This window comes from Saimiri boliviensis, chromosome 2, assembly GCF_048565385.1.
Source record: "Saimiri boliviensis isolate mSaiBol1 chromosome 2, mSaiBol1.pri, whole genome shotgun sequence".
Taxonomy (NCBI): Eukaryota; Metazoa; Chordata; class Mammalia; order Primates; family Cebidae; genus Saimiri; species Saimiri boliviensis.
The window spans coordinates 182,247,207-182,319,295 of record NC_133450.1 but is presented as its reverse complement, the minus strand read 5'-3'; positions in this window follow the sequence as shown (position 1 = coordinate 182,319,295).

Here is a 72,089-nt window from a genome sequence, read left to right as displayed (position 1 = left end):
ATTGCCTAGAGCAGGGGTCCACAAACCCCAGATATGGACTAGCATGGGCTCATGGCCTGTTAGGAACTGAGCCGCACAGCAGGAGGTGAGCAGTGGGCATAGCAGCATTACCAACTGAGCTCTACCTCCTGTTAAATCAGCAGAGGTGTTAGATTCTCACAGAAGTGGGAACCCTATCGTGAACTGAGTATGCAAGGGATCTAGGTTATATGCTGCTTATAAGAATCTAACCTGATGATCTGTTCTGCAACAGTTTTATCCCTTAACCATCACCCCACCCTCAACTACCACGATCTGTGGAAAAATTGTCTTCCACAAAACTGGTCCCTAGTGCCAAAAAGGTTGGAGACTGCTGGTTGAGAGTCAATCTCAAGAGTTACCTTACAGCCTTTCCTAGGGGTCTCTTGTTTTAAAAAGTAGATTCCATAGAATGACTGCTAGAACATAGTCCATTTATACATATTTCCGTATTTCATGAGGTCTTTACATCTTTTTGTGGGAAGCAGAGGGAGACAGGGTATCACTGTCATTCAGGATGGAGTGCAGTGGTAGGATCATAGCTTACTGCAGCCTCCAAATCCTGGGTTCAGGTGATCTTCCTTCCCCAGCCTCTGAAGTAGCTAGGGCCACAGGCATGGGACACCACACCTAGATAATTTTTGTGATTTTGTAGAGATAAGGTCTCCCTACATTGCCCAGGCTAGTTCCAAACTCCCAGCCTCAAATAATCATCTTATTATAGTCTCTCAAAGTGTTGGGATTACAAGAGTGAGCCATGTGCCTAGCCTTTTACATCATTGTAAAAGAACACTTCCTCTTTTCTGGCATTTCATGTCAGTTCTCCATACCTAACATTCCTGAGATTTGTAGCAGAAATTGCAGCTAAGATTTTTAAATAAACCAGATTTTCTGGGTACTCTCTGTACCAGGCGGCTCCAAACTTTTTACACAGGGGGCCAGTTCACTGTCCTTCAGACCGTTGGAGGGTCGCCACATACTGTGCACCTCTCACTGACCACCAATGAAAGAGGTGCCCCTTCCTGAAGTGCGGCGGGGGGCCGGATAAATGGCCTCAGGGGGCCGCATGCGGCCCACAGGCCGTAGTTTGGGGATGCCTGCTCTGTACTCTAAAGCCTATCCAGTTTAACTTGGGTTTCGAGATCTTATAGCTTCCATACCCTATATGGCTCACCAAACAAATAATGTGCTTGAGGTAGGAGAGGAGAGTTGCGAGAGAAAGACAGTTGAAAGTGGGGGAATTTATATTGGATGAGTGTCAAATCAAGAAATCAACCCAGCTGTCCTCACCCAGCTTGTGAATACTCATTTGGAGTCCCCTCCAGCAACTATTTTACCACACTCAAAGCACTTTCCACATTCCCTAATTTGTTCTTTATTTTCTCTATTCTTTGATCTTAGATCAATGAATGTAAACCTGTCTTCTTTTCTAATATACACATGTAATGCATTTCTCTCTAAGAAATGCCCTAGCAGTAACCTACAAATTTCATATGTTGTTTTATTTGTAATTCAGTTAGAAATGCTTTTTAAAGTTCTTTGTGATTTATTTGGCACAGTGGTCATTTAGAAATATGTTGTCTATTTTCGAAACATTTGGGAAATTTTTAGGATATCTTAATGTTACTGATTTTAAAATTAATTCCTGACATGATAAAAAAAAGCAGCAAACAAAAATTAGTTGCAATTATTTACACAAAGAGCAATGTATCCAAAAACAATTTAAGGAAAACAATCTCATTTATGGTAGTATAGATAAAAATTAAGTATTTAGGAATAAATTTAATGAGGTGAACTGTTTTCACACTGAAAACTATAAAACATTAATGAAATAAAGAAGAAACAAATAAATGGAAAGATATTGGTGTTCATAGAATGAAATAATTAAATATTGCTAAAATTCCTGGGCTACCCAAAGTTACATGCATAAGATATAGCATTGTTTTTTGATACTTTAAAGTTTTTTTTTTGTTTTTTTTTTTTTAGACGGAGTTTCGCTCTTGTTACCCAGGCTGGAGTGCAATGACGCGATCTCGGCTCACCGCAACCTCCGCCTCCTGGGTTCAGGCAATTCTCCTGCCTCAGCCTCCTAAGTAGCTAGGATTACAGGCATGCACCACCATGCCCAGCTAATTTTGTTGTATTTTTAGTAGAGATGGGGTTTCACCATGTTGACCAGGATGGTCTCGATCTCTTGACCTCGTGATCCACCCGCCTCGGCCTCCCAAAGTGCTGGGATTACAGGCTTGAGCCACCGAGCCCGGCCGACACTTTAAAGTTTTTAAACACGGACTCTTGTTATCCAAAATCTACCCTTGTGACACACTAAGTGTAAGGTTTATTATCTTGGGTTAGGATTTATATATTCTCAACCCTAGATGTCACATGGCTTAGCACATATATCCAATGTGAAGAGTAGCTTTTATTACTATGACCTTTTCCTTGTTCTTTGGTGTTTATTTCAAGGCCATTTAAAAACTGTGCAGCCAACATAGCCCATGGCAGTAAGTAAAGCTAAGCCTTCCCAACTGGATTGTCAGTGAGTCTCCACAATTGAATACTGGAATGCCAACCATATTCGAACCAAAACTTGATAGGCAACCTCTCATCCAACACTTTCCTAAAGGAACTAAGTGTAGCTATGTTAAAAAAGCAATGGCAACAAAAGCCAAAATAGACAAATGGGACCTAATCAAACTCCACAGCTTCTGCACAGCAAAAGAAACAGTCAGTAGAGTGAATCGGCAACCAACAGAATGGGAAAAAATTATTGCAGTCAACCCATCTGACAAGGGGCTGATATCCAGAATTTACAAAGAACTAAAACAAATCTAAATAAAAAAACAAACAAGCCCATTCAAAAATGGGCAAAGGATATGAACAGATACTTTACAAAAGAAGACATACAGGAGGCCAACAAACATATGAAAAAATGCTCATCATCACTGGTCATCAGAGAAATGCAAATCAAAACCACATTGAGATACCATCTCACACCAGTTAGAATGGCAATCATTAAAAAATCTGGAGACAACAGATGCTGGAGAGGATGTGGAGAAATAGGAACACTTTTACACTGTTGGTGGGAATGTAAATTAATTCAACCATTGTGGAAGACAGTGTGGCGATTCCTCAAGGACCTAAAAATAGAAATCCCATTTGACCCAGCAATCCCATTACTTGGTATATATCCAAAGGATTATAAATCATTCTACTATAAGGACACGTGCACACGAATGTTCATTGCAGCACTGTTTACAATAGCAAAGACCTGCAACCAACCCAAATGCCCATCGACGATAGACGGGATAGGGAAAATGTGGTACATATACACCATGGAATATTACACAGCCATCAAAAACGATGAGTTCATGTCCTTTGTAGGGACATGGATGAACCGGGAAACCATCATTCTCAGCAAACTGACAGAAGAACAGAAAATCAAACACAGCACGTTCTCACTCATAGGCGGGTGTTAAACAATGAGAACACATGGACACAGGGAGGGGAGCACTACACACTGGGGTCCATTGGGGAGAAATGGGGGAGGGACAGAAGGTGGGGAGGTGGGAAGATATAGCATGGGGAGAAATGACAGATACAGGCGAGGGGACAGAAGGCAGAAAACCATACTGCCATGCGTGTACCTATGCAACAATCTTGCATGTTCTTCACATGTACCCCAAAACCTAAAATGTAATAAAGAAAAAACAAAAGTTGAGTGCCAATTAAAGCCCTCAACCTTTTTTTTCCTTCCTAGCTTACTTCCCCAGGGACATTCTACGGCAAATATCAGGGCTCCGTGATATTGGGGTTTGTTTGTGTGTTGTTTGGAGTTCTTCTAGTGAGAAGTGGTCAGTTTAATCTCCAGTGCCTCTAATTCCATCCATAAATTGTTTATTTAAAAAAAATATCCTGGGCTCATTTAATGTTTCAAAAGTACACTTTGTGTAAAAAAGGCCAGTAATACACCATGGAATATTACGCAGCCATCAAAAACGATGAGTTCACGTCCTTTGTAGGGACATGGATGAACCTGGAAACCATCATTCTCAACAAACTGATGCAAGAGCAGAAAATCAAACACCGCATATTCTCACTCATAGGTGGATGTTGAACAATGAGAACACATGGACACAGGTAGGGGAGCACTACACACTGGGGTCCGTTGAGGGGAATTGTGGGAGGGATGGGGGGCGGGGAGGTGGGAAGAGATAGCATGGGGAGAAATGACAGATACAGGTGAGGGGACGGAAGGCAGCAAACCACACTGCCATGTGTGTACCTATGCAACAATCTTGCATGTTCTTCACATGTACCCCAAAACCTAAAATGCAATAAATAAATAAATAAATAAAAAGAAATATTTATGCTTGAATTCTTTTCAAAAGAGACAAATAATTGTGCTATGGAAAAGAGTACAATAATAAGTTTTCTAATCCAGAAAAAAAAAAAAAAGCCTGTAATAATAGAGGTTGCAACTGTGGTAATTATAAAAGATAAAGAGAGAAAGACAGCTAGAGACAAGTAGACACCCATAGAGAATATACAGCTCCAAATGGAAATAGCCAGCTGGCACAAGAGAAACATCCTTTTGTTTTACTGTTCAGAGGCTTACAGTGGTGACTAGCTCAAATGTGGCTTTGCTCATGAATGATCACTTCCTCAACAAGGAAGATTCTCAGCTCACTTTATCTAACATAGCCACATAGCTTATCTTGTGAAGATTTCCCTTTTGGCAGAGACTTTAAAAATACACAACATAACCTCTTTTTATCTAACATGCACAATTCTTAGTATTTCACTTTGACTTAAAGATTTTGTCTGAATTTTCAGATAGAACACTTAAGCTATTAAAAATAGTTCTCAACCCTACCTAGTGGTCAGTTGTGGGGTGGTCCTCAGGAGTCTCCCTAGTATCTCTATTTCCTTGGTGAAGCAGAACAAAACCATATTGATGCACATACTGAGCTCAGTGTGTGCCAAATTTATACACAATGCCCCGTTAAAACTTCATATGAGGCTTAATACCCAGGTGATGGGTTGATAGGTACAGAAAATCACCATAGCACATGTTTACCTATGTAACAAACTTGTACAAGTATTCCGGAACTTAAAGTAAAATAAAATTTAATTTAAAAAAATTTAAAATGCACTAGTTAGCTAATATAGACTTAAAAAAAGATCTGCTAATAAATTAATGTCAAAAACAAAAAATAAAAAATAAAAAAACCTTCTTACAGGGTAGGTGATAACTATGCTTCACTCCCTTTTATTGATGTTGAAACCAAGATGCAGAAGTTTACTCATTTTCAAAGAACTCAGTTGTTAAGTGTTAAGAGTCATGATTTGGATCCAACTTTGTCTACGTTTAAAATCTTGGTTCTTAAGCATGACACACTATTGAGAGGTACAAAATAGGTTTCTAATTAATGTCTGATGATTGAATTAATAACTCCATCAAACAACCAATCAAACAATGAGAGTCTCCCAGAAAAAGTGACCTTGGTAACCTCTTCAGTCACATCAATGGCTTCAACAATAAAAGTGTGTCTTACTTAACCAGCTTGGTTGTGTGAAATTTCGCAGCAGGAAGCTGTATGCAAATGGGTCTCCTTTACTGCATAACAGATTGCACAAATTATTCTGACTGGACCATCACAAACTGGCAAGTATTTCCAAATTTTAAAAGTTTTTACTCCATTACTAATGAAATTCCTTCATCACCTGGCATGTCCTACAACTTTTCCCCTTGTCAATCAATTCTGGAATACTTGTGATAGATCTACCACTTTCCATATAAAGCCTGGCTATCAAGAAACTTGTTACTATATGGGCTGGTCTGTTATTCATAACCTTGTTAACACAGGGAGTATATAGTTCCTGTTCACTATACAAACGACTGATGACAAATGCTAAAATTTGGATATATTTTAAGTGTCAATTCAAACGATGTGACTTACCTGCTCAAGTAAAACATTCATTAATCCTCTCCAGAACTCTCCTTTAATTTTATATTATTGCCAATGTTTCTCATCATTTCAGAGTCTGTCCTTTCTGTTAGGCCTGTTCATCAGCACTAAATGATTTGTTATTCAGTCCTTAGCAGGTCCAGTTTCACTGAATAGTCTAAAATTCTGAGTGGCATCTACTGGCTATCAAGCTCAGTCATACTCCATCAAGAACCTGAAAGAGAATGTCCACAATCTTTATATTCCTCCCATGTCCATTTCCTATTCACTGTCTTCTACAATCCAACGGCTGTTTAGAATTCTTTTCAAAGCTTTCTTCCATTCTTATGCAATTTTTCATTCAGTTTACAAATATTTGTTGAGTACCCGCTTTGTGCTCAGTATTTTTTAGTTCTGGGGAATGCAACTTTGAACAAAACAGGTGACTAGCTCTACGCTAATAGAGCTAATGTTTGTAGGAGGAAGAAAAGAAGCAAAACAATAAAACAGTGAAATAGGCATTATATTAGTTGGTTATAAGTAATATGGAAAATAAAGCAGGGAAGGGACATAGGAGTGAGCAGATAGAAGGATAGATTATAGTTTTCAGTACTGTGGTTGGGGAGGATCTTACTAAAAATAAAACATTTAAACAAACTGCTGATAGCGCTGAAGGAGTGAGCCATTATACTCTCTTAAAGAAAAATTATTATTCCAGAAGAGTGACAACCTTCATTCTCCTCATATCATTAAACTGATAACCTACTTTTTATCTCAAGTTTAAATGAATTTATTTTGAAATAAAAGATATATTAAACATTTTATAAATGCAGTAATTACTTTTACTATGATAACTAATTTATTTATGTTTGGATTTTTTTTTTTTTTTTTTTTTTGAGGCAGAGTCTCGTTTTGTCACCAGGCGTCTCGGCTCACGGCAACCTGCGCCTCCTGGGTTCAAGCAATTCTCCTGCCTCAGCCTCCCATGTTTGGAATTTATCTACTGCATTTTTAAAAATGCAGTATTTCTAAAAGTAATCCACTTACATTTCAAACAGTGTGTCTCAATTTCTGTACTATTGATATTTTAGGGAAGGGAGGACTGTGCATTGTAATATGTTTAGCAGCATCCCTGGCCTCTACCCACTAGATGCCAGGAGCACTCCCTTTTTCTCTTTATGTATACATATATACACATTTATGACAACAAAAAATTGTCTCCAAGAATGTTTCCAAATGTCCCCTGAGGAGCAAAATCATCCCTCATTATGCGTTACTTGTTTAAAGGAACTAAGTAGATTCTATAGCTTCTGTTAGAAATTCAGTACTTTTTTGTCAATTCCACTTGTCTGATATAAGTATAGCCCCGTCTGCTCTTTTTTGGTTACCATTTGCATGGAATATATTTTTCTATCCCTTCACTTTCAGCCTATTTGTGTCCCTAAATTTAAAGTGAGTTTCTTATAAACAGCACATAATTGGGTCTTGTTTTTTAATTCATTCAGCCTCCCTATGTTTTTTAATTGGAAAATTTAGTCTATTTTCATTCAAAGTAATTATTGATAGGTAGGAATTTACTTTTGTCATTTTGTTAAATGTTTTCTTTCTATTTTGTGTTTTTCTCATTCCTCTATTCTTTAGTTTTCTTTCTATTTTTTGTTTTTCTCATTCCTCTATTCTTTAGTTTTCTTTCTTTGTGATTTGATGATGTTTTGTATTGGTGTGCTTTCATTTTTTTATCTTTTGTGTATCTAATATATAATTTTTGGGGTTACAATATGGCTTGCATTAAACATTTTATAGTTCTGACATCTGTTTTAAGCTGATAACAACTTAACATCAACTGCATAAAATAAATCTAAACTTTAGTTCCCCTCACCACAGTTTATGAAATTGATGTTAGATTTTACTTATTTCTATATTGTTTTTCCAGTAACAAATTTTTATGATCATAATTATACTTACTACTTTTGTCATTTATTTTTTTTACTATTGTTAAAAGTAACTTTAAGTGCTACCATTAATGCATTACAATATCAAATGTTTGTTTTTATGTTTACCTACAGCAGTCAGATATATTATTTTACATGCTTTCTCGTTTAGCATCCTTGTTGATAAACCTGGAAAATATTATGCTAAGTGAAATGTCAGACACTGAACAACATATACTGCTTGAACTCTCATATATATATAATACATATATTCTACTATGTATATATTCTATAATATATAATATATATATATTCTACTATGTATATATTCTATAATATATAGTAGATATAGAATATATCTACTATATATATTCTATATCTACTATATATATCTACTATATATCTACTATATATTATATATATTCTACTATGTAATATGTAGCCTCAATAAAGTTGTTTTTTAAAGGAAAATAACTGGTGCATTATAATAAGGAGTAAGTTTCACCCTTAAAGAAAAATATATAAACTGGCAAAATCTGTAAGCTCAGTTGTTTAGAGTGCCTTGGAAAGTCATTAGCGGAAGCTTCCCCCAAATCATTGCTACCACTTGCACATTATCCCCTTGTCTCCAAGATGATTTTATATCTCAATGTAAGATCTGGGTAGGTGGGCTGTTGTGCCTTTGTACACCAAGTGAAAAAACCCTTAATGTGAATAAAGGCCAGTTCTAAGACAGTTTCATAAAACATTATTAATAAAAGTTCAGAATCTGAAAATGGAGTCCCTCAAAACTATCCATGTTGCATATTCCACACTTATTATCTAATTTTTAATAGCTTTATATCCATCCACAGGCACTTATACAATCATGCTAAAACTTTGCTTTCTACCACAATGTCATCCTGATAAATTAAACCTGTCTCAGACTAGACCATGAACACTTTTTATAGATTGGATTAATGATATCCCACAGAGTTCTTACACATTTCCTCAACTTTAAACTGTCCTCAACTTTATTATTGGTTTCAGCATCTGAGCTAAGATTTCTCAAAAGTATAACTTCTTTTTTTTTTGAGACGGAGTTTCGCTCTTGTTACCCAGGCTGGAGTGCAATGGCGCGATCTCGGCTCACCGCAACCTCCGCCTCCCGGGTTCAGGCAATTCTCCTGCCTCAGCCTCCTGAGTAGCTGGTATTACAGGCACGTGCCACCATGCCCAGCTAATTTTTTGTATTTTTAGTAGAGACGGGGTTTCACCATGTTGACCAGGATGGTCTCGATCTCTCGACCTTGAAAAGTATAACTTCTTAAGTTGATAATTTATTTAACAATACTGTCCCTCAAGTTTGTATCAGACATCTCTTAAATTTTTCATTTTTCTCAAATTCATAAAGACTTAAACATTTTTCATCATATTTTAGAATTCAATTTTAAGCATCTATTTTAATTCACCTTTCTCAGCTCTCTTCAGTATCATTCAAAACTATTCAGCATGTAGAAGAATAACAGACTGGTCAAACACCCCACTGTTCAGAATGTACTAGTTCTGAAGAATAGGTTCTATAAAGTACCATGGCCCAGGCAACTGGGAAGCTGTCTTGGTAGTCAGATTCTACACCCACCTGTCAGCCCCTACTTTTACCTCCTCACCAATATGACCTATTTGAGTTGTGACCGATATTTATAATTTCATATTAAATGTATACTCAGTAAATGTTAAATCTTTTAAAGCAAAAAAAAAAAAAAAAAAAGAAAGAAAGAAAGAAAGACTTTGAAGATTCTAAACCTTAAAGGAAGAATGAACACAGTAGGACACAGGGTGAACCAGGGGCCTCTGTTTATATTTCCAAAGAATACTTACCATGGAGCCTAATTAATCTCTCCATATACCAAGGTCCTATTGGGTAATATCTAAAATGTAACTTGTTCTTGAAAGTGTTTGTCTCTCTTCTTAAACCAACAGAAGCAACCTGGGAAGAGAAGCTTAGGCCAATTTCCTCCTAGCCAATCCTCTTCTATGAGTCACACAAAGCTACGCCTTATTGCACAAGCCTCACAGAGTCCTATTATATCTTCCTTTCTCACAAGCTCTAAACAGATCCATTCTCATCACAATGGTCATCTATCCTTTTATTATCTATATCTAAAGTAATTATTCAAATTATTCAGTTACTAAAACTCAGGTTCAGTTGCTTACCACTTACAGGGTCCAGTGAAAAAGAGAGAGGTGTGGTATAAAGTGATTTTTTATTCCAAAGATAAATTAGGATAAGTAGTACAGGCTTCCTGCCTTAGGGGTGCAGCTTCACTTTTGGAGCAAAAAGGGAGCCTACACAGGGGCAGAAGTGAGCAGGTTGGTGGCGGGGGGGGGGGAGGGCATGTACTCAGTTTGGTACCTTACCTATCTGGCAGTCAAGCTGGCATTTTCATGGGCAGAGATAGGTTGTAAAGGTGACTGAAAACTCACCAATTGAGAGAAAGTGTCATAGAAGGCATACTCTGGGTTATAAATCTGTTATTTCTCCAAACAACCTTCTGGTAGGTGAGAAATCCACTCTAGAGCTTCTAAGCCCATAGTTAGATGACCTTACCCTGTAGGGATCACCTGGCAAAGAGGTGATAAAAACTATAATTGCATTTCAAAAGAGCTAAGTGGGAAGTGGGAAAAAGAAGGAAAGAGAAAAGAAGAGAGAGACAGAAAAAATAAACTATCTCTTAACAAAAATGGCAGTACTGAGTTACAATTCCCCACTACCAAGTTCCATTTCATTTCTATGGGATTTGGGTGTCATATTTATTTTGGCTACTTCTGGCTGAAAGGGGACATAGTTAATAGGTGTCATAATAAAACTGATTTATTTGGAGTTGGAAATATTCACAAGTACCCAGACTTACACATGGTATTTGTTGGAGAATTATGATGTGAGGTCTGTAAGTCTCTGGGAAAGCCTATCTTGGCATCCCCACATAGAGGGTGCAACATCAGTAAAATCCACAACAGATAAGTATTCCTAACTTTGTAACTAAGGCCAAAGTTGTAAGCATCTTCCATTACCAAGATGATTCTGATGTGAACCAGAATGTTATTCATTGATCCAGCAGCAATGCAGAATCAGACCTAGCTTTGATTTGTTGGTAACTATCTCATATATCTATCTGAGACATTTCCCAAATTATCTGTGATGCATAGACAACGGTCTTAATTATGTAGCTTCTCCACTTCAAACTTTGACAGGTTTGCTAACCACATTTTAAAAAAGGCTACAGGAAGAGAAATAAATACTCATAAAGGTAGTCATAAGCTCTGTCTAGTTCTTGAGAATAGATCAGTTTAAATAGCTGCATCACACCCAGGAGATGGCACTGCAAATGGGCTAGGCCTCTGCATGCAATGGAGACTAACAGATTTTTAATAAGAGTCATTTATATGGAAAAAGAGAAAAAACCAAGGCTAATATTGGGCACAATTTATTCAGATATTAGATTCAAAACATCTTTAGTTACAGAAGAAGAAGGTGATAGCAGACTTACACAATTTTCTCACCTGTGTTACAAGGAATAATTTAGTAATAATTTTATTGAGTTCAAATCAGAAAATATGGAAGAATAATTTGAAAGTACTAGTTTAGGGACTTGTAGCACAGAAACAATTCAGGAATAGTCCAAATTGTAAAAAGATTTAAAAACTCAAAAACAATGGACAAAACTAGAATCTAATAAGAGGAGTACTATAGTTTTTTTCTGAAACATAATTTTTCTCTCTCTAGTCCCTGTTTTGACTAAAGGCAAATCTGAATAAGACAAATTGATTTACAAAATAAGTTTTAGCCTTGTTATTCATAAAGTACAGCAAGAATAATTATTTGTCATATAGGTTCTTTCTAAAATTGGCTTTGCAGAAACTTTGAAGTTTTCCATGTAAACTTTTTAAAGCCTTGAGTTCAGTTACGGACTTATCTGTGCCTGCAAATACTTGTGTGGATTGAGTAAATTCCTCCCATCTTGACATCCCAAGATAACTTGGGGCTCCTGGGCAGTCAGAAAATAGGATTCTTTACTTACCAATAGTCAGGAAACGCAGTATAAAGTCTGTGTAGATAAAGTATAAGATCAGTTCTTCCCAAAGGCTTTTATTTGGCTCTGTAAGTCAGTTTTGGTCCTTTAAAGCAGTCTGTTTATGTATGAAAATATGCCATTCCATTCAAAGCACTGGTAAAATAACCAGTGTCTCCAATGATATCCTGTTACAAAAGAGAGCAGATCCTTACTGACCTTATGCAAAAAACTGCATTGCCATAAATTAAGGATACTAACAAACAGTCTTTGAATTTTAGGAAATTTGGGGAGAGAGAAAGAAATATGCTCCGAATTTTGCTTACAGTAATGAACTTTACCAAATTGTTAATGGCTGAAAATAGCTCATAAGAAATAAATATTTTTCTGAACTATGTAGAACAAAAGAATTAGCAATGTTTCAAAAAAGAAATCACAAAAAGATTATTTTGATCTTCCATTAGGTCAGGCTATGTAATAACTCCTACTCTGCTTGATATTCATGAACACGTTAGCTCTCTATGGGAGTTGTGGAAGTTTTTCCTCTATTACAATGTTACAGTCTCCTAAGTTATCAGAATCTTCACTCAGCAGCACCTGTCAGAGTCCTATAGTTGATTATAGCACTGCCTTTGAAAATAAATACAGTAAAATAACACTTACAGATAGCAATCGTCTGAGAACAGCCATGGGTAAAGTCTGGTCATCTCTGTGACATATAACAATTTAACTTAATAATTATAACTATGATTGACAACACATACTGAGACATATCAGATTTACAGGAACAGGAACTTCATAAAATTTTGGAACACATGCTAATAACAAATTTATATGGGCCAGGCACAGTGGCTCACACTTATAATCCCAGGACTTTAAGAGGTAGAGGTGGACAGATTGCTTGAGTTCAGGAATTCAAGAGCAGCCTGGGCAACATAGTGAAATGTAGTCTCTATAAACACACAAACAAACAAAAACACAGACACAGACACACACACACACACACACAAACACACACACACACACACACACACATATATATATATATATATATATATATATATATATATATATTTTTTTTTTTTTTTATAAATTAGCTGGGCCTGTGGTGCATGCCTGCAGTCCCAGTTACTTGGGAGGCCAAGGCAGATTGAAAGATTGGTGAATTGGAGCTAGAGAATATTTTTTGAGCCTGGGAGCTGGAGGTTGCAGTGAGTCAAGATCACACCACTGTACTGCAGCAGGGGGAACAAAGCGAGATCCTGTCTCAAACAACAACAAAACACTTATATAACGAAAAAGCCTAAAAACAATTTTAGATTTCACAATATTTCTCATATGGATTTAATATACTAAATAAGCCAAATATGTCTCTTTGGACCTTGAGGGACTTAATATCTAAAAGGGCTAACCAGATTAAAAATTTTAAAAAGGCTTAATTTAGAATTTGACTTTGGAAAGTTTGTAAAATATCAAACGTTTAAACACTTGATATTACAAAATAAAATCCCAGGTAACTATAAGTAAAAGGGAAAAAATATTTACTCATTTATACAGGATGGACTCCACTTTCCAAACAAAACTCAATAAAGACACCACGAAGTGAAGTGAATTTATTTATATCTCTACACTCTTTTTCTGTCATTTATTCAAAACTCAAACAGAAGTCTTTCATTAACTTTTAATATTACATGAAAATCTTGTTCCAAAGAGAAGGCCAAATTTTGCCTTTAAATTAATGTGCTATTAATGTTAAACCCAATTCTAAAAACAAAACAAAAACCCATATAAACAAATCTATCCAATCTTAATTAGTATAACTATAAGATTATCATAAACTTATAACCCTTTACGATTTTCTGTTAACCAGCAGATCAGTTCTCTAAGAAAACCCTGTTATTCAGACACATGGGCCCAGATTCTGACCCCACATCAGTGTGCTTTTATTCTAACATATATGTTACAGAGAAACTAAATAATGTCCTTTAAATTTTAGCCAACTTGCTCATACCCATATAATTTGTTTTACAATATCAAACTTTCGCAAATATTTTACAAATTTTTTAAACCTTCAGGTTTTCCTTATTACTCTTCTAAATTATGACAATCTTTAAGAGCTTCTGAGCAAGACAAAATTATATTCTCTTTATCAAAAATTATATTACCATGCCTTATTATAACATTTTAACAAAATGTATTCTACTTTTCTTATACACCTTACTTGTAAAACTGTTGTCTCCAATAGTCTTAATTACATATTACAATGTTAACTCTTAGAAATTTATTTTTGGTAAAAAACCTAGTAAAGTATGTACTTTTAACCATGCATCAGGTTGTAGAGACCAGGACAAGAAGGAGCTACAGACAGTGTCTGCCTCTTCCCAGATTAGCCAGGGAATCAAGCTAACTCCATACATCCTCAGGCCTTACCTAGAATCTAGTGGCTATAAAACAGTGAAGTCAAATAATTAAAATTCATAGAAGCAGATTATGACCTTAAAGCATATAACAAATAATATCTGACCTGTTTTAGACCACATGTCTAAATTTTGAAGATGTCTTTAAATTATCAGTAATTTTTAAGCTGGATTTATTTTTGAAAGTTTATTAGAGTTACATGACTTAAAGGCATTAAAGTTTCTATGTTTTTCTTAGAAAACACGTTTAAGCCAATTTATAAACTTTAAAACAATCAATTAGAGCTCTTTCATGTATTTTGATATGAAACATCACACGCAACACATATAAACATACAAATAGACAGAAGCAGATCTGCTAGGGTTCAGAAAAAGATTGGATACACAAGGAAGGAGGAATATATAGGAATAAAAAGAGAATCAGAATTCCATTGACTGAGAAATTTTTACAGGAAGAGCAGGGGCTTTAAAACAGTATGTGTACACATATAGCCTATATGTCAACTTTAATTAAATTAACTAGATTAATAATGAAATGAGAGATAGAAATTAACTACAGAGTTGGCAGAAGAAATCATCTTTAATAATTCCTTTAGTATCAGGTTTTAGCCAGAACAAACAACTAGTATTTCCAACTTTTGAATTAGATAAAATTATTCTTTTTCTCAATATAGACACATCTTCTTTGGCATATTTTATATAAACCTGAGAAGCAAGAAATCCTCAATTGTCTATCAGATATTAATATTTTATAGAGAGTCATTACACAATTTTTGGAACATGTTTCCCATGTACTAAACCTTTATCAATCAAAAATGACCTAGGCATTCAACAAGTATCCAAAAATGATTTTGAGATTTTACATTATACAAAAAGTTTACTTAAAAGCATTTATTTCACTTATATGTACATTTTCCCCTTTTTAACTGTTCTAGATTACTTCTGAAAACTGAGATACTACACAAAGATGGTCATTATTTAAAGTTATTTCCTTTTTAACTGTCTTTAAAGCCTATGAACATTACATGTTTTTTAAGCAAGAAACTTCAAGTCAAACACAAAGGCATTTTGTCAATAACTCAGAAAATTTAGGTACTTTCATTGAACTAATAATATCATATTAGTCTCAGTCATCAAAATAAATAAACAACTCACCACTTTATAAAACACAGCTGAATGAACACTATTTTATTATGTAATTGGAATGTCTATATATCTAACTTTGCCTTAACATATAATCCAATGAAAGCTGTGAACTAAAATCTGGGTAAAGCAGTTTCTATGGTTGTTAAAAAAACAAACAAACACACATCTCTTTTTACCATTTTTCCTTCAGTTCCAAACAAGTCTCTAGTGTCTGCATTCCAGTTAAACCACTAATAATGAGTTCTATCTAAGTACCAGCAGCTTAATAACAGCAAATATAAAGCAGGCAGATAAGAAGAGAAAGGAAGACATAGTCTGGTAGGCCTCTGTAGAGGAGCCAGGTTTTACAAGTGAATTCTAAGAGAGAAAACAAGTTAAAGGGACCAAAGGAAACTCAGAAGCCTTCTAGCCACCACACAGTGCAAGGTAGCTCATCCAACCATTCTCATTTATCTCCTCTCAGGGAAAATCTCAGTAAACCAGGTGGGTAGCTTTCCCAGAGAGTCAGGAGGATGAAACTGAAGGTAAAGAGTAAAGAAAAGGATCAGGACCCATACGTAAAGTCATATATTCATACATACAAACAAACAGCTTATTTCCAAACAAGTCCCCAGTCAAGGAGTCTGCTGTGTGAGGTTCTGAATTTCCCTCCCCTGTTCCAAATGGGTTCAGAAGCAACTGAGTAAAACTCAAGCAAAGCTCCTATGGCAGTGTGCATACAAACAAATATAAATACAACAGGTGCTCAAATGGTGTCACTAGCAACCAGCTCTTATATATAGCAGGGCCCCAGAAATACCCCAAAGAGTTTCAGAGGGTAGTTGGGCCTTCTGACCAATTTGCCCAGTTTCAAAGTTTGCTGGATTTTTTAGAGGTAACTTTCTTTGCATCAGCAAAGTGTTGGAGGCAGCAGACATCTGTGCTGCCCTCAAAACACAAGCATTTTTGGAAACTGCTACGAAGTTCCCTGACATTCCTGTTGTGAGGTCCACTAACCTTGAGCAGCTGACATTCACAGGCAACCCCACACTTTACCTTGCAGTAGAACCGGACTGACAGGCTTGAATCACCGAGGACATTCAGCACACCTTACATGGGCTACCAAAACTGTAATAGAAGCACAGGTTCACCTGCTTGCTGCTTGCAGAATAAATACTATTTGCATAAGAGTGAGGTCTGGTGTAGAGAAAGTGACTTTTTATTCCATTAAAGTTTAAAGGAAGAAGTATACATTTCTTAAGTGTACAGTTTCGCTTTTGGAGCATAAGGCAGGCACCTTTTTTTTTTTTTTTTTTTTTTTTTTTGACACGGAGTCTCGCTCTGTCACCTAGGCTGGTGTCCAGTGGTGGGATCTTGGCTCACTGCAACCTCTGCCTCCTGGGTTCAAAATATTCTCCTGCCTCAGTCTCCTGAGTAGCTGGGACTACAGGCACGCACTGCCATGCTCAGCTAATTTTTGTGTTTTCAGTAGAGACGGGTTTTCACCATGTTGGCCAGGGTAGTCTCAATCTCTTGACCTTGCCTTAGCCCTCCATAGTGCTGGGATTACAGGCATGAGCCATGGCAACCAGCCAAGGAGGCACTTTTAAAGGGTAGGGGGCAGAATTGGGCAGGTGGAGGATGTGCATACTTTGATGCCTTATTTATGGGGCAGTCAGATTGGCATGTTCATAGGCATAAACAGGTTGTGAAGGTGGCTGAAAACTCTCCAGGTAGGAGGAAGTCTCATAGCCAGCATACTTGGGTTATAAATTAGCTCTTATCTCTGGGAGGCAACCTTCTGGTGAGAGAGAGTTCTGCTCTGAACCTTCTAAGCCCGTAGTTGGATGAACTTGCCCTGTAAGGAATGTCTGATGAAGAGAAAGTAAAAACCTGTGATTTCATTTCTATTATTTTTTGTTTGAGACAGAGTCTTGCTCTGTCACCCAGGCTGGAGTGGACTGGCACAATCTCAGGTCACTGCAAACTCCACATCTCAAGTTCAAGTGATTCTGCTGCCTCAGGCTCCCAAGTAGCAGAGATTACAGGAATAATAGGCATGCACCACCACACCCAGCTAATTTTTACTTTCAGTAGAGACAGGGTTTCACCATGTTAGCCAGGCTGGTCTCTAATGGCTGACCTCAGGTTATCTGCTCACCTTGGCCTCCCAAAGTGCTGGGATTACAGGTGTGAGCCACCACGCCCAGCCTGTTACTTCATTTCTAAAGAACTAAGTAGGAACTAAAGGAAAGGAGAAAAGAGAAAAAATAGATAGAAAAAAATAAATTATTTCTTAGAAAAATTGGTGTACTTGGTTGCAAAATTTATGTTTCCAAAATTTGAAGAAAAAAAAAAAAAAGTCCTTTTTGTCTGTGCAACACCCATGGTTTTGAATTTGTATGGAAAATTACCTCATCCTCCACCTTTCCACCTTCCTCAGTAAAGACTTACAGACTAAGCCATTTGCCTCCACCCATCTGTACTCCACTTCCTGCCTATACTTCTTACATTCTACTTCCTTTTACTTTTGACCCAAGGACCTCATTTCTATGTATTTGAGGTTGCATGGTAATGGGGATAATTCTGAATCTGTGATCTACCTAGAGCTTCTTCCTTATATCTTACTCACTTTGATAATGCTCTTTCTGCTCATCCTCAGAAAACCCAAGGCCCAGCCAAAACTTCTGGTCACAAACCTTACCCCGACAAATACAGGCCCTCTAATTGCACACTCTTGTTTAGCTCTACTCCAGAACACTAGAATGAAGAATTTTACATGTATCATCACCTGATAGTTTATTCTTTTAATTACTTTTTAGGTCATCAGTTAGGCAAAAGGAGTTGCCAGCTTTTGTCACTGATGACATCTAGTCTTGATATTCTTTGCTTCATTACACTTCTAGTACCTAAAGTGTTGGGCTAACAGGCTAAAACCCTACTTCCACTTCCATTTACGGTTATTAGGCATTCATTGATTTATGTTCTACCTATCGTAAGTCTCTTTTCTTCTCATACACATTACTTTTCATCTTTTTCCCTGAAGAGTAAGTTTTCAACATTCTGGAAGGAACTACCAACCATTTATAATTGGTGTTAATTCAAAAATATGCCTTTATTCCATTTATCATCTATGTTTTTGTTCTTTGACACATTCTGTTTGAATCCTGTGAATGCTAGGCCTGGGACATGGACATCAAAAACATAGGTCCTCTTGCCATGAGCAGGATGATATGCTTTCCAGTGCCCTCTCAGCAGACCTGACTATCTTGGTTCTAGACTATTATTCTCATGATGGAGGCATGAACATTAAAGTCAGCTGTCCCTTTAGTGAAAATTCTGTATGTTACTTAGGTGTTTTCTATGAAAGCCTAGGTTTTGAGTTATTTATGTCTTTCTACTTCTCAGGTTAAGGACTGTAGGTATTTGTAAACCATGGGTCTCTTCACTTTCACTGCATTTCCTACTAAGATACTTCCTACAGCAAAAGTAGACTCAGTAATTGATGGGCTCACAGAACTGAGCATAAAAAACTGGAGACTGTAAAACATTCAGAGATCAGATCTAAGAAGGGAAAGAGGAAAGCTCCAGTACGGCAGAGAGGTTTCTAGTAACTGGGACATAAGAAAACAGCACTCTTTCTTGAATTTCTGAGTTGCTTCATCTCTGTTTGCTTTATGTACTAGTCTTAAGCAATATCACTATTGAGTCCTACTCTGAAACTTCCAGATAATGGCTAAGTTTCATCAAACACAACTTACAGTGGAGTTTACAGAACAAGTAAAGCAAAAGAGATGGTGAACAAGATAAAGAACATAGATTTCACAGCATAGAGAGAAAGCGGTTGTTCCTGACACTGGAGAAACTCCCTCTTAATGCTCCAGACAGGGACAATGGACTACAATCATGGTCCCCCAGTGACAGCCTTCCCTTTAGCCCTGGAAGGTGACATCATTTGTCAAAGTTCTACTACTCTGGTTTTCTCTGGTGAGGCAGGGTGTGGGGAGGAGAGGAATCTCAACTGTCATTTTCTGCATCCTCCCATAATACTACAGGAATTCCTACTAAGGTTTTACCTATCAAACTGGTCCTGAGTATGGTCAATATCCTTCTACTATATTATACTTCCATTGCTAAATCTCTCAGAGATCCCACAGTAGAAGGTTCTGAATATTTTATAGCACATGGAAGAATTTAGTCTAAAATTTACTTAGAGGCATCCATTACTTTAGAACAATCTGCTATGCTCCCAAAATGTAATCACTCATAAGGAGCTCTTCTATGTTTTCTGGTGGATCCTACTGAAAAATAAATATTCAAAATGGTTTACATGCTCTGAGTAAATGGTCTTTACTCATATGTTCATTTGTTCACCAGATTATATCAACAGAAATGGAGAGGGTTCTCTCATTTGCATTATGGTCTCGGAAAGCCTGTAATATAAATGAAAGTGATTTCATTTAGTATAAATTATTCTACAATTATAAAATGAAATAACAGTCATTTTTTAGAATGAATCGTATCAGTAGGTACTGATACACAATGATCTCTGAGATATTTTATGAAGCCAAAAAACAAGTGCAGATGTATGTGAGGAGTATACATATTACTAGAGAGATAATATATATTAAAATAGTATGAGTTAGAAAAGTGGGCAGACACAAGACTATAATGGTGCTTTCTCTGCAACACAGAGGAAACTGCACTTGATCCTACAGGTATGCTGTTGGAGAAGAAAACTGAATAGCCGTGGGAAGGAAACATAATTTATTATGGACCTTTTGCATTTGATTATTTTTCAATGCATGAAATACTTGTTTGCACATAACGGAAATTCAGTTTAAAAGTACTATGTTATAATTGGGTTTTTATACTCTGTTTTTTAAAAGTATTCATTATTTTTTACAAACCCTGTTATATGCTAAGAGCTTATGGAGTTAGTGGCTATTTTATAAGTAGGTAATTAAACTGAGACTAGTACCCTTAATATGTGCATAATATTTTTATTTGTTGATTACTTTTGGTAAGATGCACAAAGTAATTTGCTTACAATATGAGTAAAAAGGAACAAACACAGCATATATTAACATATCCTTTAATTATTATATTCTGTGTTATACTTATTTTGTTAGTCGGGAAAAGTCTGAAGGCTCTCTGAACAAATTTCTTAATTCTAGGGTTTTCATCTTATTTTAAAAGTTGGCACAAATAAAATATTCTTGTTTTACTTTTAACTATGCACAGATAATGGTCTCTTCAGAGTGCTAATCCAAATTCTTAATATAATTTAAGCTTTTTTCTTATTCTGTCTCTTCTGGAGATGGATTATAAAAAGAAAAAAATACAATTCCCTTTATAAATATCTTCAAATAGTTTCAGTGGGTTAACATCCTTTTCTTTTCTAAACGGTCTATAACAACTCATTATATGTTTTCTCATTTGAATCTAGTTGTCATGACTTTATGTACTTTGGTCATACTTTAAAGGGTCCTTTACAATTTATTCAAATTCTTTATAAAAATGAATTATCCAAATTGCAAAGCTAGGTTCACTATTGTGACCATATGAGATAATTAATAATTTAAAATAATTTTGTGTTGGGTCATATTATGTAATCCCTACTGTATGATGTATGTTAATCAATACCTTTTTATTCAATAAGCATCTATTGAAAGTCAAACAAAACAAATATAAATTATCATTAAATAATGTAAAAGACACTGAAATAAAGAGCCAAGCACCATATGAGTAAAACTTCAACAGAGTAGTGTACATGATGTCTTAAGCAAAAAAAGGATGAAACACATCATTTATCCATAGGTAGGACAGAGAGCCATTGATGATACTCTTAGAAAATGTCATTTCCTAAATTTTGAAAGATGAGAAAACTGTTAGCTAGGTAGATGAGGAAGACAGACATTCAAAACAAAGGGCATATAAAAATGTAAGACAAGTTTAAGTAACCAAAAATAAGGCTAGTGTATATGGGGCTAAATAAGTACTAAATATATGGCTAGAAAGGAGGAAAGAGACTAGATTTAAAAAATTGCAGAATGAAATTATAGAGATGGAGATGTGCAACAGATTATAAAAATATTATATGGGAAGATTAGCTAATTAAGTTAGACATATATCAAAATTAGCTGTCAGATGGGACAAGCAGATGGAAGTATCTAATAAGTAGATCTATGTCTGATTTAGCTCAGCAATTTGTATTTTGTCAGAACTATTAAAACAATTTTTAAACTAATTTTCCTAAATCCAGTTTCAAACAGGTTGAATTCATTATAGGACTAAAAACCAAATTTTAATTCAGATGTCATTGATATACAGGTAAAAACTAAAGAGAATGAGAAAAAACATCAGTAGATTTTGGGTATCTACTAAACGCTGTATACTATGATGGGTTCCTTTCCACACATTACTATTACCTCACAAAAACACTGAAAGACATATATTTTTACTCTCATCTTCCACATGAGGAAAGTAACCCCAGATATACTAAATTATGGTTTTAAACTGGTGAATTTTAGAGCTGAAATTTGAATGCATATCTAATTTAAAGCATGCTCTATTGCAGGCAGCATGCTGCCTTTGATCCTAACTGGTTGTGGAGTAAAAGGTAAGATTCGAAGGTGATTAGGATTTCCAAGACTTGTGACTAAGAAACTTTTAATATTAATAAAAAGATGAAATGAAAATGATGAATCAGTTTCACTTGAATACTAATGTATTATCCAGGCATTATCTTATGTGAAGCAATATTCACTGCATAATTTAATTTAAAATGAATTTTGGATTTTCTATGATACCAATTCTCTATCTCAGCATTCCCCCACTTCAGTTGGTGAATGTGTCACATCATTTTGAACTTGGCTTTGTTCAATTCACCTCAGTCATTTGACCCTATTCCTATTTAACTGCTCTCTTCAGCGTCATGGAATCCAATGCAGAGAATTGCTTTACATCCTTGATATTCATGCTACTCCTGCAGAATGTGACCCTACTGACCAATATCATGCTTTCCAAATGTTCCTTTCTGAGCTTCCATTGAACCAGGGAGAACTGGAATTATTACTCTTCGTTATTCTTTGTTGTGCCTTTCTTCTCTACCCATTTACATTTCAAGTGTCTGCCTCTTGTATTTCCATAATGTTTTTTGAAAACTTGTCATTTGGCCAGGCACAGTGTCTCACACCTATAATCCCAACACTTTGGGAGGCTTAAGTGAGAGGATCCCTTGAGACCAGGAGTTTGAGATGATTTTGAGCAACACAGCGAGATCCTGTCTCTACTAAAAAAAGTTTTTTTAATACAATTTTTACAAATAAACCTATTGGTTAATTATCTTATTTATACCCACAGCATCACCAGCTACATCTGTGTAGATTAGTCAAATATCCAGCTTATGTTCTGCAACTCACATTTTATTTTTGCATTTCCAACAATAAATATTTACCAAATTGAGGACTTTTTTCCACACTGAAACAAAATGATTTAGACAAAATGATGTCTAAACATGATGAATTTATTGCCTCTCTTCCCCCTACATGTTCTTTATGCATTATTATGTATCACTATTTGATGCACTATTATTTCTAGACACATAGGTTTCAAATTTCAAATTGCTTTAAGATTTTCCTCTTTCTCATTCTACAGTCAGTAACCAGTCATTTTTTTTAATATGCTTTCCTTAATCCTGGTTATTCATTCTGTTTATTGCTTCGAACTGATAAAAATGCTTTTAAAAATCTATGATTAATTAAATTTTAAAATTAGCCCATAACTTGATCTTTCTAACTTTTGTGTCTTCCCCCCATTATCATACACATCACTTTCAGGTTAATCTTTCCTTACGAGTATTTTAAACATGTTATGTCTTGCTACATCACTTCCCATCATTCTCCACTACCCACAGAATAAAGTATGCCACAGAATACATTCTTAGCCTGATATCCATGAGTCCCTATAATCTGTTCAAAAAAGTTCACTACTCATGTTCCTATTCCACTGTTCACATAATCTGTCTTTCTAGCTAACCTGCCCTAAAAGCTGCTGTTTATTTCCATGCTTTTAATGCAGTCTTTCATACTTTGAATGACCTAACTCTTATTATGCCTATTAGAAATCCCTCCCAGCCACCAGGGATAACTCCATTGCACCTTTTACAAATCTTCCTGATTAATCTATTTTAAATTGAGCCTCTCGCTCTTTGTGTCTTTCTCTCTCTCTGTGTGTGTGTGTGTGTGTGTGTGTGTGTGTGTGTACATTACATAGCTGATACAAATACATTGCTTATTTAATGAATAAACTCTATATTTTAAACCAAAATATGCATACGACTTTTAAAATACATTGCTTTTTTTCAATTTTAGGAAACTAAAACAATCACTAAGCACACTGTTTTCAAAGATTGTTAACAGAAATATTGCTCTGAAAGAATAAATGCACTCCCTAAACAAGCAACTATTCAGAAAATTATACAGAAATAACAGGCTATCATTTTGGCATTTGGGGAAGATTAAAATAAAACAGATCCTTAATAGTCCAAAAATACATGACAGTAACTCAAGAAACTACATATGTGTGAATATGCTTTAGAAATAAACCACTAGCCGGGCGCGGTGGCTCAAGCCTGTAATCCCAGCACTTTGGGAGGCCGAGGTGGGTGGATCGCGAGGTAGAAAGATCGAGACCATCCTGGTCAACATGGTGAAACCCCGTCTCTACTAAAAATACAAAAAATTAGCTGGGCATGGTGGCACTTGCCTGTAATCCCAGCTACTCAGGAGGCTGAGGCAGGAGAATTGCTTGAACCCAGGAAGTGGAAGTTGCGGTGAGCCGAGACCGCGCCATTGCACTCCAGCCTGGATAACAAGAGCAAAACTCCGTGTCAAAAAAAAAAAAAAAAAAAAAAAAAAAAAGAAAGAAACCACTAAAACATTAGTAGCTAAATTAAAAATAACTGTATAAATGCAGCTTTTTTATATTAATAAGAAATATGTGTTATAACTTGTACTATACATATGAAAAACTATAATTTAATGTGAATGATAAAAAATTGAAGAATCTTAATATATTATTAATAAAAAAATAGCTTTTCATGTGTGTGACTAGGTATGTGTCTGTAGCACATACAAGTGGATGCTAATCCTCGAGTACTTTGAAATCTTCCATGATGTCCAAATCTGGAAATTTTTCTGGACCTGTTTCTCCTCAATGTGATTGTGTATTACTGATTTGTCTAAGCCAATTATGTAGTTTTCTTGCCCAGTGATTGAATCACAGAAAACCACACGATTTTCTGGAGGACTTCTAGGATAGTTCTTGTCATATTGAAAGAGACATATGAATGTTAAAACAAACAAAAAACAGTTATTTCCATTCTTATCTCTGGACTCTAGTGTAACACAATATGATATTTAGGGATGTCATCTTCCTAAATGAACGAAGCTTGACAATATACTGAAGATAGCACACGAAAATATAATTGTGAGACTTGATTACCTCTTCTACCACTTGCCTAATTTTATAAACAACCCAGCACTGGACTTACTGTTATATGAAAACAACTAATTCCTTTAATGTTTAAGCCATCTGCAATGGGCTTTCTGTCTCTCATGGCCAAAAGCTTCCCCCTTTAAAACAGAACTTGCATTTAACATGTGCATTTGATTCTATGTATTTCTCCTTCCTCCAAAGAAAAAAATATAAACGAAAAAGACAATGATAATAATGGGGAGGGGAGACGTTACAACTTTAAAAAGTTACAACTGAAACAGAATATGAAATTCTGCTAAATTTTCCCTTTTATGGCCTCTGGCCTGAAATGAATGTGAGATGGAAGAAAGAAATCAATTTTTCATTCAACTAGGTCTTGGTGCCCACATGTCTATCTTAGTATAGGGAGCTGGCTCCACTGAGTGTGATTTTAATGTTTGGTGCATGTTTTTCACACGTCATGAACGTTAAATGAAAGTCAACTAATTCATTTGGTGCTCCCTAAATAAAACTGTAGTCTCCTTTGACACTGAGGAAACACCAGTGACCCTAGACTTAATGAAAAATGGTACTATTATCTTCTACGTGGGTAAGATCTCTAGAATACTGTGAATCAGATTCTTCAATACAGTTTTGTGTATTAGCTTACCTATTAATATTCTCATTGTGTTCAGAGAATTGTTCACAGCACTGTGGTCATTATTATCATTAAATTCTTTGAGCAACATTATATGACAGGCACTATACTAAATGTTTTATATAATTAGTTATCTAAAGTTTCATAACAATCTTAAAACACATATTTATTAACCCAGTCTTACAGTAGAGTTATCACCTAAATTGAGGAATCTGAAATTCCAAGATACTAGGCAATTGCCCATGTTTGTATAGTTACTAAGTAGTTAGATATAAGCAAGCATATGATTTGTTTCCTCCAGTTTTTAAGAAATAAAAGATAATCTGAGAAGGTCAACTGTTGACTAGTTTTCAGGTAGTAAATGTATTCCAGCTATGACTTCATTGCCTTTAAGCTTACAGAAATTAAGAAGATATTAGTAGATTTTCTATCATCCTGAAACTATAGAGCCAAAGTGAGTAATATATTTTGATGTTGCTGTTTTCTTGTTATCAATGTCTTAAATCTAACAGTTCGTGGGCCATTAGGCAATAATATGCTTATGTCCATCACAACAAAATAGGTTAGGGACAAAATAGATATATGTGCAAAGATAGGCATGTAGAAAAACAAATAGCAAATTATGTGTAACTGTGTGTGTGTGTGTATGTGTGTGTGCGTGTTGTGTGTAATGTTAACATTTGAAATACTTATAGATGATTACTGCAGATGCCAAATCTTTCCCCAGTAGGAAACACATTTTATATGAAACACAACATGAAAAAAGGAAGCTTTTGCTTTTTCCAGGTGGTATCTACAAGTTAGCCACATAGAATCTTTTTGGCAGATTTTTTTTCGGTGTCTCCAATGGTGCAATCAATCAAGTTGACCATAGAATGATTCAGAAATGCTATTAAGACAAAAACCTTAGGTGAACTGCTTGACCTTTATGAAACTTTAAAGATTGGCTTCCCCAAGGATCAATTTCTGACCCTATACTTCACCTTAGAAAGCTGACACATGAAGGCACTCTATCAAGGCAAAATGTGATTGAGGTCTGTCACTTTCATGAGAGTTGAATGCAACTCGGTTTATCACTTTATTTCAGGGAAAAAAAAATACTTCACTCCAAAAATTTTAAATATATAGAAATTAATTCCACTACATCTCTATTTCCTTTTCGCTGTTGTTGTTGTTATTTTGAGTAAAATATATGCATTTGGAAACTTTTGAGTAAATAACTACATGGGAGCTCTCCCTTTGCTAATATTTTCAGTATGTATAACTCTTACTTCAGGAAAAAAAATTACATTCAAGTTGAAAGATAACAGACCATAAATAAATGCATGATACCTATGCATAACTGGAGAGAGTTGGGTATTTATTCTTCCTTGGAAGTGTAATAAATATCATAATATGTTATTTCAAGACTGATTTCTTTAGAATGGATAATAAAAAGAACTGCAGAAAGCATCCACTGAATTCTCTCTGTATATTATCAAGCTAGATGAGATATACAGAATTATTTCTATAAGAAATATGTCCAGGTTATATTTACCTCTTGGTCTGCTTTGTAACTTCAGAAAAGAAAAAAATAATATCAAAATTTTAATATCATTAAAGTGTCAGTTTTGTTAATTAATATACAAATATATTTTAATGACATGTTTATACTATGGATATTTGAGTGAACTTTTGAACCCTTGAAATGATTGTGAAAAAAAGCACTAAAAGTGAATTCCACTTAGAACTCTGCAAAAGACTGGATTGCTTTCACAACATTTAATTTTAAAAATCACATTTTTCCTATTTTTTCTCTGACATTATCTTTCTACCCAAAGTAGCTGATTCAGTGTATAATTTTGGCTTCAATGTCATCCTAATTAAACAGGAAAGCAAAATCATTTTAGCCAGTTCTTACAATGCAGACATTATTTATTGAATTAGTTGCCACTAATGTAATATGCATTATCTTTACCAACAAATAAAATTAGTCTCAGTTGATATTTATATATCTTTCTATTCTTAACATAACATTCCAGTGAGTTGAATTCCATGTGATTTAAGAAGGAAGTTTGTCATCTGTGTTTCAAGTCAAAAGATAGTATTTTAAAATGTCGTATTTTATAAAAGAGTATATTGATGGAATTTTTCCCAGTATCTGGTCATTGCAGCTCAGAATCATGCCTGTGAATAATGCACACAAAGAAAGCCTAAAGAAAATTCTAAAGTCTTCCCACTGTCAAGGCTAGCCCCTTACCCATACAAGTTCCTGAAAGGAACTTTGTGGAATCTAGGATGTCTTATGCATTAACCAACTTCATCACAACAGATAGGGAGGCTTGTCTCCTCTGTGGCCAAACAAGGGCTGTTTTAAAGGAGTTAATAAGAAAAAAAAATGGATATCTGAGCCACATCATTTCCTACTAGGTTGAAAACTAATGAACATCTTTCCTATACATTTTCTGAACTTCTTCACCAACATTGTACCAGATTTTGCTGGGACATGCAGAATAGCAGGGCTGGAACATGGTGAAGCCTCCTGCACTTCTACCATTTAGTCTGGTTTACAATAAAGTGACTGGTGTCTTTATTGTAAAAGACAGAGGCTCTCTCTTACATCTAAAGTAAATGAAGAAGATAAAGTACCCAAGCTGTTGCTTGCATACCAGAAAAATATGTCTAGAACAAGAAAGGATATTCAGGATCTTCAGAAACATACACTACTGTGCTCCACAAAAGAGGCAATATTTGGCCACTCTGTACACAGAGGGAGCAGGTATGACCAGAGTCTATGAGTTAATGTGCAGGACATGGCAACATTGCCCAATCCAGAATGAAAGCATCTCTTTTTTCCCTTCTCAATTTAGTCTGCTGCAACACCAGAAAGATTTCCTTCCACAGAAGTAGAATTAAGTTAACTAGTACTAGGAAGAGCGGGGAAGAGGATTACATCAAAATTAGATACTTCAGGTGCAAAATAAACACGACTTATTAGCAATAATAACCAGAATAATACTCTTTGAATAGCTGAAAGTGAATGAAAAATCATAGGCTTGAACTGAAATAGCATTAAGCATCTCTGTTTATTCAGTGAAACCTAAGAGCTCAAAACAGCATGGTTATGAGTGGTTATTAAAATATTGTATAGCATTACGGAATAAAACTTTATAAATAATCCAATTATATTTACTGTATGCTAGTATATTTTGAAAAGACAATATCATGTATTTGAATGAATACAGGATTTGGAATTCAATCCCAGTTCTGCCACTAATTACATACCCTTGATTATTTCACTTAACCTTCCAAAATTTGTTTATAAAAAGGATATAGGAAGCCTTACTTCTCTAATTCACAGAATTATTTGGAGATTAAAATAAAATAATTAACCAGACAACACATTATAAACTGCAATATAGTTGCATATTTGGAAGCTATGTACTGAACAACTGATTCCATGCCAGAAATGAGGTTTTTCTCATTTCTTCATTGTGCTTCATCTGTTTTCAGAACAGTTGAAAAATTTCAGAAACATGAAAAGCTTAAAGCATGCATTAGTATGATGTATACTTCACAAAGAAGACAAAAATTATGGGATAATTGACAGAAAAGAGAAGACTGAATTATGAAAACCAAGATTATCCTGTGTTTGCATTTCACATTAGTTGTTATATTTTACCCATATTTAGTCAGTGAATATGTTTATTGTATTGCATCTGGGAGAGCTTACCTAGTAGTATACTTAGAAGTCACTATTGCCTCAAGGTAATTTTCATATGACAGAGAAACAGAGAAATAAGGAAAGAGCTGGAAGGATGTGGGAATTTTTAAAAGAACAATAAAGAGGGGAAGTAATACAGCATTACTATTTACTATTAGTAATGAACCATCAATCAGGGCAAATGGTACAAATTATAAAGAGAAACTTACACATACACATACCCTATACACAAGCATTCACTGCAGCTGTATTCATACTATCCCCAAATTGGAAATGACCTAAATGTCTTTCAATGAGTAAATGGTTAAAAAAAAGTGTTACATCTGTATCACGGAACACTACTCAAAAAAAAAAAAAAAAAAAAAAAAAAAAAAGGAATAGATTATTTATATATCTGAATATTTATAGCAATCTCAAGAGAAATATGCTCAGTGGAAAAAACAGCCAATCCCCAAAGATAACATACAATTCCAGTTACATAGTATTTTTGAATGCTTCTACTTCTGATTCCATTTATATGGCATCCTTGGAATGACAAAATTACAGAAATAGAGGACAGACTAATGGTTGTCAGGGTTTAGGAAGAAGGGAGAAAGGGAGGGAGGAAAGTGTTACTATAGAAGTGTAGCACAAGGGAGACTGTAATAAAAAACTGTTCTGTATTTTGACTGCTGTGTTAATATAAATCTACACATGTGATAAAACTGCAAAGAATTCAACAAACGTATATAAACAAAGAATGCATAAGAAATCTGAATAAAATCTGTGCATTTTATCAATATCTGCTTCTTGGTTGTGATATCATACTACGGTTATACAAGATTTTAGCACTGAGGGAGCTGAGTGAAGGGTATATGTGGTCCTTCTGTATTTTTTCTTACTTGTGAATCTAGGGCTTTCTCAAAATGAAATAGTTTAAGCATATATACTATTGTTTTGAGACATGTTCCCTTGATACTTAGTTTATTGAGAGTATTTAGCACAAATGGCTGTTGAATTTTGTCGAAGGTCTTCTCTATATCTATTGAATAATCATGTGTTTTTTGTCTTTGGTTCTGTTTATGTGGTGGATTACATTTATAGACTTGTGTATGTTGAACCAGCCTAGCAACTCTAGGTTGAAGTCTACTTGATCGTGATGGATAACCTTTTTGATGTGCTGTTACAATAGGTTTGCCAGTATTTTATTGAAGATTTTTGCAAAAGGGCTAATACCCAGAATCTACAAAGAACTAAAACAGATTTACAAGAAAAAAACAAACATACCCATCCAATAGTGGGTGACAGATATGAAGAGATACTTTTCAAAAGAACACATATATGATGCCAACAAACATATGAAAAAATGCTCATTATCACTGGACATTAGAGAAATGCAAATCAAAACCACATTAAGATATCACCTCACACCAGTTAGAATGGCGATCATTAAAAAATCTAGAGACAACAGATGTTGGAGAGGATGTGGAGAAATAGGAACACTTTTACACTGTTGGCGGAAATGTAAATTAGTTTAACCATTGTGGAAGACAGTGTGGCAATTCCTCAAGGATCCAGAAACAGACATTCCATTTGACCCAGTAATCCCATTACTGTGTGTATACCCAAAGGATTATAAATTGTTCTATTATAAAGACACATGTTCACTGCAGCACTATTTACAATACCAAAGACCTAGAACCAACCCAAATGCCCATCAATGATAGACTGGACAAGGAAAATGTGGCACAAATACACCATGGAATACTATGCAGCCATAAAAAATTAATGAGTTCGTATCCTTTGTAGGGACATGGATGAATCTGGAAACCATCATTCTCAGCAAAACTGACACAAGAACAGATCATCAAACACCACATGTTCTCACTCATAGGTAGGTGTTGAACAGTGAGAAAACATGGACACAGGGAAGGAAGCATCAAACACTGGGGTCTGTTGTCAGGGAACAGGGGAGAGACAGTGGAGGTGGAGAGATTGGGGAGGGATAACATGGAGAGAAATGCCAGATATAGGTAATAGTGGGATGGAAACAGCAAACCACCTTGCCATGTATGTACCTATGCAACAATCCTGCATGATATACACATACACCCCAGAATCTAAAGTACAATTTTATATATATATATATAACACTAATAATCAATAGAAAATAAAAAGTGTGAAAATAGTTCTATGTCTATTTAAAAATATTATATTGGTAGTTAAAAACTTTCCTACAAATAAATCTCAAAAATCATCATTCACTGGATGACTCCACCAGTGAATTTTCCCAGCAAAGAATGAAACAGCACTGATTTTAAACCTTGTCCTGTAGAAAATAAAAAGGGAAAACACTATTAGCATATACATTAAAGTATTTATAGGTAGAATGTATTGATGAATATATAACTTAATTCAAAATGCCTCAATTAAAAGCTAAATTGAGAAATTAGCATAGAGGTGGAAAGATACATGATAGAGAAAAGATAATAAAAGGCTAATTACAGAATCTAGATCATGGGTATATGTGTTTTAACTGTACAATCTTTTCAAATTCTCTCTACAATATTTTCTGAAGCAAATGTTGGAAAATTAGAAGGTAAAAGTCAGAGACCATGAATACAAACAGCACCTAGATGGAGTTTTAACTAACACAAACGGGTCTTCAGTGAGAGAATTTAGTTTCAGAAATCGGCTTTAAATGATAATATTGATGGCTAATTTATGATGCTGGCTATGAATGTGGGCATAAAAGCAGTCAGTTCAATTAAAAACATTAAAAATACTTAAAATGTTATAAAATTATCTCATTAAAGTTAGAAAAATTGTGGTAACATTGAAGAATCTTTCATGATTAAGACTCTCAGCAAATTAGGCATAAAGAGAATACCTCAATTCTAACAAATAGATCTACAGAATATTGGTTGTGAACAAGCTACTTAATGATGAAATACTGAGTACTCTTCATTCAGGTTGGGAAAAAGTCAAGATGACCTGAGATCATTGTTTGTTGTTGTTTCTACTTAATATTGTACTGGAGGACCTAGCCAGAAGGGTAAGGTCAAAAAAAGTTTTTATTTTCTTCTTTAACTTTGATTTAGTCACTTCTCTTTTGCTAAAAAGAAAAATAGTACCTTTAATTTATTCTAGTTATAGTCATAAACAAGTATGTCTACTCATCCTGTCTACTTTTCAAAATTAAATAAAAACACATACTTAATACACAGTTACATGGTTTCCATGGAAGTAGAGCAACAAATGTAAAAATGCAAACATATTTATGTCTATTGCTATCCACTTTAAAATTATGATGAGATTTTATCATCTCATTGATAAACACTTAACCACATGTTAACTAAATTAACATATAGTTAATTTGATAAGAGACTGAAGCTAGCACAAAGGAAATGCTAAAAATACCAACTGACCTTCCTCACCATTAGAAGCTTAACAGATATCTTCCTGAATTCTTCTATATTTCCTGCACATCAACTGGTGAAAAACCAAAGAAGAAAATGCAGCATGGCCTCCATAAGGCTTCACCAATTAATATCATGTTAACATCTGATCCAGTCTTTATTTAACAGATAGTAATATCTGATCTTTTCTTTTCTATGAGCCGTGGATGCCATATAGCAATTTTAACAGTGATTCCAGAAAAGAGCTAAGTATACCATAGCTTGGAAGTGGTACTTACTACTTACATTTATGGACAATTTCAAGGATTCTGTCAGCTGGAGGTCCTAGCAACTGCTCACCAACAGACTAGGTCTCAGGCAATAAAAGTAGACATTATATGAATACATGCAGTTTAGCAACAGAATTACTGACATTTAGAGGTAGTAAAGATCCCTGAAATCAGCCACTTTTCTTTTTTAATCGAACACATACAATCCACAATGGAGAACATCTCATGGTCAAGGGCAGAGACCAAAGAGCAAGCTAAGGCAAAAATCAGGTTTTTTTTATGTCCATTCAATGTTCAGCACTGAGCAATCTAATGCCAATAACTACATGCAAAAATTTATATGTAATTGCAGAAAATCATCTTATGAGTTATTTAGCATCTGTTAGTTGTGGTTGTAGTGTCATCATTCAGAAGTTTTCTGTTCTATAAAATATTTAAGAGGGACCAGGTGCTACATTCAGATGAATGATTTGAGCAACACATTTCAGTATAATCATAGCACCACAGATCATTCAACCTAGAATGCAGTGAATTGGGGAACTAGTGCTGTCTTTGATGAGTGACTGACTGATGAAGCAGGTCTTCAAAGAACGACAATTTTCACTTGAATACAGTAAAGAACAGTATTTTGGCCAGTGATTGAAACATGCTGGAATATATTCCCATTATAGTTATAATTTCCATTTGATGTAAACTAGAATCCATTCAATGACTGAGTGATAAATTAGTTGAAATTTATTTTTGGAATGTTCAGAATCTAAACAGTCTATTACTATACAATTGCACAAAATATATTGCTTTCCATTACCTCTGTCTTGCATGATGTCTACAGGGTGAAAGGGAGAACAGATGCATTATGACTTTCACAGGCCCTAGGCAGTTTTGACTTCATAGGCCCCTTTATTTGTAAAAATACTAAAATTAAAATTTTAGGGTGTATTGGAATAAAATAAATAATTATATATTAAAACATTTTCTTCCCCTAAAAGTTTATATTTTAGAATAAAGTTCTTAAGAAATTAACACATTTTCATGAGATCTTAAAGTTCTTGGGAGGCTAGGCACTGTGTCTAGGTATTTAACAGATAATTTGCCTCTAAGAGTGAGGATAGACTTCATTCCATGCATGTTGAGGAAATTCCTTGGATTTCACACATCAGCAGAGTCAGGATTGCCAGTACTGGCTTAGATATCTCAAATCTGTCAAAAGTAGAAATATCTGCTTACTTTTAGAGGCTATTTTTCATAGAAGTTCATACTCACTTTACCATATTCAGGGATTAAAAAGGACTAAAGAAAAACAGAGTGGTTGGTTTTGTAAATAGATGCTCCTTGGCAGTATGTGAAACTCATGTGCATTAGCTCTTGGCATAGGATTTCACTCTTTTCTCAGCGAAATCACACCTTATTTAGAGAATGACTGGATATGAAATTCTAGGTTGAAAGTTCTTTTCTTTAAGGATGTTGAAAATTGGCCTCTACTCTCTTCTGGCTTATAGGGTTTCTGCGGAGATCCACTGTGGGTCTGATGGGCTTCCCTTTATGGGTAACCTGACCTTTCTCTCTTGTTGCCCTTAGCATTTTTCCTTCATTTCAACCCTGGTGAATCTGACAATTATGTGCCTTGGAATTGCTCTTCTTGAGGAACATCTTTGTGGTGTTCTCTGTATTTCCTGCACTTGAATGAAGTTAAAATTACAAACATTAAATTTACCAATAAAAAAATCCACATACTTTCTGAAAAAAAAAGTATGCTAATATAAATCTTAGATATTATCTTTCCTATAACAAAATCATTTTATTGCATGGTACTCATGGAAGTAGGAGAGAAAAATGTTCTTTCTACATGTGAAGATTCAGAATGAGAGTTAAACTAATTTTGTATCACCAGGCCATCCATCAACCATATATTTTCCACAATTTTTTTGGTCATTTCAAAATTAACTGAATCAGAAATAAAATCACAGTGGAATAAAACAATGGAGAAATATAAAAGAGAAAAATGTTGATTTGACTTCTTTGGAGTCTATAATTACCAATGTTTCATGTAAATAATTGAGAGTCCTATTTTATTTATGAGAGTTTTCCAGTTTTTTAAAATAAGAGCAACAATAACAAGTCTTTCCTCTAAAAATATAAAACATCAAAATTCACTGCTTGAGCACTTCAAGATACTAACTGGAATTCTGTGGGTGTATAGATAAATGTGCCCAAGCTGTTTGCCTTTTTTCTTCAGATTTATATAATCCCAAGTATATTCGCACAAGTAGATGAGAACATTATAGTAAATGCATGCTTTACTTTTTTATTCTTTGAAAGTCATTACTTTCTACATACAATTTTATAGTCTATAATAGCAGTTTCAATGGTACAGGATGATACAATATTGCATAAAATCATCTCTGAAGGTGTTTTGGCTTCTATTCCTCTGGTGGCAGTTCCAAATTTCTCTAGTTGTCTGTCTCATAAAAAATTTAACTGGAATCAGGTGCAGTAATAAGTTGAACTTCTGGCTGAATGGCACTTACTAATTCAATCCAGAACTCCATCATATTCAATTCATTAAACTGAAGGGAGCTTTTCAATCTTTCAGATAAAGTCCATATGAAGTCCAGAGCATAGATAGTTACTCTAAACTCAGCTATTTCTTTGACCTTTTTTTTGTTGTTTCTTCTAAAACTTAATCTGAAATCTAGGACACAAGTTACAATCTCCTATTTTGGCAATATGCTAAAGAAAACAAATCAGTGAAGAAAAAGATGAAATTGAAGTAAGGAAGTGTAAAATAAAATAAAATCCCATATCTCATTGGAAAGAGTTGATATTTCAATTCAGTCACATTCATTTTGCTTTGCTTTCCCATCTTTAGGCCCAATGTTACCAATGCACTTACTGTGTTGTTTTTATGTAAAAAGCATGTTTTGCTTCCGATTACTTTATCCACAATGAATAGTTTTGGGTGAAATATTGAAATTCCAGTATTGCAAATTGTTACTGTATTTCTATAACAAATCTGTAGCATGAAATATTAATTTCAGCTTTTCATAATCACCATTATGTACCATGATAGTTGGTTAACTGAATAGTTTTGCCATTTACACTATGGTCCACATATATAGAAAATACAATGGGATGAGGAAAACAAAAATGACTGTTTCTAAAAACACCACCACAAAAAAAAAAAAAAAAAAAAAAATAGTTCTACAACATGTCCAGTTAAATTTTTGTCTGATGTGCTTATGGGAAGGGAAAACATAACTATTTACTTTTCTGGTACTAAATATTCCCTACTTGCTTAGAAGATACTCTCTCCCTGATGCAGTGCACAATGAAGAATAAGTTTGGTTTTCAGCAGCAGTTGGTATAAATCAATAGGTATACATTCCATCCCTAAACATTTTTCCCATGTATTTTTGTTATTTGCTGGTTTTACTTCTCTGGTTTGTGCCTCTGAGAAAAAAGAAAAAAAAAGATGTGAGAGTTCATCTTCAAAATATGAAATATTCCAAAGCTACTGGAAAGAGAAAGCTTTACTGCAATCTCATTGGAGCAGTAGAATGCCTACCAGACTTCTTTTATGGTTTCCTATTTCCTCAGAAATTTGCTCCAATCATTTCATAGGTTGCCTTACTCTGGGTTTATTTTATGTATTTATTAATTTTTTTTAATAATTTCAACTTTTAATTTAGATAAAGGGGTACATGTGCAGGTTTGTTACATGAGTATATTGCGTTATGCTCAAGTTTGGGATATGATTGATCCCATCACCCAGGTTTTAAGCATAGCACTCAACAGTTTTTCAACCTTTAACGCCTTCTTTTCTCATCTCAATAGAAGTCCCCAGTGTCTACTGTTGCAATCTTTATATCTATGAATCCAATGTTTAGCTCTCGCTTATAAGAAAGAACGTGTGGTATTTGTTTTTCTCATCCTGTGTTAATTCTCTTAGGATAATGGCTTTCACCTGCATCCACGTTTGCAAAGGACATGATTTCATTGTATTTTATAGCTGTGTAGCATACCATGATGTATATGTACCACATTTTCTTTATCCAATCCACCATTGATGAGAACTTAGATTGATTCCATGTCATTTACACTGTCAATAGTGCTGCAATGACCATATGAGTTCCTGTGCCATTCTATCAGAATAATTTTATTTTCTATGGAACATATATCCAGGAATGGAATGCTGGGTCGAATGACAGTTCTGCTTTAAGTTCTTTCAGAAATCTCCAAACTGCTTTCCACAGTAGCTGAAATAATTTATATTCTCACCAACAGTATATAAGTGTTTTCTTTCATCTGCAGTATCACCAACATTTATCATTTGACATTTTAATAGTAGCCATTCTCAATAGTGTGAGATAGTTATCTCTTTGTGGTTTTGATTTGCATTTTTCTGATGATTAGTAATACTGATGTTTCCATATGTTTTTTGGCCACTTGGGTGTCTTCTTTTCAGAAGTATATGTTCATGTCTTTTTATTGAGGTTGCTCTTTGCTTGTTGAATTGCTTGTTGGATCTATAAATTCCTTATAGATTCTGGATATTAGACTTTTGTTGGATGTATTGTTTGAAAATACTTTCCCCCCTTCTGTAGGTTGTCTGTTTGCTTTGTTGATAGTTTCTTTTGCTATATAGAAGCTCTTTAGTTTAATTAGGTCCCACTTGTCAATTTTTGTTTTGGTTCCAATTGCTTTTGAGGACGTAAGTCATAAATTCTTCCCTAAGGCCAATGTCCAGAATGGTATTTCCTAGGTTTTCTCCTAGGATTCTTATAGTTTAGAAAAGATAGATTTAAGTACTTGAGCTCAGTTATTGGCCTGGAGGCATTCCTTTAATCTTATCCTCCAGAGTAATGTTGGGCTTGAATAGTTGAGCTGATTCTGAAAAACAATTTTGTGTTTGGAGGCCTGGTTGGAGCACAGCTTTACATTTCTATTTGAGATTGGTATTCTGTTTCTGATATGAATTGGTATGGATGATTTCTGTGCCTCAAATTTACATACTGGCCAAGTAAAGCCCAATTGAATAATCATAGATATTATAGAAATCTTGAAAGCCATTAGGGTTTGATTCCCTGTCAAGCTGAAACACTGCCTCTGCTACAAAGTTAGAAAGTAAGTATCCAGGCTCCATATAGTAACATGACAATAAACATAACCCTGTCTTAAAAGTTAAATGTTAAAACCCAGTCATAACAACTAGATAGGTATTTAGCCATCACTTTCCCATTGTTACCACTACTGTGGCATACCCAAAGGATAGAATTCAAGACCCTTAAATAATAAAGGAAGAAACAGGAAGGGAATAATGATTCACTGCCTTTTCTCCCTAGAATAATAGGAAGGATGCTTTTAGAAAAGGAATGTTGAAGGATATAAATTTTCTCAAAAAACATTACGTAAGTATAGCCATAAGTGAAGCCTAAACTTTGACTAAGTCCCAACAATGAATGAGAATTTGATGTTTTTTAAATGTCTTAATACAAAAATCATTCACTGAATGTAGGAGGAAAAAAATAGTATTTAACATTGGAAGAAAAGGTCATTAGATGCCACAAAACGGATAATTAAAGAAATTTTAAAAGAGAAGACAGATTACTGAATTCCTTTAGTCTAAGTAAGGTAATCTATTAATTTGAATGTCAAAATAGGAATATTAGTATAATGCTTATTATGAGTATTTAGTAATCTCTAGTAAGATGAGTATTTTTGTGCATGTATGTATGTGCATATGTATATATCATTATACTTAAAGAAAATGCTAGAAAATTCAAATATTATTCATTGAAACATTCCACTCATTTAAGTTAACCAATTTGTTGTATTTTTTTAACTTTTAAGGTAAAGATGTAACTCAAGTCCACTCTGATCTATGTCTTTCCCAGTTGATTCTTTTGTTCAATATTCTGGTACCCTGAGTTTAGTGATCAGGTAATCAGCACCATGTGATAGTTTTAGCATTGTTCATGTCCTTATTTGAATTCTTGTAGGAATCAGGAAATGTATTAACTCCATGGCAGCTCCCCACGTTGAAGACAGTACCACCAATGTGTACATTTCACTCTAATTTGAAGATCAGAAAAATATCAGTGAATCTGTCCCTAAGGAAGGTGCCCATGGAACAAACTCTGGGCAAAAAAAAAAAAAAACAAACCAAAAAAAACACAACTAAAATGCTTCCGTAATCATTTTGAAGTAGCTACAAGTTACCAAAATACACCTAAACTTGCAAGGTTAAGATTGTTATAGAACTGAAATGTTGTTTATAGAGGAAAAAGATATTAAAGTTAAAGATATTTAGGAGTATGATGCATTACATCAGAGCAAAAATACTGAACACTGAAATTGAGACTGAACATTACAACATTAAACGTAGTAATTATAACCTACAAAATATACTTGAGATGTTTGTGTAAAAAGAGAAAGTAACTATCTCCTAAAAATAAAATATATACATTGGTGGAGAATATCTGGGGCCAGGAAACCAAGAAATGAAGTTCGATTTTGTCTTTGCCATTTACATTTTATTGACTTAAGGAAAAGTTCATACCATCTCAAAGATGCTAGGGAATTATTAAATTTATGATAAGATGTGACATAAAAGCTCTTTCACATCAGGAATGAATCATCTGAAATGGTTATAAAGTAATAGGGGAGAGGCAATTTCTCTTCAGCTCCTGAAAGGAGAACTTTAAATGGTGTCAGCAAGTTGACATTAGTGCTCCTTTCAAGTACTACATAAGTTGTAGCCAAAATTTCAGAAGCTTTTCTTCATCAATTCCTTGTCTAGCATACATTGAGAGCCTCACATATATTGAGATTGTAAATGATACTCTTCATTGATTGCCATTTTAAATGTTAATTTCACTGGTGCTGCATTTCATATTTCTACAGCTTTCTTTTTTCTATTCCATGACAAGCAATAACACTGTACTCATTTACAATTTATTGTTAACTTCATTAAAATTTCATAAAATGACACTATAATTGGTTAAGCCAGGAGATAGCTTAGATTGGTAGAGTTTCACACTTTCTGATTAGGAGAAATACCTCTGCACAAACTTCTGTGATAAAGGCTTAACACAACACATTAAATAAATATAATGTATGTTTATGTTCCTTTTCCTAGTATCTGTGCTGCTGAACAATATCCAAGGGCAATTTCTCATGAGAGCTGAATGCACTGTAATGGGAAGATCCTAAGAAAATCCAGGAAAGATAAATATAAGTCATTCCTACTCCAGAAATCACACATCCGTCATACCACAGTTAAAATGTTATTTCTATATTACAAATCTGATTATGCGGTCTCTTGTACAACATCTGGATATCAAATTTTAGAGTCATATCTATGGTTATTTCACCTACAGACATGAAAAAAGGAGAACAGATGAAAAAAGGAGAATAGATGACAGCCTGTTTATGGAAAATTTCATAAAATGTTTATTTCCATGGTTAAAAACAAAAACAAAGTGAAAGTTATAAGGAATTGTTTTCACTTTGAGTAAGTTAATTATAGTAAATATTGTATAGTAGAATATTTAGAATTACCCCATTAATATCTGCCCTGATGAAGATAGTCCAGATAAATCTACTGGAATTGGCTTTTCTAAATAAACCTTTGGAATAAGAAAAATAAAGCATTAAAGACCGCCAGCAGCCCTGTCAATATGATAGTCTCATGGGAAGCAAAGCAATCAAGCATGCATCTTGCTTTTTTGAACAGGAGAGTGGAGAATTAGGTACTATCATATTTATTAATGTGCACATCTTGCTCATTGGAAATCTTTGATGTTATTCCAATGAAGCAACAACAAAAACTGAAATGTAAGACCAGGTCCATAGAAGTCTTTAAAATAATGTCCATGATCTGCCACATCAATCTAGAAGAAAAAAATATATCTAGATCATTATATTTCTCTGCGTTGAGCTTCAGCCTTGAACACAGGGCTGGAAGAGTTGGGAAAATAGGCAAATTGTACCGCTATACAAAATTCCTAGTCGATTTTACTCAATTCCAACAAACCTACTGGGTAGAATGGATAAAACTAGCCTTGAATACCTTTAGCCATCTCAGAAGCCATTTATAATAATCATCTATAAATAATGCCCCTCCCCCAAAATGTCCATGTTCTAATTCCCAGAACCTATGACTATGTTGACTTGTATGGCAAAAGGGTTTTTGCTAATGCCATTGAGTTAAGCATCTTATGAAGAAATTATACTTGTCCTTATAAGTAAAATAGAAACAGAGGAGGGCTCAGAGTCAGAGAAACCTGAAGATGCTACATTCTTGTCTTTGAAAATGAAGCAGAGGGCTATTTGCCAAGGAATGCAGACAGCCTCTAGATCAGGGGTCCCCAAACTTTTTACGCAGGGGGCCAGTTCACTGTCCCTCAAACCGTTGGAGGGCTGGACTATGCAAGGTGTGACACTCTTCACAGCCAGCGCTGCTGCCTCCACTATCTCAGACAGCGGTATACAGTGTCACAGGCCCAGCACCGCCTCCGGTGCTGTATACAGGGATGGTGGTGATCAGCCTGTGACACTGTGTATACAGCGTCCTGGACATCTGCAGCAGCAGTGGGCCTCTTCTGTGGGAAGCCCACTGCTGCATGTTTTCCCTATTATAAGACACCTCCTAAAAATAAGACAGCCCCCGTCTTTTGGAGGTAAAATTAATATAAGATGGGGTCTTATAATAGGGGAAACACAGTGTGTAGTAATGTGGGGGGAGACTTTTGGGCAAAGGGAGGTAACAGGGGCCATTATGTTGTACATTTGGGGGAGTATGGGGGCCATTGTACTGTGTAGTAATGGTTATACTGTTTTGCCTTTCTTCCTACTTCTGCTGTTATTTCACACTGCTTCCAGTGATGTGGGGCACCGCAGCCGCAGACCCAATGTGCATCATATGACGTGCTTCCAGAGCCTTGACGCGTGCGTCCCGCGTCACCGGAAGTAGTACTGTATGTGAGCAACACTGTGATTTGCGGCACCGCCACATACTGTGCTCCTCTCACTGACCACCAATGAAAGAGGTGCCCCTTCCTGAAGTGCAGCAGGGACCCAGATAAATGGCCTCAGGGGGCCGCATGCAGCCCGTGGGCCGTAGTTTGGGGACCCCTGATCTAGATGTTGGAAAAAATAAGGGGGCAGAAAGGAGCATATTCTTCAGTACAGCTACCACAAATAAATAAATAAATAAATAAATAAATAAATAAATAAATAAATAAGCTCTCCTGTCATCTTAATTGTAGCCCAGTGAAACTCATTTCAGACTTCAGACTTCTAGAACTATAATAAATTTGTGTTATTTTATGCCATTAAGGTTGTAATAATTTGTTATAGCAGCAATAAAATAGATTGAGATAATGCTGCACCATCCATAATCAGTTTGAAAATAAATTTCACACTTTATATCATGAACTTCAAGCTCTACCCATTCTACATATTATTCAATTCACATTTCCCAGGATGTTCCAATAAGAACTTACTCTCTAATAATAATAAAGTACTCACACTTTGCAGATTACCTTTTCTTGTCAATTAAACTTCATATTTTTAGTTGTAGATTTCTATGAGGTTGTAAGAAATAAGAGAGAGATCTCGCGTATCCTTTGCCTAGTTTTCTCAGATTGTAACGCCTTGCAATAGTGTATCACAGCCAGGATATAGATATCAATATAGTCAAATTACAGGACTTATTCTTAACATAAAATTCCACCATATTGTTCCTTCATAGACACATCCACTACCCTCACATCACCACATGCTCCTTAACTGCTGGCAATGACTCATCAGTTTTCCATTTCTATAATTTGGTTATTTTAAGAAAGTTATAAAAATGAAATTATGTAGTATGCAAGCTTTTTGGATTATCTTTTAAATTGGCATAATAATCTAGCAATTCATTCAGATTACTGCATGTATCAACAATTTGTACCCTCTTATTGTTGAACAGTATTCTATACTATGGATATGTCACAGTTTAATTCACAAGTAACCTGATGAAAAACATCTAAGCCTTTTTAGTTTTGTGCTATTGATACAGACATTTGTGTATAGATTTTTGCATAAACTTAGTTTTCATTTCTCTAGAAAAGAAGCTTAAGAGTGCAATTGCTCAAGCATTTTGTAAGCACATGTTTAATTACTTTTAAGAAATTATCAAACTGCTTTCCAGACTGGCTGTATCATTTTACATTTTGACCAATAATGTAAGAGAACCAGTTTCTCCACATTCTCAGGAACATTGAGGGGTGTCACTTTTTAATTTTATCTGTTATGACAGGAATGTAGTGATATCTTATGGAGCTTTTAATTTGCATTCCTCTAATGGCATAATGTTGAACATCTTATTTGCCATAGAGATCTATGGTGATATGCATCCTCATGACCTTCTCCCATTTCCTAATTACACACACACACACACACCCCCCCCCACACACACACACACACAATGTATGTATATATATACACACACAAAACAACGTATATATGTATATATGTGTAATTTGTTTACTGTTGAGTATTGAAATTTCTTTGTATATTATTGGTACTAGTCCTTTATTCGATATGTTGGATATCTGATTTGCAAAAACTTTTTTCCTGATCCATAGGAGTTACCTTTTCTCTCCCTAACAGGGTCTTTAAAAAGCCAACATTTGCAATTTTTAAGAAATCAATTTTTTTTTTTTTCCTATCATGGACTGTGCTTTTGGTGTAAGTCTGAGTTGTTTCTTTAGAGTCAGAATACTTTTCTTCTATATTTTTTATGAAAAAATTCATAGTTTCACATTTTAGTCTATGATCTATTTACAGTTAATTTTTGTACAAAGTATAAGACATATGTCAATATTTATCATTTTGTTGTTATTAAAGATGTCCACTTTCTTCAGCACAATTTGCTGAAAAGTCTGTCCTTTCTTCATTGGATTGCTTTTGAACCTTTTTCAAAAATCTGTTTCTGTGAGTCTGTTTCTGGGTTTCCCATTTTGTCTCAATGATGTGTCTATTCTCCTAGTAATACCACCTAGTCTTGAATAATGTAGCTACAAAATGTCTTAAAATTGTGTAGAGCAACTATTAACTATTTTTTTTCTAAAATACACTGAAGAATTCTAGTTTCTTTCCCTTTCCATAAAATGTTAGAATAAACTCATCTGTATCCACAAAAAATCTTTCTGGAGTTTTGATAGGAATTGTGTTAAGCCTACAACACAGGACTATGTATTAATTGTGTTAATCCTGTAACAAGGATTGTATATTCCAATCCATGAGCATGGTATTTATATCCATTTATGGAAATTTTCTTTGATGTAATTCACCAGCATTTTGTAATTTTCAGCATAAAGATCTGTACACGTATTATCACATTTATATCTAATTGTTTCATTTTAATTTGAATAATTTTTAAAAATAATTTGGTTTCCATCACTTTATTTGTACTCTAAAGAAATGTGATTTGTTTTCTTGTTTCCCGCAATCATGCTAAACTCACTTACTAGTCGTAGGATTGTCTCTATAGGTTCCTTTATGTTCCCTATGTAGAAAATCACTGTATTTGCAAATAATGTAGGCTTTTTTTTTCTTATTTCTAATCAATGTAACTGTTGTTTCCTTGCCTTGCCTTATTGTGCTGACAACATCCAGTAATTTTTTAATAAGTTTGGTGTGATTGTAGGCATCCCTGTCTTGTTCCTGATCTTAGATAAAAACATCCAGTCTTTAACAATTAAGAATGTGGTTAGACTTAGGTTTTTCGTAGATGATCTTTCTCAAGTAGAGGAAGTTCCTGGCCCCTCTCCAATTCTACTTGGCTAAGAATGTTTTATCCTAATGTGAGTGCTATGTTTTCAAATGCTATTTTTGAGTTAGATTTTACAATTTCAGCTCTTATGTTTAAGTGTGATAGGATTATGTGACTTTTCTTCTTTAGTCTATTGATGTAATAAATTACATTTTTGGTATTTGAATATGTAACCAGATTTGCATACCTGGAATAAGTCCCAGTTGATCCAGGTATATTTTATTTCTATTTACTGATAAGTTAGATGTTTTGACAAAGAGTTTTGCCTCCAAATACATGAGGGATAATGGTCCATAGTTTTTATTTCTTTTTTGTATTCTTTTGGTTTGCTGTGAGAATAGTAGTAACCTCATGAAATGAATTGGGAAGTCTTCTCTCTTATTTTTTGGAATAGATTATCTAAAATTGGTACAGATTCATCAAATGTTTGATAAACCTTTACAATAAAACTATGTGAGCCTAGATAGTTACATGCCAGCCAGTATTTTTCATTATAAATTCAGATTCTTTAATGGTTAGAAAAGTATTCACATCATCTTAACTGACAATGCAGGGGTTGAGCTTCTGGTAATCTGTAGCGTGCAAAGAAACAATCTTTTTCTTCAACAGCATGAAATTTATCAAGATAAAGTTGAACATAAATTCATGAGGATAAATTTCCTATTGTTCTTTTCATTGCTGTAGAATCTGTAACAATATTGTCTATTTTTTTTCCTGATATTGGTGATTTGTGTCTTCGTTTTTCTTTGTCATCCTCAATAGAGGTTTATCAATTTTATTAATTTTTTGAAGAACCAGATTTTTTCCAGATTTACTGAAGTGTAATTTACAAAATTGCATAAATTTAAGTTGTACAATGTAATGTTTTTATAAATGTAAAATTATAAAATGAGTACTATAATCAACATAATTAACATATCTATCACTTCAAATAGTTACTATTTTTGTGACTCATGAGAACTTTTATGATCTACTCTCTTAGTAAATTTCAAGTATATAGTACAACATTTTTAACTATAGTCACATGTTATATATTATATATCCAGAACTTACTCATTCTGTATAACCAAAACTTTTTACCTTCTGACTAACATTTCCAAACTCGAACCCCTGGAAACCATTATTCTACTCTCAGCTTCTATGTGTTCAACCTAAGGATTCAAGATACAAGTGAAATTATGCAATATTTATCTTTCTGGGCCTGGCTTATTTCACATAGCATAATATCCTCCAGGTGCATGCATGTTATTGCAAGTGACAGGATTTACTTCTTTATTAAGTTTAAATAATATTCCATTCTGTTTACATAGACACATGCATACATTTTCACACATGTATACATATGTGGGTGTATACATACGTGTGCTTGTGTGTACATAATCACATTTGCATTTTCTTTATCCATTTATATACCAATGGACACCTATACTGTTTTCATATCTTGGCTATTGTGAATAATGCTGTGTAATGAATGTGAGAGTACAGATAGCTCTTCAAGATGCTAGTTTCACTTTTTTATGGGATTCACATATCATATGGTAGTCCACAAAAGACACCAAATATCCAATGTAATGCTGAGCAAGAAAAAGGCTGGAGGCATCAAACTATCTGATTTCAAAATATAAAATAAAGCTGTAGGAAACTGTATGGTACAGGCAAAAAAAGGTAACAAACATATAGACCAGGGGAAAGAATAGAGAGTCAACAAATAAATCCACATATTTATGATGAACTTCAACAGAGTTGCCAAAAACACACCATGGGGAAAGGACAGTCCCTTCAATAAATGGTGTTCAGAAAACTGAATATGCACATGCAGAAGAATGGAAATTGGACCACTCTTTCACATCATACATAAAAATCATTTTGAAGTGGGAGGGATGATCCAAGATGGCTGAATAGGAACAGCTCCGGAGTGCAGTTCCCAGCAAGAACAACACAGAGGGTGAGGGCCCACTGCATTTCCAAACAAATTTTCACTACCCACATACCAGGAGACTCCTGGGACAAAAAGTGCCATCAGTTTTCAGTACAGTGGTTTCAGCTGGTGCTGAGTTGGTGCACAGAAACTCACACAAATCTGGGCAGCCGTTTCAACTGGCGCCTGGAATGCCTTGGAGACAGAGCTACCCATTTAACTGAAAGGGAGGGGACAGAGACAGGGAGCCAGGCAATCTGGCTCAGCGGGTACCACACCCACAAAACAAGCAATCTGAAATGCTCTGGATTGAGAGTTTCACAGCTAGCACAGCTGGACCCAGGACAGTCCAGCTCAGTGTTGGGGGAAGGGCAACCACCACTACCAAGGCAGTCCACCACTACTGAGGCAGTTCACACAGCAGCTGGACAGAGCCTGCGGCAGTTCAGCAACACCTCTGCTGGCAGACTGTGACTAAACTACTCCATGTGGGGTAGGGCATCTATGAAAAAAGGCACCAGCACAACAGGAACTTACAAATAGAGCAGACCTTACTAGGACAGAGCACGGGGGAAAAGAGGCAGTTATAAGTTCTGCTGCAGCAGACTTAAAAAGTACCAGCCCAGCAGCTCTGTACAGAACAATGAAGCTCCCAGCACAGCACTTGAGCTCCTATAAGGGACAGACTGTCTCCTCAAGCAGCTCCCCAACCCCCATACACCCAAAGAGTCACCTCATAAAGGAGAGCTCAGGCCGACATCTGGCAGGTACCATTCTGGGAGGAAGATAACAGAAGAAGAAACCAGCAGCAACCCTTACTCTTCTGTAGCCCTGCAGGTGATCCCCAGGTAAGCAGGGTCTGGAGTGGACCTCTAGCAGTCCTACAGAAGAGGGGCCTGTTAGAAGGAAAACTAAGAAACAGAAAGAAAGAACTTCATCATCAACAAAAAGGACGTACACTCAGTGACTCCATCCAAAAGACAACAATACAAAAAACACAGGTAGATAAATCCACTAAGATGGGAAGAAACCAGCACAAAAAGGATGAAAACACCAAAAACCAGAAAGCCTCTCCTCCTCCTCCAAAGGATCACAACTCCTCACCAGCTAGGGATCAAAGATAGATGGAGAATGAATCTGATGAAAATTGACAGAAACAGGCTTCAGAAAGTGGGTAATAACAAACATATAAGAGCTAAAAGAACTTGTGCTAACCCAATGCAAAGAAACTAAGAACTTAGAAAAAAAAGTTATAAGAAACGTTAACTGGAATAAACAGCTTAGAGAAGAAATAAACCACTTGATGGAGCTGAAAAACACAGCAGGAGAACTTTGTGAAGCATACACAAGTTTCAATAGCCAAATTGGCCAAGCAGAAGAAAGGATATCAGCGATTAAAGACCAACTCAATGAAATAAAATGATAGGGCAAGAATAGAGAAAAAAGAGTGAAAAGCAATTAACAAAGCCTCCATAAATATGGGATTATATGTAAATACCTAATTTATGTTTGAGAGGTGTATCTGAATGTGATGGAGGAAATGAATCCAAGCTGGAAAACACTCTTCAGGATATTATCCAGGAGAACTTCACCAACCTAGACAGCCAGGCCACCACTCAAGTCCAGGAAATACAGAGAACACCACAAAGATATTCCTCAAGAAGAGCAATTCCAATGCACATAATCGTCAGATTCACCAGGGTTGAAATGAAGGAAAAAATGGTAAGGACACCCAGAGAGTAAGGTCGAGCTACCCACAAAGGGAAGGCCATCAGTGGATCTCTCCTCAGAAACCCTACAAGCCAGAAGACAGTGGGAGCCAATATTCATCCTTAAAGAAAAGAACTTTCAGCCTATAATTTCATATCGAGCCAAACTAAGCTTCATAAACAAAGGAGAAATAAAACCCTTTAGGGACAACCAATTGCTGAGAGATTTTGTCACCACCAGGCCTGCCTTACAAGAGCTCCTGAAAGAAGCACTAAACAAGGAAAGGAACAACCAGTACCAGCCACTCCGAAAATGTACCAAACAGTAAAGACCATTGAAACGATGAAAAAAATGCATCAACAGGTAAAACATCCAGCTAGCACTAAAATGGCATGATCAAATTCATACATAACAATATCAACCTTAAATGTAAATGGGCTAAATACCCCAATCAAAAGACACAGACTGGCAAATTGAATAAAATGTCAAGACTCCTTGGTGTGCTGTATTCAGGAAAACCACCTCACATGCAAGGACACACACAGGCTCAAAATAAAGGGATGGAGGAAGATTTATTAAGCAAATGGAAAGCAAAAAATAAAGTTGCAATCCTAGTCTCTGATAAAATTGATTTTAAACCAACAAAGATGAAAAGACACAAAGAAGGGCATTACATCATGGTAAAGGATCAATGCACTAAGAAGAGCTAATGATCCCAAATATACACATACCCAGTACAGGAGCATCCAGGTACATAAAGCAAGTTCTTAACGACCTACAATGAGACTTAAGACTCCCACACAGTAATAGTGGGAGACTTTAACACTCCACTGTCAATATATATACTTTTTTTTTTTTTTTCTGAGATGGAGTTTTGCTCTTGTTACCAAGGCTGGAGAGCAATGGAGCGATCTCGGCTCACCGCAACCTCCACCTCCTGGGTTCAGGCAATTCTCCTGCCTCAACCTCCTGAGTAGCTGGGATTACAGACATGCGCCACAATGCCCAGCTAATTTTTTGTATTTTTAGTAGAGACAGGGTTTCACCATGTTGACCAGGATGGTCTCGATCTCTTGACCTCATGATCCACCCTCCTTGGCTTCCCAAAGTGCTGGGATTACAGGCTTGAGCCATCTCGCCCAGCCTCCACTGTCACTATTAGATATATCAACAAGACAGAAAATTAACAAGGATATCCAGGACTTGAACTCAGTTTTGGACCAAGCAGATGTAATAGACATTTACAGAAATCTCCACCCCAAATCTACAGAATATACATTCTTCTCAGCACCACATTACACGTACTCTAAAACTGACCACATAATTGGAAGTAAATCACTCCTCAGCCAATGCAAAATAATGGAAATCATAAAAAAAACTGTCTCTCAGACCACAGGGCAATCAAATTACAACTCAAAATTAAGAAACTAATTCAGAACTGCATGACTTCATGGAAAGTAAACAACTGGTTCCTGAATCAACTGGATAAACAATGAAATAAAGGTGTTCTTTTATATCAATGAGAACAAAGACACAACATACCAGAATCTCTGGGATATATTTAAAGCAGTATCTAGGGAGAAATTTATGAAGTAAATGCCCACATGAGAAGTGATGCAAGATCTAAAATCAACACTCTATTGTAAAAATCAAGAGCTAGAGGTGGAAGATCAAAAAAACTCAAAACCTAGAGGAAAACAAGAAATAACTACGATCAAAGCAGAACTGAAGGATATAGAGACACAAAACCCTTCAAAAAATCAATAAATCCAGGAGCTGGTTTTTTGAAAAGACCAATAAAATAAACAGACCGCTAGGCCAGATTAATGAAAAAGAAAAGGGAGAAGAATCAAATAGATGCAACAAAAAACTGTAAAGGGGATATCACCACTGATTCCACAGAAATACATACTACAATCAGAGATTAGTGCAAACAACTTTATGCACACAAACCAGTAAACCTGGAAGAAATGGATAAATTCCTGTACACTTGAACCCTCCCAAGCGTAATCCAGGAAGAAGCAGAATCCTTGAATAGACCAATAACAAGGACTTAAGTTGAGGCAGCAATTAATAACCTACCAATCAAAAAAAAGTCCAGGTTCAGACAGGTTCACAGCTGAATTCTACCAGATGTAAAAAGAGAGGCTGATACCATTCTTTCTGAAACTATTCCAAACAATACAAAAAGAGGGAATCCTTCCCAAATCATTTTATAAGACCTACATCATCCTGATACCAAAAACCCAGCAGGGACTCAACAAAAAATGAAAACTTCAGGCCAATTTCCATGATGAACATAAGTGCAAAAATCTTCAATAAAATACTGACAAGCCGACTGCAACAGCTCATCAAAAAGCTTATCCATCATGATCAAGTAGGCTTCATTACAAGGATGTAAGGCTGGTTAAACATACACATGTCTATAAACATAATTCACCACATAAACACAACCAAAGACAAAAACCACATGATTATCTCAACAGATGCAGAGAAGGCCTTCAACAAAATTCAACAGCACTTTATACTAAAAACCCTCAGTAAACTAGGTATTGAAGGAACATATCTCAAAACAATAAAAGCTATTTACAACCTACAGCCAATATCATACTGAATGGGCAAAAACTGGAAACATTCGCTTTGAAATCCGGCACTGAACAAGGATGCCCTGTCTCACCACTCCTATTCAATATAGTATTGGAAGTTCTAGCCAGAGCAATTAAGCAAGGAAAAAAAAAAAATGAAGCGTATTCAATTAGGAAAAGATGAAGTCAAATTGTCTCTGTTTGCAGATGACATGATTGTATATTTAGAAGATCTTTGCAGATGACATGATTGTATATTTAGAAGACCCTATCATCTCACCCCAAATTCTCCTTAAACAGATAAGCCACTTCAGCAAAGTCTCAGGATACAGAATCAATGTGCAGAAATCACAAGCATTTCTATACATCAATTACTAACAGAAAGCCAAATAATGAGCAAACTCCCATTCACAATTGCTACAAAGAGAATGAAATATCTAGGAATACAACTAACAAAGGATGTAAAGTACCTCTTCTAGGAGAACTACAAACCACTGATCAAGAAAATAAGAGGACACAAACAGATGCAGAAACATTCCATGCTCATGGTTAGGAAGAATCACTATCGTAAAAATGGCCATACAGCCCAAAGTAATTTACAAATTCAACATTATCCCCATCGAGCTACTAATGACCTTCACAGAAATGGAAAAAAACTGCCTTAAACTTCATATGAAACCAAAAGAGAGACTGCATAGGCAAGACAATCCTAAGCAAAAAGAGCAAAGCCGGAGGCATTATGCTACCTGATTTCAAACTATACCACAAGGCCACAGTAATCAAAACAGCATGGTACTCATACCAAAACAGAGATACACATTAATGGAACAGAACAGAGGCCCTGGAGGCAACACCACACATCTATAATCATCTGATCCTTGACAAACCTCTCAAAAACAAGCAATGGGAAAAGGATTCCCTGTTTAATAAATGGTGTTGGGAAAACTGGCTAGCCATGGTCAGAAAGCAGAAACTGGATGCCTTCCTGACACCTTACACTAAAATTAACTCCCGATGGATTAAAGACTTAAACATTAAGACCTAACACCATAAATACCCCAGAAGAAAATCTAGGCAAAACCATCCAGAACACAGGCATAAGCAAGGACTTCATGGCTAAAACACAAAAAGCAATGGCAACAAAAGACAAAATAGAAAAATGAGACATAATTAAACTCCAGAGCTCCCGTACAGCAAAAGAAACAATCATTAGAGTGAACCAGCAACCCACAGAATTGGAAAAAATCTTTGCAATCTGCCCATCTGACAAAGGACTAATATCCAGAATCTACTAAGAACTAAAACAGATTTACAAGAAAAAGCAAACAAGCCCAACCAAAAGTGGACGACGGATATGAAGAGACACTTTTCAAAATAAGACATATATGAGGCCAACAGACATATGAAAAAATACTCATCATCACTGGTCATTAGAGAAATGCAAATCAAAACCACATTGAGATACCACCTCATGCCAGTTAGAACGGCGATCATTAAAAAATCTGGAGACAACAGATGCTGGAGGAGATGTGGAGAAACAGAAACACTTTTATACTGTTTGTGGTAGTGTACACTAATTCGACCATTGTTGAAGACAGTGTAGCACTTCCTCAAGGACCTAGAAATAGAAATATCATTTGACCCAGCAATCCCATTACTGGGTATATATCCAAAGAATTATAAATCATTCTATTATAAAGAAACATGCCTACATATGTTCACAGCGGCACTGTTTACAATAGAAAAGACCTAGATCCAACCCAAATGCCCATTGGTGATAGAGTGGACAGGGAAAATGTGGAATATATACACCATGGAATACTATGCAGCCATAAAAAATGATGAGTTTCTGTCCTTTGGAGGGACATGGATGAATCTGGAAACCATCATCTCAGCAAACAAACACAAGAACAGAAAATCAAATACCACATGTTCTTACTCATAGGTGGGTGTTGAACAATGAGAACACATGGACACAGGGAGAGGGGCATCACACATTGGGGTCTGTTGGCGGGGGCCAAGGGAGGGACAACAGGTTGGTAGGGAAGTCAGGGAGGAATAACATGGGGAGAAATGCTAGATGTAGGTGACGGGGGGGGATGAAGGCAGCAAACCACACTGCCATGCATGTACCTATGCAACAATCCTGCATGATCTGCACATGTACCCCAGAACCTAAAGCACAATTAAAAAAAGAAAGAAAAGAAAGTATTTTTCCTTGACAATTAAAAAAGTGAATTAAACACTTAAGGTAATATCTGAAAGCATAAAACTTCTAAAAGAATATGAAGAGAAAAAGCTTTTTCACATTGGTTTACACAATATATATTTTGGAGATAATCCTGTGAAATTGTAAAATACATATTCAGTCTTCATCCCCATGCCCTCACAACACAATTGTGAGAATCCTTGATATCTCCAGAGTGCTGTCTTTTTATAGGTTAATGTTGACTAATAGTGATAGAGACTGGAGGCAGCCAAGGGGCCCTCTGGGGAAACCCCACCTTCAAGACTAAAAAAGCCCCAAGGTTGAAAAAACAGACAGCAGACTCCCAATCCTACTGAAGACTGCTCTTTTCCCATTTGAATCTTTCTGAATAATACCCATCTGCAGCACTGAGAGCAGGGGCTAGAGATTCAGAAAATTCACACTATTTGCAAAAGGGAGGAGCCGGGCCTCTCCTGTTTCCATTCCTGGGTGGTATCCTGAAACTCAGTTGGTGAGGTAGAGAATCTATTAGCAGTACCCCATATCTCACTTTGCTGTGTTGTCCTTTTCCTTTTTGCCCAATAAATTGCATTCCCCTTCAACCTTCAAAGTGTCTGCCAGCCTAATCCTTCCTGGTTGTGTGACAAGAACCCGCTTGCTAGCTGAAACAAGAAGAAAATCCTACAATAATATCTTCAAGATGAGGCTGGTCACTAGAAAGACAAGACATGATTAGAGTATTAGGACTTTCAACTCCTCCCACCCTCAACCTTTGTGGAGGGAAAGAGAGGTAAAGGTCAAATTGACTACAAATGGCCAATAGTTTAATCAATCATCCATGTGTAATGAAGCCTCCATGAAAGGGGGAAAAAAAAAAAAGAAGAAGAAGAAGAAGAAGGGGACAGCGTTTTAACATTTCCAAATACCTAAACGTAGGTAGGCTCCTGGATGGCAGGAGATACAAGCTCCATGTCCTCTCTCCCAGACCTCACCCTATTCATCTACTCACTTTTATCCTTTGTAATATCCTTTATAATAAACCAGTATACATAAGTAAATATTTCCCTGAGATATGTAAGTTGATCCAGTAAATTAATTGAACTCAAACAGGAGATGGTGCAAAACCTAATGTTAAGCTAGTCACTCAGAAGTTCTAGAGGCTCAGATTTGCAGCTGTCTGAAAGTAGAGGGCATTTTGGGGACTGAGCCTTGAATCTGTAGAATCTTACACTGTCTACAGGTAGGCAGTGTCACAATTAAATTGGGGAACCCCTAGTTGCTGTTGGCTGAAGAACTGATTGCTTGCATTTTAGTGAGGAGAAATCCCCACATATTTTGAGATCACAAAAGCCTTCTGTGTTGGTGATTGTTATGGTGTGGGATCGCGGAAAAACACGGATAGAGTTTTTTAACAGATCCCAAGCACAGGCAATGAAAGCAAAAGACAAATGGATTTCATCAAACCAAAGAAAATGTCAGCAAAGCAATGAAAACCATCAACAGAGTGAAGAGAAAATCCATGAAATGAGAATAAATAATTGCAAACTGCATATCTGATAAAGGATTAATATGCAAAATATATAACACATTTGAACAATTCAATAGCAAGAAGAAAAAAAAAAAAAAACACACACACACAATGAAAACATGGGCAAAGGACCTGAGTAGACATTTTGTAAAAGAAGACTTATAAATAGTTTATAGGGTACTCTTGACATAAGTAACTCCAACTTAGAAAAAGATCCCATCCTACATTTCATAGGGAACTTTACCGAGAGAGACAAGATGTTTTACCCAATAAATAAAGACTGCATCCAGACCACATAAGGACATAACCAAGCACAGTCTTCCACTATCAGTCCTCACCAGAGAACTCAGTGGCCATAAAAAGAGCATGACTTCAGCAGCTTTAAATAATCACTTATCAGACACTGTTTTGATATTACTCATGGTAAGTCACTGGTGTCTGCCACCAAAGGTGCTGCCCACACCAAAGACTCTTCCTTGCAAGACCAGTGGACCACCATGGCCAAACCAGGATATTCCTTTTGTCCTGACTGGCTTGCTAATCCTTTTCCCTATCCCCTTTCTCTGGCTGTTAACTGTTACTGTTCGTTGTAGAATGTTTAATCAATAATATTTATATACTTATTGAGTATACCATTATTTATGGTTTGCAATATTGACTGACTTGTGGAGTACCTTGAGCCTATGTGATTCCACCTCTGACTACGGAGTAAAAGGGAAGTACTAAGGAGAATCTTCTTCTTGAGAATTCTATATAGCTCATGGCTTTTGTAATTGAAATAGCATCAATAAAAGTCTGTCACTGTGGAAAGACAAAAGGCATATGGAACTGGTTATCACTGACATTGTACCACTCATGAGAATTGGCCAACAGGTATATGAAAAATTGTTAATGACTATTATCACAAAGACACTCCTTGAGGCCAGGAGTTTGAGACCAAACTGGACAATACAGTGAGACTCCTGTCTCTACAAAAAAATGTGTAAAATGGATTGCTGCAATATCAGCTACTTCAGAGGCTGAGACCGGAGGATCACTTCAGCCCCAGAGGTGGAGGCTACAGTGAGCCAAGATTGCACCACTGTACTCCAAACTGGGTAACAGACTAAGACACTATCTAAAATAAAAAAGAAGACAAAAAATAAGTGTTGCAGATGTGGAGGAGGTGAACTCTTGCACACTGTTAGTGGGAATGTAAATTAGTATAGCCATTTTAGAAAGCAATATGAAGATTCTTCAAAAAATTAAAAATAGAACTACCATATAATCCAGTAATCTCATAAAACAGTTAAGTATGTGAGGTAACACACATTTGAATTAGCTTGATTGAGCTATTTCCTAATGTATGCATATTTTAAAACATCATACTGTTCACATGAATATATACATATATAATTTTTATTTTTCAACTAAAAAACTTATTAATGTTAGTCTGTTTAAAAGATCAATGAAACTGACTACCTTTAATTGACTCAGATTTTTTAAAAAGAGGAATATAATGATTTAATTTAGTAATAAAAGTGTGGTCATTATCTCTGACCTCAAAGAAACAAAGAATATTATGAACAATGAATAATTATATACCAACAAATTAGAAAACTTAGATGAAATGACAATTCCTAGAAACACACAAACTACCAAAAGATCTCAAATATTACTAAACAATGTGAATATAGAATGAGACTGAATTCATAAGCAAAAAACCTTCCAACAACAACAAAAAACCAGGACAAGATGGCATCACTGGTAGATTCTCCCAAATATTTGAAAACCTAATACCAGTCCCTGTCAGTAGGCAAAAGAAAAATGCTCAACATCATTTGTCCTTAAACAAATAAATTTCATAAACAGATACCACTTCACACCCAATAGGATGGGTATAAGAAATAATAAAATAATAATTGCTGGCAAGGATTTGCAGAAGTTGGAACCTTCATGGATTGCATGCGGGAAAATGTTGCAATACTGCAGTAAACAATTTGGCATTTCCTCCAGAGGTTAAATATTGCTACTATATGACCTAGCAATTTCACTCCTAAGTACATAGCCAAGAGTACTGAAAACATTTGTTTGCTCACAAATATATAGGTCAAAATGTATGAACTTGAAGTTATGTAGAATAAAAACTCTAGAAAGTAGGATAAAATATTCCCGATATTTAATATACAGCATGAGGTTTGTAGTTAGTAATATCATATTTTATACTGAAAATCTGCAGAGTATATTTCAGGGACTCTTATTAAAATAAAATATAGGTGATTATAGAAGATGATAGAATAATTTGCTTGATTGTAGAAATTATTTTATTATGTATATCAGGTGTCCCCAAACTTTTTACACAGGGGGCCAGTTCACTGTCCCTCAGACCGTTGGAGGGCCGCCACATACTGTGCTCCTATCAATGATCACCAATGAAAGAGGTGCCCCTTCCTGAAGTGCGGCGGGGGGCCAGATAAATGGCCTCAAGGTGCCGCATGCGGCCTGCGGGCCGTGGTTTGGGGACGTCTGATGTATATCAAAACATCATATTGTACACCTTAAATATATATAATCAAAAAGAATTGTCTTGAGGAATGCTGGGAAGATGGCCGCCTAAGAACAGCTCAGGACTTCGGCTCCCAGGGAAAGTGCAGAGGGTGAGTGGACGCCGCATTTGCAGACGAACTCTTATTGCCCACAGCCCAGGAGATACCCAGGCAGAGGGGTCGCCAGCATCACAGTCCCAGCCGGTGCGGCTGTTTTGGCCCCCATGGGGCTGATTCCACCAGCGCGGCTGCTGTGACCACGCCCTGTTGCTGCAGTTCTCCGGACAAAAGCCACTGGTCTGGGAGCCCTCTTAACTGGCGATCGGAGCCCTGGAACGGCAGAGTTGCCCATTCACCTGAAATAGTGAGCCAGGCCAGGAGATTCCTAGGCAAAAAATCTGCCAGGAGCCGGCTCCGCAGTTCGAGCCGACTCAGTGAGTCGCAGCACGGGAGATCCTGGCGCCTTTTCAACAAGCGACTGGAACGCGGGGTCCTTCAACTTAAAAGAAAAGACTCTGAGTCAGGGAGCCAGGTGATCAGGCTCCGTTGGTCCCACCCCTCCACCCCCAACAACAACGAAAACAAAAGCAGTAATTGGAAACCCTCTGGGTTGAGCCCTTCAAACCAAGCACAGCTGAACCGGGACTGTCCAGCTCCGTGGGGGAGGGGCTTCCGCCATTAATGAGACTCTCCACCCCTACGCAGGCAGGCTGCCGTTGCCGAGACAACCTGCCACAACAGAGAGAGTCCGCCATAACAGAGGCGGGGCCACCATTGCCGAGATAGTTCTAACTATGCCCATATAAACAGGACTGCAGGGAAGAGCTCAGGGCAGCTGGGAAGAGCCCACAGCAGCTCAGCAAAGCCCCTGCGGGCAGGCAGTGGCTAGGCGTGCTGCTAGCTGGGCGGGTCAGACCTGAAAGAAAAATCAAAAAAGGCAGTAGGGCAACGGAAACTCATAATGCTCAAACTCCCTGGGACAGAGCACCTGGAAACAAAAAGTGCTTTATGAGTTCAGCAGCAGCAGACCTAAACATACCTGCCCAGCAGCTCTGAACGAACAACGGAGCTCACAACTCAGGACTTAAGCCCCAATAAAGGATAGACTGTCTCCTCAAATAGCTCCCTGACCCCCATAGATCCAAAGACCCACCTCATAACGGAGAGAACAGACTGACAGTAGGCGAGCATCCTTCTGGGACAAAGATAGCAGAAGAGGAAACTGGTAGCAACCCTTACTGTTCTGCAGCTGCTGCAGGTGATACACAGGCAAGCAGGGCCTGGAGAGGACCTCAGCAGTCCTAGAGCAGAGGGGCCAGAGTGTGAGAAGGAAAGCTTAAAAAAAAAAAAAAAAAAAAAAAAGAAGTAACTTCAGCATCCACGAACTAGAAGCTCACTCAGAGACCCAATCTGAAAGGCAGTAATTACAAAGACAACAGGTGGGTAAACCCACAAAAATGGGAAGAAACCAGCACAAAAAGGATGAAAACTCCCGAAACCAGAACACCTCTCCTCCTAAAAGGGATCAGAACTCCTCACCAGCAAGGGAACCAGACCGGATGGAGAAGGAGGGTGATAAAATGACAGAATCAGACTTCAGAAGGTGGGTAGTAAGAAACTACAGTGAGCTAAAAGAACATGTTCTAACCGAACGCAAAGAAAATAGGAACCTTGAAAAAAGATTGGACGAATTGCTAACGAGAATGGACAGCATAGAGAGGAATAGAAGTGAATTGATGGAGCTGAAAAACACAACACGAGAACTTCGTGAAGCATGCACAAGCTTCAACAGCCGAATTGACCAAGCAAAGAAAGTATATCAGAGGTCGAAGATCAACTCAAAGAAATAAAAAGAGAAGGCAAGAACAGAGAAAAAAGCGCAAAAAGGAATGAACAAAATCTTCAAGAAATGTGGGACTATGTGAAAAGACCTAATCTACGTCTGATAGGTGTACCTGAATGTGATGAAGAGAATAAATCCAAGCTGAAAAATACTCTTCAGGATATTATCCAGGAAAACTTCCCCAACCTAGCAAGGCAGACCAATATTCAAATCCAGGAAATACAGAGAACACCACAAAGATATTCCTCAAGAAGAGCAACCCCAAGGCACATAATCGTCAGATTCACCAGGGTTGAAATGAAAGAGAAAATGCTAAGGGCAGCCAGAGAGAAAGGTCGGGTTACCCACAAAGGGAAGCCCATTAGACTCACAGCAGATCTCTCAGCAGAAACCCTACAAGCCAGAAGAGATTGGGGGCCAATATTCAACATCCTTAAAGAAAAGAACTTTCATCCCAGAATCTCCTGTCCAGCCAAACTAAGCTTCATAAGTGAAGGAAAAATAAAATCCTTTGTGAACAAGCAAGCACTCAGAGATTCCGTCACCACCAAACCTGCCCTAGAGGAACTCCTGAAAGAGGCTCTACACATATAAAGGAACAACCAGTACCAGCCACTCCAAAAACACACCAAATGGTAAAAGAGCATCAACACAATCAAGAATCTGCATCAACTAACCAGCAAAACAGCCAAGTAGCATCAAAATGACAGTATCAAATTCACACATAACAATACTATCCCTAAATGTCAATGGACTAAATGCCCCAATCAAAAGACACAGACTGGCAAATTGGATAAAAAGCCAAAACCCTTCAGTGTGCTGTATCCAGGAAACCCATCTCACATGCAAGGATACACAAAGGCTCAAAATAAAGGGATGGAGGAAGATCTACCAAGCAAATGGAGAGCAAAAAAAAGCAGGAGTTGCAATTCTCATCTCTGATAAAATAGACTTTAAAGCAACAAAGATCAAAAGAGACAAAAAAGGACATTACATAATGGTAAAAGGATCACTGTAACGAGAAGAGCTAACGATCCTAAATATATACGTACCCAATACAGGAGCACCCAGATACATAAGGCAAGTTCTTAATGACTTACAAAGAGACTTAGACTCCCACACAATAATAGTGGGAGACTTTAACACCCCATTGTCAATATTAGACAGATCAATCAGACAGAAAATCAACAAGGATATCCAGGACCTGAACTCAGACCTGGAACAAGCAAACCTAATAGACATTTACAGAACTCTCCACCCCAAAACCACAGAATATACATTCTTCTCAGCACCATATCACACCTACTCTAAAACTGACCACATAATTGGCAATAAATCACTCCTCTGCAAATGCAAAAGAACAGAAATCATAACCAACAGTCTCTCAGACCACAATGCAATTGAGTTAGAACTCAGAATTCAGAAACTAACTTGGAACCGCACAGCTTCATGGAAACTGAACAACTTGCTCTTGAATGTTGACTGGATAACCAATGAAATGAAGGCAGAAATAAAGATGTTCTTCAAAACCAATGAGAACGAATACACAACATACCAGAATCTCTGGGACACTTTTAAAGCAGTCTCTAGAGGAAAATATATAGCAATGAGTGCCCACATGAGAAGAAAGGAGAGATCGAAAATTGACACCCTATCATCAAAATTGAAAGAGCTAGAGGAACAAGATCAAAAAAACTCAAAACCTAGCAGAAGACAGGAAATAACTAAGATCAGAGCAGAACTGAAGGAAATAGAGACACAAAAAACTCTTCAAAAAATCAATAAATCCAGGAGCTGGTTTTTTGAAAAGATTAACAAAATAGACCACTAGCCAGATTAATAAAAAAGAAAAGAGAGAATAACCAAATTGATGCAATAAAAAACGATAAAGGGGATATCACCACAGATTCCACAGAAATCCAAACCATCATCAGAGATTATTACAAACAACTCTATGCACATAAACTAGTAAACCTGGAAGAAATGGATAAATTCCTGGACACCTGCATCCTCCCAAGCCTAAACCTGGAAGAACCTGAAACCCTGAATAGACCAATAACATGGTCTGAAGTCGAGGCAGCAATAAAGAGCCTACCACCCAAGAAAAGCCCAGGTCCAGATGGGTTCACAGCTGAATTCTACCAGACATATAGAGAGGAGCTGATACCATTCCTTCTGAAACTATTCCAGACAATCCAACAAGAGGGAATCCTTCCCAAATCATTTTACGAGACCAACATCATCCTGATACCAAAACCCGGCAGAGACTCAACAAGAAAAGAAAATTTCAGGCCAATATCCATGATGAACATAGATGCAAAAATCTTCAATAAAATACTGGCAAACCGATTGCAACAGCATATCAAAAAGCTCATCCACCATGATCAAGTAGGATTCATCCCGGGGATGCAAGGCTGGTTCAACATACGCAAGTCCATAAACGTAATTCACCACATAAACAGAACCAAAGACAAAAACCACATGATTATCTCAATTGATGCAGAGAAGGCGTTTGAGGAAATTCAACAACGCTTTATGCTAAAAACCCTCAATAAACTAGGTATTGACGGAACGTATCTCAAAACAATAAAAGCTATTTACGACAAACCAACAGCCAATATACTGAATGGGCAAAAACTGGAAGCATTCCCTTTGAAATCTGGCACTAGACAAGGATGCCCTCTCTCACCACTCCTATTCAATATAGTACTGGAAGTTCTAGCCAGAGCAATCAGGCAAGAAAAAGAAATAAAGGGTATCCAAATTGGAAAGGAGGAAATCAAATTGTCTCTATTTGCAGATGACATGATTGTATATCTGGAAGACCCCATCATCTCAGCCCAAAATCTCCTGAAAATGATAAACAACTTCAGCAAAGTCTCAGGATACAAAATAAATGTGCAAAAATCACAGGCATTCCTATACACCAGTAATAGACTCAAAGAGACCCAAATCAAGAACGAACTGCCATTCACAATTGCTACAAAGAGAATAAAATACCTAGGAATACAACTAACAAGGAATGTAAAGGACCTCTTCAAGGAGAACTACAAGCCATTGCTCAACGAAATAAGATTGGATACAAACAGATGGAGAAACATTCCATGTTCATGGTTAGGAAGAATCAACATCGTGAAAATGGCCATACTGCCCAAAGTAATTTACAGATTCAACCCTATTCCCATCAAGCTACCAATGACCTTCTTCACAGAACTGGAAAAAAACACCTTAAACTTCATATGGAACCAAAAGAGAGCCCGCATAGCCAGGTAAATTCTAAGCAAAAAGAACAAAGCAGGAGGCATCACACTACCGGACTTCAAACTATACTACAAGGCTACGGTAATCAAAACAGCATGGTACTTGTACCAAAACAGAGATATAGACCAATGGAACAAAACAGAGGCCTCAGAGGAAATACAACACACCCACAAACATCTGATCTTCGACAAACCTGACAAAAACAAGCAATGGGGAAAAGATTCCCTGTTTAATAAATGGTGTTGGGAAAACTGGCTAGCCATGTACAGAAAGCAGAAACAGGACCCCTTCCTGACACCTTACACCAAAATTAACTCCAGATGGATTAAAGACTTAAACATCAGACCTAACACCATAAAAACCCTAGAAGAAAATCTAGGCAAAACCATTCAAGACATAGGTGTAGGCAAGGACTTCATGACCAAAACGCCAAAAGCAATGGCAACAAAAGCCAAAATAGACAAATGGGACCTAATCAAACTCCACAGCTTCTGCACAGTAAAAGAAACAGTCAGTAGAGTGAATCGGCAGCCAACAGAATGGGAAAAAATTTTTGCAGTCTACCCATCTGACAAGGGGCTGATATCCAGAATTTACAAAGAACTAAAGCAGATCTACAAGAAAAAAACAAACAAGCCCATTCAAAAATGGGCAAAGGATATGAACAGATACTTTACAAAAGAAGACATACAGGAGGCCAACAAACATATGAAAAAATGCTCATTATCACTGGTCATCAGAGAAATGCAAATCAAAACCACATTGAGATACCATCTCACACCAGTTAGAATGGCGATCATTAAAAAATCTGGAAACAACAGATGCTGGAGAGGATGTGGAGAAATAGGAACACTGTTGCACTGTTGGTGGGAATGTAAATTAATTCAACCATTGTGGAAGACAGTGTGGCAATTCCTCAAGGACCTAAAAATAGAAATCCCATTTGATCCAGCAATCCCATTACTGGGTATATATCCAAAGGATTATAAATCATTCTACTACAAGGACATGTGCACACGAATGTTCATTGCAGCACTGTTTACAATAGCAAAGACCTGGAACCAACACAAATGCCCAACGATGATAGACTGGATAGGGAAAATGTGGTACATATACACCATGGAATATTATGCAGCCATCAAAAACGATGAGTTCACGTCCTTTGTAGGGACATGGATGAACCTGGAAACCATCATTCTCAGCAAACTGACACAAGAGCAGAAAATCAAACACCGCATATTCTCACTCATAGGCGGGTGCTGAACAATGAGAACACATGGACACAGGGAGGGGAGCACTACACACAGGGGTCCGTTGGGGGGAAATGGGGGAGGGACGGGGGGGTGGGGAGGTGGGAAGAGATAGCATGGGGAGAAATGACAGATACAGGTGACGGGACGGAAGACAGCAAACCACACTGCCTTGTGTGTACCTATGCAACAATCTTGCATATTCTTCACATGTACCCCAAAACCTAAAATGCAATAAAAAATAATAATTAAAAAAAAAGAATTGTCTTAAAATATCAATAATAACATTAAATGTCAGTTTTCTAAATATTACATTTAAAAGACAGATTGATGGGAAAAAAGCACGTAACCCAATTACATGTATTGCTATATACAAGAAACTCATTTCAAATACAATGGTGTATGTAGGGTAAATATAAATGTTGGAAAAAAATCAGACATTTTAAAAAAGTAAGCAAGAGTGACTATGTTAACATGAAATGAAGTTTATTTCACAGCAAAGACAATTACAAAAGATAGAGAGTCAGATTTTATAAAGATAAATGAGTCCATCCACCAGGGAGGTATAAGCAATTTTAAACATGTATGCACTGAACAATAGATCTACAAAAAATATGTGAAGCAAAGCCAGATAAAACTAAAAGGAGAAAGACAACCCCAGAATCATAATCTGAGAATTCAACACCCTTCTCTCAACAGCTGATAAAAGTAGCAAGAATATCAATAGGAACGAATTAAACACCACCAACAAAGTGCTTTATAATCAACATTTAATGAATGTCCAACAAGGCCTTCTCTGAATCTATAGAGATAACCATGTGGTTTTTGTCTTTGGTACTGTTTATGGGATGGATTACATTTACAGACTTGTATATGTTGAACCAGTCTTGCATCCCCTGGATGAAGCCTACTTGATCATGACAAATAAGCTTTTTGATTTCCTGTTGCATTCTGATTGCCAGTATTTTATTGAAGATTTTTGTGTCGATGTTCATCATGGATATTGGCCTAAAGTTATCTTTTTTAGTTGCACCTCTGCCCAGTTTTGGTATTAGGATGACGTTGGTCTCATAAAATGAGTTGGGGGTGGCTTCCCTCTTTTTGTATTGTTTGGAATACTTTCAGAAGGAATGGTACCAGTTCCTCTTTGCATGTCTGGTAGAATTCGGCTGTGAACCCATCTGGACTTGGGCTTTTGTTAGTTGGTAGGCTATTAATTGCTGCCTCAACATCAGCCCTTGTTATTGGTCTATTCAGGGCTTCAGGAAAATTCAACAATTTATGCTAAAAACCCTCAATAAACTAGATATCAATGGAACGTATCACAAAATAATAAAAGCTATTTATGACAAACCCAGAGCCAATATCACACTGAAGGGGCAAAAACTGGAAGCATTCCCTTAGAAATCTGGAACAAGACAAGGATGCCCGCTCTCACCACTCCTATTCAATATAGTATGGGCAGTTCTAGCCAGAGCAATCAGGCAATAAAAAGAAATAAAGTGTATTCAATTAGGAAAAGAGGAAGCCAAACTGTCTCTATTTGCAGACGACATGACTGTATCTTTAGAAGACCCCATCGTCTCAGCCCAAAATCTCCTGAAACTGATAAGCAACTTCAGCAAAGTCTCAGGATACAAAATCAATGTGAAGAAAACACAAGCATTCCTATGCATCAATAACAGACTTAAAAAGAGCCAAATCAAAAGTGAACTCCCATTCACAATTGCTGCAAAGAAAATTAAATACCTAGGAATACAACTAACATAGGATATAAAGGACCTCTTCAAGGAGAAGTACAAACCACTGATCAATGAAGTAAGAGAGAACACAAACAGATGGAAAACATTACATGCTCACGGTTGGGAAGAATCAACGTCGTGAAAATGGCCATACTGTCCAAAGTAATTTATGAATTTAATGCTATCCCCATGAAGCTACCAATGACCTTCTTTACAAAACTGGAAAAAACCACTTCAAACTTCATATGGAACCAAAAGAGAGCCTGCATAGCCAAAACAATCCTAAGCAAAAAGAATAAAGCTGGAAGCATCATGCTGCCTGACTTCAAACTATACTACAAGGCCACAGTAATTAGAGCAGCATGGTACTGGTACCAAAACTGGTCCATAGACCAATGGAACATAACAGAGGCCTCAGAACCAACACCACACAACTACAATTATCTGATCCTTGATAAACCTTACAAAAACAAGCAATGGGGAAAGGATTCCCTGTTTAATAAATGGTGTTGGGAAAACTAGCCAGCAATGTGTAGAAAGCAGAAACCGGATCCCTTCCTGACACCTTACACTAACATTAACTCTAGATGGATTAAAGATCTAAACATAATACCTAACACCATAAAAACCCTACAAGAAAACCTAGGCAAAATCATTGAGGTCATAGGCATAGGCAAGGACTTCATGGCTAAAACACAAAAAGCAGTGGCAACAAAAGACGAAATAGAAAAATGGGCTCCAATTAAACTCCATAGCTTTTGTATAGCAAAGGAAACAATCATTAGAATGAACCAGCAACCAACAGAATGGGAAAAAATTTTGCAATCTACCCATCTGACAAAGGGCTAATATCCAGAATCTACAAAGAACTAAAACAGATTTACAAGAAAAAAACAAACCCATCCAAAAGTGGCCAAAGGATATGAACAGACACTTTACAAAAGAAGACATATATGAAGGCAACAAACATATGAAAAAATGCACTGTTCATTAGAGAAACACAAATCAAAACCACATTGAGATACCATCTCACACCAGATAGAATGGTGATAATTAAAAAATTGGCAGACAGCAGATGCTGGAGAGGATGTGGAGAAACAGGAACTCTTTTACACTGTTGATGGGAGTGTAAATTAATTCAACCATTGTGGAAGACAGTGTTGCGATTCCTCAAGGACCTAGAAATAGAAATACCATTTGACCCAGCAATCCCATTACTTGGTATACACCCGAAGAAGTATAAATTGTTCTGTTGTGAAGACACATGCACACGTATGTACACTGCAGCACTGTTTACAATAGCAAAGACCTGGAAGTAACCCAAATGTCCACATCAGTAGACTGGATAATGAAAATGTGGCACATATACACGGTGGAATACTATACAGCCATAAAAAATGATGAGTTGTGTCCTTCATAGGGACATAGATGAATCTGAAAACTATCATTCTCAGCAAACTGACAGAAGAACAGAAAACCAAACACCACATGTTCTCACTCATAGGGGGGTGTTGAACAATTAGAACACATGGACACAGTGAGGGGAGCATCACACACTGTGGTCAGTTTGGGGGGCTAGGTGAGGGAAAGTGGGGGATGAGGAGGGTGGGGAAGGATAACATGGTGAGAAATACCAGATATATGTGATGGGGGAATGAAGGCAGCAAACCACCTTGCCATGTATGTACCTATGCAACAAGCCTGCATGATTTGCACACGTACTCCAGAATATAAAGTACAATTAAAAAAAAAAGAATACCCAAGAAAAAACACACTTCTAAATAATCCAAAGATCAAGGAGCAAATTGCAAAGGAATTAGCAAAATTATATAGAACTGGATGAAAATACAAGACATGTAAGACACAATTATATCATTTTTTAGAGGGTAATACATATGATAAAGACTTAACAAAAAGGAAAATTCTCAAATAAATAATTTCTTACCTCAAGAAAGAAGGGAAAGAACAAAATAAATGTAATGATAGCATAAGGAAGGAAATAATGAAGAAAAATCAATAAAATTAAAGCTAGATGAATAATAAATGAATCAGTTTGATTTTTCAGTCAAAATGAATAACATTGATAAATGTCTAAAACCACTAACAAATTTAAGAAGCATAAAGACACAAATTAACACATTTAAGAAACTAAGAAAGCATATAACAGTTACCAAATTGAAATGCCATTTCAACACCTTTAAAATCAGAAATTCCTGAAAAGTAATAAAAATGAAATAAAAATCTGAATAGTTCTACTACCTTTAAAGAAATTAAATTTATAATTAAAAATCTTCCAAATAGAAATATCTGGGCCCACGTGCATTCAATGGAAAATTCACAAAAATATTTTCTGCAAAATAGAACACTAGAAAAATTTCCCAACTCATATGATGAGGCTAGTACCATTACCCTAATTGCATAACCAGAAAGAGACAGTTCAAAAAAGAAAACTATAGACCACTATCTCCCAGAAACTTAGATGCTAAAATCCTTATGACAGTATTAGCAAATCAAATTCAATGATGTCTAAAAAGTATTACATATCATAAATAAGTGGGATTTCTCCCAGGTATCCAAAGCTAGTTCAATATTCAAAAATCAGTAAATGTAAGATATCACATCAACAGACTATACAAGAAAATCATGTAATCATAATCAACTGACTTTAAAAAACTCATTTGATAAAATTCAATACCTGTTCATTATAAAAATTCTCAGTAAACCAACAATAAGGAACTTCAGGAGTCTCTACAAATGCCTGCAGCTAATGTGGTGAAGTTCTGAATGCATTCCCTCTAAGACTAGAATGAGGTTAGGATGTCCACCTTCACCAGTGCATTCAACATAACACTAGAAATGCTACCCACTGAATTACGTCAAGAAAGAGAAGATAGATAGATAGATAGATAGATAGATAGATAGATAGATAGATAGAAAACTGCTATATAAAGAAAATGGCTCCCATGTGGAGATGATAAGATCTGATTATCTGTAGAGAAAATCCCAAGAATCTATAAAGGAAAAAATATATTAAAATTAATGTCAAGCCGAGAAACATATCCACATATATATTCTCAACTGTCTTTTGACAAAAGAGCAAAGAGAATATAATGGAAATAACACAGTCTTTTCAACAAATTATGTGGGAAAAATTTCACGTGGACAAACAAAAAAAATTATTCCAGATGCAGATTTCCACCCTTTCCAAAAATTAACTCAAAATGGATTACAGACCTAAATACAAATACAAAACTGTAAACCTCTTAAAAGATAACAGGAGATAAAACTAGATGACTTTGGCTTTACCAATCAATGACTTTTTAGATATAACACAAAAGGGACAATTCATGAAAGAAAGAAGTAATAAGGTAAACTTCATTCAATTTTAAAAGTCTACTCTTGTGAAAGACACTGTCAAGAGATGGATAAGATAAGCCACAGATTGAGAGAATATATCTAATTCAAATTGGGAGACAGAATATCAGATTCTAATGTACCTAATTGGGAGAATTAGATATATTCTCCCAATCTGTGGCTTATCTTATCCTTGCAAAAGTTGTATCTAATAAAGGACTATTATCCAAAATATACAAAAATGAGCTATTAAAACTCTACAATAAGAAAATAAACAACATAATGTTAAGATTTGGTCCAAAAACCTTACAAGAAATCTCACCAAAAAAAATGCAGAAGGCAAAAAAGCATATGAGAAGATGCTCCACATCATACATCATCAGGAAAATGCAAACCAAAACAGCAGTGAGATTCCACCACATACTGATCAGAATGGCCAAAACCCAGAACACTGATAACAAATGAGACAAAGATGTGCAGCAACAGGAGTTCTCATCCATTACTAAGGGGAAGGCAATTTGCACAGCTCCCTCATAAGTGAATTTGGTAGTTTCTTACCAAACTAAACGAACAATCTAGTAACTACACTCTGTCTCATTCACACAGAGGGGAAAAAAAAATTACCTCCACACCAAAACCTGCACACGGATGTTTATAGCAGCTTTATTTGTAATCGCCCAAATTTGGAAGCAATCAGTATGTCCTTCAAAAGATGAATGGGAAAAATAAACTGTGGTTTATCCAAAAAATAAAACAATATTCAATGAAAAAAAAAAAAAAAAGAAATGAGCTGTCAAGCCATGAGAAGACGTATAGGAAACTTAAAAGCATATTACTAAGTGAAAAAAGCCAACTTGGAAAGTCTACCTACTATATGATTCCTACTATACCACATTCTGAAAATGGCAGAACAATAGAAACAGTGTAAAGATCAGAGGGGATAAACTGACGGAGCACAGAAGATTCTTACAGCAGTAAAACTACTCTGTATTCTACTGTATTGCTCGATGTATATCATTATAAATTTGTCTAAACCCATATAATGTAAAACACTGATAGCAAACCTAAACTATGGACTGTGAATGATTATGATATTTCAGTGTTGATTTATTAATTGCAACAAATTTGCTACTCTCGTGGAGAATGTTGGTAATAGGGAAGACTAAGCATGTATGTGGGTAAATCTCTGTACCTCCTGCCAATTTTGCTATGAACCTACAACTAGTCTAAAAATAATCTGTTAAAACCTGAATAAACCAAATTATTAGTATATCAAAATATAAAAAAATCAGTTATATTTCTAAATACTAATATTAACCACATGGAAACCAATACTATAAACATTGTTGCAATTAATAAATCAACATTGAAATATCATTATCATTCACAGTCCATAGTTTAGGTTTGCTGTCAGTGTTTTACATTATATGGGTTTAGACAAATTTATAATGATATACATCGAGCAATACAATAGAATACAGAGTAGTTTTACTGCTGTAAGAATCTTCTGTGCTCCGTCAGTTTATCCCCTCTGGTCTTTACACTGTTTCTATTGTTCTGCCATTTTCAGAATGTGGTATAGTAGGAATCATATAGTAGGTAGACTTTCCAAGTTGGCTTTTTTCACTTAGTAATATGCTTTTAAGTTTCCTATACGTCTTCTCATGGCTTGACAGCTCATTTCTTTTTTTTTTTTTTCTCTGAAAAAAAATAAATTGGTATAAATTAAAACAAAAAAAAATGTATAGTGTCTGTCATGAAAATTCCAGAATGTGGATTAAAGAAATGAAAGGAATCCTAAATCAACAGAGAATATCATGGGTCAGAAGATTTAATAAAGTAATGATGCTAATTGTTCCCAAGTTGATCTATGATGAGCTTAATGTAATTTGTATCAAAATCTCTGTAGTATTTTTTGACTCAGACAAGCTTTTTTTTTTTTTTTTTTACAACTTGTATGGAAATGCATAGGCCCAAGAACTGTCAAAATAATTTTGAAAAATAATATAACTCAATTAATTTGCATACCTTACATTAGCCTTATCTTACAACAATCAAGAAAGTACAGTGTGGCTCAAGGAAAAAGCACGAAGACCAAAAGACTGAACCCTAAAATTGACTCTCATTAATCTACCTAACTGATTTTTTACAAGAGTACAAAAGCAATTTACTGAAGGAATGATCACCTTTCAGCAAATAAGGCAGAAGCTTAATGTAGATTTCATATATTTTAAGAAAATTTAACCCACCATTAATCCTAAACTTAAATATAAAATATAGAACAATAGACATATAAAAACTGGAGAAAATTTCTGAGACTAGAGTGAGACTGAAAGTTCTTAAAATCAAAAGTATAAGTTGATAAACTGAACTACGTTAAAATTAAAATCTTTTGCCTTGTTACTCTGCAAATAAAAGGAAAAGCCAGATACAATGGAAATAATGTTTTCAAAGCACATACAGTCATACATCACTTTATGATGAGCATATGAACTGAACCACGTCAAAATTAAAATCTTTTGCCTTGTTATTCTGCAAATAAAAGGAAAAGCCAGATACTATGGAAATAATGTTTTCAAAGCACATACAGTCATACATCACTTTATGATGAGCATATGTTCTGAGAAATGTATCTTAGTTGATTTCATCATTGTACAAACATCGTAGCGCATTCTTACACAAACCGAGATGGTACTACACACCTACACTGCAGGGTTTAACCTGTTGATCGTATGTTACAAATCCGTACAGTATGCTAGTATGCTACTGTACTGTAGACAACTGTAACACAACAAATATTTGTGTATCTAAGCATATATAAAGAAAAAATACAATAAAATATATAAAAAATAAGAAATGTCATACATAACACAACTCAAGAGCAAAATACACACACACAATAACCCTACTTAAAAATAGAAAAAGGACAAGGGATCTAAATAGTTATTTCTCAAAAGAAGACATATAAATGGCCAATAGGCACATAAAAAATTGCTCAAGGTCATTAATCAGGGAAAGGCGAATCAAAACCACAATGAGATATCACCTCACACCTGTTAGAATTAGTATCATCAAAAAGACCAAAGATAAGTACTGAGGATGTGAAGAAGTGGGAAGTCTTGAGCACTCTTAGTGGGAATGTAAGTAGTACAGTTTTTATGGAAAGCAGTATGGATGTTTCTCAAAGAATTGAATAAGAACCAGCTGTTTGGTAATTGATTTTCTCTATTATTTTTGTTTTCAATTCAACTTATGTTCTTTACTTTTTCTTCCGCCTGCTTAATTTAGCTTTTACTCTTCTTACTCTCCTCTCCTGAGGTAGGAACTTAGATTACTGATTT